Source organism: Chelonoidis abingdonii, chromosome 9 (assembly GCF_003597395.2).
Source record: "Chelonoidis abingdonii isolate Lonesome George chromosome 9, CheloAbing_2.0, whole genome shotgun sequence".
Lineage (NCBI taxonomy): Eukaryota > Metazoa > Chordata > Testudines > Testudinidae > Chelonoidis > Chelonoidis abingdonii.
The window spans coordinates 71,204,275-71,273,947 of NC_133777.1; the positions used below are offsets into that span (position 1 = coordinate 71,204,275).

The 69,673-nt window shown below is 51.5% G+C and overlaps 3 protein-coding genes across 6 annotated transcripts in view; 2 read left to right on the forward strand and 1 right to left on the reverse strand.

Moving 5' to 3' along the window:
- The first annotated feature begins 21,418 nt into the window (after positions 1–21,418).
- MFGE8 (milk fat globule EGF and factor V/VIII domain containing) lies at positions 21,419–42,476 on the forward strand. 3 transcript variants are annotated; one of them, XM_032806502.2, is made up of 10 exons: positions 21,420–21,664; positions 25,932–26,057; positions 27,549–27,674; positions 28,881–28,994; positions 29,899–30,080; positions 30,833–30,988; positions 32,627–32,771; positions 34,903–35,105; positions 39,088–39,243; positions 39,664–42,476. In XM_032806502.2, exons 1-10 carry the CDS (start codon positions 21,592–21,594, stop codon positions 39,805–39,807), a joined length of 1,425 nt encoding a protein of 474 aa, XP_032662393.1. In that variant the 5' UTR covers positions 21,420–21,591; the 3' UTR covers positions 39,808–42,476. The 3 variants fall into 3 exon arrangements, with proteins under 3 accessions (XP_032662395.1, XP_032662393.1, XP_032662394.1); XM_032806503.2 differs by having other exon boundaries at positions 21,421–21,664; positions 34,921–35,105; XM_032806504.2 differs by lacking the exon at positions 28,881–28,994 and having other exon boundaries at positions 21,419–21,664.
- A 9,684-nt stretch (positions 42,477–52,160) lies between these two features.
- On the forward strand, positions 52,161–62,333 carry HAPLN3 (hyaluronan and proteoglycan link protein 3). Its single transcript, XM_032806493.2, has 5 exons — positions 52,161–52,250; positions 55,815–55,972; positions 57,514–57,882; positions 60,428–60,730; positions 61,830–62,333. The coding sequence occupies exons 2-5, from the start codon at positions 55,843–55,845 to the stop codon at positions 62,108–62,110; spliced, it is 1,083 nt and encodes a 360-aa protein (XP_032662384.1). The 5' UTR covers positions 52,161–52,250; positions 55,815–55,842; the 3' UTR covers positions 62,111–62,333.
- Positions 62,334–66,897: 4,564 nt separating this feature from the next.
- ACAN (aggrecan) overlaps positions 66,898–69,673 on the reverse strand; it is a 68,261-nt gene continuing 65,485 nt past the window's right edge. For both annotated transcript variants that reach the window (XM_032806524.1, XM_032806523.1), the window contains 2 exons: positions 68,867–69,049; positions 66,898–67,175 (listed from right to left, as the gene is read on the reverse strand). In XM_032806524.1, coding sequence (XP_032662415.1) covers positions 67,087–67,175; positions 68,867–69,049 — 272 coding nt within the window. In that variant the 3' untranslated portion in view covers positions 66,898–67,086. The remainder of the gene's footprint in view (positions 67,176–68,866; positions 69,050–69,673) is intronic.

Consider the following 69,673-nt stretch of genomic DNA (forward strand, 5'->3'; position numbering starts at 1 on the left):
CGAGTGCTGAGACGCTGAACTCTACAAATGTGGCAAGAGTAGAACAGAAAAAGAAAAATCTCTTGTCACATGGACCTGGTTGCCAAATTGCAGCAAATTTAATTTAGTGCTGGTAAGTGACAAGCAAAAAAAAAAGAAAGCTATGAAAATGGTAAGCTGTTCAAAGGAAATGATTCTTCCTTCGTGCAACACTCTGCATGCTTTGCCATGAGAAATGGAGAGCTGCTCCCCAGCTAGGGAGCTGAGTGTGAAACAGCCCTGAGGTCGGTGAGCTCTGTGACTGCGGATGCACAGGGCTCTTTGTGTTGCGTACACATTTTTTTTTTTTAAAACAGAGCCCAAAAGGCTGCTGGGCACTTTGCAGATCCATAAATAGACAGGTCCCTGACCCTGTTGCAAAGAGCTTACGGTCTGCAGGCATGGACCAGGGATGAGAGAAGGGATGCAGCATGCAAACCAACCAATGAGGTGGCTCTTGGCCAATTCTTATCTAGTGCTTTTCCCTCTTCCATTTCCAGCCCTGCTCACTGTTGACTCCATTCCATAGTTTCTCACTATCCCTCACCCAGTTCCTCATTGCCAAGTTCCAACCCTGTCACCCCACTTCCACCCCAGTCCTGTCCAACCCATTGATTTAACATAGAAGAAATCCCATTAGCTATATTACCCATTTGTTAACTCTTTACTCAGTTACTATCCTTTTTCCCATGTCTCCCTCACTAGGGAGTCACACACCTTGTATTTCAGCCCGTGCATGTTGACGGAAGCAATCTATGCAGAAGTCCACTTCCGTCAACATGCTCGGGCTGAAGTTGTGAAGACAGACATCATCTTCCTTTCCAAATGCACACACCTTGTAGCTTCTCTAGGCTGAGCTCATTGCACACACCAGGGGTTCCTTCCATTCCACCATTCCCCCCACAAGAAACTTGTGTGGCACCCTCCTATTCCCCCCTGTTTCAGGAACTCCCTATAACCTCCCCCCATCCCACTTCCTCATGTCGAGGTGGGTGGGATCACCCAATCTCTCTGGGATGCTGGCAGCTCTTGCCTAGGCTTTAGACCTCATATGAGCACTGACAAATTCACTGCTGGAAACCAGTCTGTTTCCCCTGTGTGTTAGGATGATTAAGATGGGTACTGAACTTACAACGTGTTTAGTCTATATGAAATGTTTGTAAATTGGTGCATGCATTAATCTCACTTATAATATCATTGTCACATGCTATAAGGTGACATTTAAGTTTTTGCTTTATGACTGTAAAAATGTTTGCTCTGAAACAGTAAACCCAGTCAGGAGGGCTCATCTTCTAACCATCAGGAAGACCTGTGGACTCTCGTAGGGCTGGAGCTAGGAAACAGAAGCAGAGATCCCCAGGTCAACCTCGGTTAGCCTTAAAAGTCATTCAGCGCTGACAGATTACTATAAACTTTCAAAACCAGAGACTGTAACTCATTTGTGTATATTGGTCTGCCTGCATTAACCTTGTAATAACTCGCTCATTTCTTTTTCTTAGTTAATAAATCTTGAGTTAGTTTTTTACGGGAGTGATTACAAGCCTTGTCTTTGGTGTGAGATCTGAGATGCAAAATTAACCCGGGGTAAGTGACGGGTCTCCTGGGACTGGAAGCAACCTGATTATTTTGTGATCTTTGGTGTATAGTAACCGACTAACACTAAGTCTTATGCCTGGGGTGGCAAGACAGACTGGAATGGCCAAGGGGACTGTCTGTGACTCCATGGTAAGACTATCATAGTGCTTTAGGAAATCACACTTGTTTGGGGGTGGGTGAGATCTAATTATGGAACGCACAAACACAACCAGTTTGGGGTCTCTGCGCAGCTTCTTGACAGTCTGTCCTGAGGTTGACACTCTTGGTTGAGAACCAACTCCAGACAGTGTGACACTCCACATTCCTCAGTTTCCTTATCTGTGCTAGAACCCTGTGTGCCCTCCAATCCCTCCTGCCCCACAGACCAGGGTCTCCCTTCTCCTCGCCATGCCAGAGACGTTTGAAGCTGCTGCCTCTGCTAACCAGATGCCAATGGCTCCCTGTGCTCCCCATTTCTTCCATTAAGTTTTTCTGATTTAGTCCAGAATTAATAGGGTTCTGCTCACTGAGGCACAGACTGTTCCTTGACATTTAAGAATTAATTGGCTGCTGTGTTCAAAAGTTACTGTTACAGACAGACAGAAATGCTGTCCAGTTGAGTGCCAGACCTTGCTTCACTGAGCCATTAAATCAGTTTCCTTCCCACCCTCCTCGGCACAGATTCCTGACTCTCAGGCCAATAAAGACACAACTCCTGGGTCCTCCTGGAAGCAACTGCTGCTGAATCCTTTCTGCTGGAAGTAGAGGAGGAGGGAGGTAAGGTAGGTGGGTGGGCGTGCATGAGCTTCTTAAAGGGCTAGTCCTACCCTGGATGTGCTGTGGCCTTCAGCAGTGTTTCTGGGTGAGAGAGATGGGCACGCATGGGGCCAGGAGCCCCCAAATTCCTGTCTCTGTGGTGCACTTTTCTCCTGCTTTCTGGTGCTCCTGGCAGCCTAACAAATCCATCATAATAACTACTAATGCCTGGTACCTCTGTGGAACAAATGAGTCAAATGGCATTGGGGTGACAGTGTTTGTTTTATTTTCCAGGACTCTCCTTCATTGCCAATAAAAGAGGTGTTTGCTCCCAGCCCTTCCCTGAGATAAGCCACACCGAAACCAGCATTGACCTAGCAAGCATCCTGCTCAGGTGTACTTCCTAGCAATGCAACCACTGCAACAGCCAGGAAAACATCTGTTCAGCCAACGCTCCTCTCCACATCCACCTCAGCTTGTGGGCCCTTCTGCCCAGACACACACACCAGATTCTTTAGCAGCCTCATTTTCCATTCCAACACAGAACCACCCGCAACGTACATGGCTAGTTCTTCACAAGCACTGCATGTCCTTACTCAGAGAGATAAAGATGTGTGCCCTGTAGACACAGTCATGGGTGCAAAGCGTATAAAGTGCTATTTGTACGTGAAACAGTCTGTGTTCATAGATAGGACTGTGGGTGGAAAAAAGAAGTATCTAGTCGAGCCATGGTAGCATTTTCTACAATGCTTCTGGTTCCATGTGCAGGGCCAGTAAGACAGGCAGAATTACAAGGTCTCAATGCGTGGATGAGTCAATAGTGTAACAAGGAGGGGATTTAGGTTTATTAGAAACCAGGAAAGGTTTGGCCTTTACAGCAGGGATAGGCTCCACCTAAACCAAAATGGAACCAGACTACTCACACCATTTATCTTCTGCCTAGCTCTGAGTGAACTAGCTGGCATTGTTCTGAGTTTCTGTGAAGTTGGGAGTTTGGGATGACTATGATTGTCTAGCTACAGGAAGCCAAACGAGTGAGACTGTCAGTCCCAAATTTTGGAATTGATTGATTTTGTCAATATTGTCTCTGTAAAAGTTGCAGTATGAATAATGGTAAATGTGGAGAGTGAAACAGGGGTTTCAATCCTGCTTAAGTAAAAAGCTCAATGCAGCCTCAGCTATGGAGGTGTTACCAAATCTTCCATAATAAATATATCAAGGAACTTTCCTGGTCTTTCACTGAAGCAATTCCACAAAATCACAGCAGGGGGCAAAACAATCATCCCAGGAAATCACACCACACTCTATACCGTGCAGTAGCTGTAGAAATATGCAGCAAGACTGGAGCTAGCCCTACCTGTATTTGCATGAGTAATAGTTACCCTTTTGCAAACTCTGTCAGATGCCTATGTTGCCATTGAGTCAAATTAATACAACAATCAGGAGAAATAAGTAATGGAGCTGACTCCGTAGCAAACTGATTTCAGTGGGAACCTGACTCTGCCAGGGTTATGCTCCCCTTTGCAAGGCTAACTCTGAAAACCATTTGGAAATTACAGTTGATTTAACATACAGCTGCCCTAGGGTGACCGGACAGCAAGCATGAAAAATCGGGATAGGGGTTGGGGGTAATAGGATCCTATATAAGAAAAAGACCAAAAATCAGGATTGTCCTTATAAATCAGGACATCTGGTCACTCTAAGCTGCCCAGAACAATACCAAGCTCTTTTCAAGATCTTGACCCTACAAACAAGATCTTCTTAGTGGAAGGGCATCAGGTTTGGAATTTATTCCTAGCAGACATGAACCTGAGCCCTAGTTTCTCTGTATTCAGGACATGATGCCAGCCTCATCATCTTTGGGGATCCTTCTCCTAAAAGATGAGATGCACAAGGAGATTAATCACCTACTAATTCCTCTTATTAAGAAACTTCATTCTGTGAGGATGGAGGATTTTGTTCATGTTCCAGGATGGAACTGACATGTGTCTTAATGCGTGTAACATGCCCAGATATCATGAGTATGGGCACCTTAGACATTCCTATTAGAATAATATCAAAATAATAATTATTGCAGTAATGTAAAACTCAATAGTTCACATGCAAGAGTCTGTGTGAAACTTAGTTCACATACAGGGGTCCTTGTTAAACCTGTCAATTCTCATACAAAGCTCTGTATGAAACTGAGGAGTCTGAAAAACTTGGCAGTTCAAGCACAAAAGTCCATGTAAAATTACCACCTCACAAGGATTATGGGAATATTTTCCTCATTTTTGATCTATGTAGAATTCATGCCCCAGGTTTCTCTTTGATTATCAGAGAGTTTATAAGCTAAGCAGGGTTGACCACATTGGTACTTGGAAAAGCGCCCTGCAGAGTAAAGCAAAGTACTGCAGGAAATATCAGAATTAGTGGCTAAATAGGTGGCACTCTTCTGAGTTAGCACTGAGCAAGTGCTAGGGGGTGCTATGCTGCAGGAAATGGTGATGGTGACTCTTCTCTCTTGAGACATGAGCTAAGGCTCCAAGGTAGTAATAACGGGCTTCTGGAGATGCTGTCTTTGAGATGAGATGGAAAACCAAGGTTTTAGCCAACTGTAGTCATTAAAGATCTCCTGGCACCTTTTACAAGAGTGGGGATGTTAATCCCAGTATCCAGGCCAAATTCTGTAATCCTTACATATTGTGAGCCCAAACCAATCTTATCCTGCTTTTTTGTTGCCACCCACAATGCTGGACTGCTCACAGGGCAGCCTCTACTAGAGGAGCGGTAGGTACTGTTGAGGTTAGGGTGATCAGACAGCAAATGTGAAAAATCGGGATGGGGGTGGGGGGTAATAGGAGCCTATAGAAGAAAAAGACCCCAAAATCAGGACTGTCCTGATAAAATCAGGACATCTGGTCACCCTAGTTGAGGTGCATGAAAGGTACAGTGATACAGATGATAGCACAGCATGCTAGAGACATTTTCTCTGCTCTGCTCCAGGTGTAAGTAGAGCAGCAAAGCAAAATTATTAAGATGTCCAAAGTGATGCCCACATTTCAGAGATTGGAGTGTGTTACTGTCACTTTCCTGCTCTCTCTTGCACATGGAGTGTGGAGGAACTTCAGGAAAAGTGAGAGGAAGCAACCAGGGATTAGCAGGGGAGACAGGAAACAGCAGAGGGAGAAGCAAAAGAGAAAAAAAAAACTAGCAAAAAAGACGTGAAAAGAGATAAAAAGGGGAGGCAGGAAGCAAAACAAGGGGAAAGAGAGTGTAGAAATGAAAACAGAAAGAAGAAAATAAGAGAGGAGAGAAAACAGAGAATAAAGAAAAAAGAAAAGACAGAAATGAATAGGGTGACCAGATGTCCCAATTTTATAGGGACAGTCCTGATTTTTGGGTCTCTTTCTTATACAGGCTCCTATACTCCCCACTCCCCGTCCTGATTTTTTACATTTGCTGTCTGGTCACCCTAGGAATGAAGAAGGTTGCATTAGCTGTTGTACAGCAATTAAGGGCTGCAGCCATGTTAAACGATTCACAGGGTGATTTCTCTGCATCTCCAGCTGCAAATGGCAAGGCCCTCTTGTTGGTCTGCCCTTCCTTTCTGAACGCTGCCCTCCTATCCTTGGTGAGTCTGAATAATCAGTTTCCACAATGCACTTAATTGACTCCATTCCCGTTTACCCAATATCAGATGTGGCTAGTTTTGGAGTCAGCCAGGCCTAGCAGAGAGAAGGATAGATGAGAGACTGACATAGACAAAGCCAGGGGGTACAGGATGAGAGACAGAGAGAACAGAAATGTCTGTAATACAAGGAATGTGTAAAAAAGATAGTTCTTCCAGTGCTTAGGCATCATAAAAGATGTCTTGGCTAAAAGTGATGAGGGGAGACTGTGTCAGATCCTGGGAGGAAGCAGAGAGACAGCTCAGATGGCATCATGCTAAGTAGGAATCTGACAGCAGATCAGGTATGGACAGAGGGGATCAAACCATAACTACAATATGTAACCATGTCCAGGGTGGGTCATGTTCATCGCTGATGGAAATCTGAGAGCTCTGTCCTCGCCTGACACTTAGGAGCACTCATGTAGCTTGTTGTGCCAATGAAGTCTTATTGAATTGATTTGAATCATAATAGGTCCAGATGGAGGTGACTCACAGCATTTTTTCCACTAAAATAATAGGTGGGACACCAAACCCTGGACGCAAGCAACCTAAATGTGTATGTTCCTAGCTTACTAAACTCCCCTGTAATGAGTCAGGTTCTTTTCCCTGCTAAGTGCTCTGAAATGTTTTGGAATGTGGTGGGGCTAAATAAGTAAATGACCAGGGGGAGTTCCACCGGTGCCTAAAACACTTCCTTGTGGCTCTCACATTCCCAGAAGACACCAACGCCTGGTCTACACTGGGGGTGGTGGTGTCTGATGTAAGATATGCAACTTCAGCTACAGGAATAGCGTAGCTGAAGTCGATGTATCTTATTTCGTCTTACCTCCCGTCCTCATGGCACGGGATCGACGGCTGCGGCTCCCCCTGTCGACTCCGCTACCTCCGCTCACCCTGGTTGAGTTCCGGAGTCGACGGGAGCATGTTCGGGGATCGATATATCGCGTCTAGATGAGATGCGATGTATCGATCCCCGATAAATCGATCTGGCAGGTAGTCTGGACGTACCCCTAGAGGGAACGCTGCTTCCCATGTTTTAATGTTGGCCCCATGTCATTAAAGGGCAAAAGAAGAAACAAATCCTGTCCAGGTGTTTGCCAAAAAAATAAAATAAAATAGCCACTGAGCAAATGATCAACAAAGCTATTCATATCAAGTGCTGTGAAGGCCTGAAAAGTAACTGTGAACCAACACCATCTCATTCCCAATATCTGTTTCCTGTATGGCTCCAGGTCAGACATGCTGACTTTACTAGAGAAGGACTGTCTGCATAAATAGCCATTACTGAATTGTCAAGAGGGTTCACCAGGGAGTCAGTGCTACAGCTGGGTCCATTTCACTTCAATCAGCAATTGGGAAGACAAGGAATGCATGGAATTTGCAGCAGATATTGAACTGGGGGGAGTTGGAGACACAAGTGAGGGCAGCGCAATAATACAAAGGCTTCTAGATGGCTGTGATGGGAAAATGGGAATCTCTTAATGTCTTGGTCAACAGTTCCCTTCAGAAATATGGGGAAATGTTTCAATCAGGATATTACAATATAGCCTGTAACTATGGTATGGAGAATAAGAAAGAGAGAAATAATCTTTCTAATGAAAATGGAAGCTTCCCAGAACAGGCTACTCTTCAGAATGATTCTCCCTGTGCCAATTCTTTCCCCCTGCTTTGGGAGGGAAGCTGTAGCATAGATGAGACCTGAGCATTTTCTCTCTTGTGTCACTGTCATCTTTGCTACCACTAGTGGAGCTGCACCAATGAGGAGTTAGAGTTCCTAGGTTTCCTCGGGTCGAGGAGGCCTGAGTTGGGACAAGTGAACTGTCTGGAGAAGAAAGAGGAATGATTTCAGGGGGCTGATGGGGTATGACTAAGAGAAATGGAATGGAATTAAGAAAACAAAATTTAGTCTGAAAGTCAAGATAAACTTCCTGGCAGTGACATATATTTCCTGGTGGCATAGTCTCCCCAGAGATGGAAGCCCCATCACTTGGGACATTTAGAACTAGATAGGGCAAAAGCCAAGTCTAGAAAATGTCCCATAGGGAAAATCCTGCAGCAACCCCCCAGAGATGAGCCAGTTGGGACTGAAAGGGCTTTTTCACTTCTACAAAACTAGCTCTGCGGAGCTGAGACATCCTCAGGATTGTGAGCTGGCTGCCCAAATCCCAACCGAGCTGCCAGCTGAATTCCCACTGGGGAGTCTCTATCCTTGGAGGTGATAGAAGAGGTAGTGGAAGCCAGGTGGAATCTGCAGTGGCAGCAGCTACAAAAATTCTCTTCTGATTTATAAACTGAGCGCTCTGGGTGTAATAAAACCCCTCAGTGCTTACAGAGCACGTTATACATTTTGATATACTTTACAAACATGTGGGATCCACCATGCACATTTCCCTTCCTGTTCACCTCCACAGTGTGCCACAAGCTCTGTCCCTGCATAGTAAGTAAGCTACTGATGACTCTGAGCTGAGCCCTGGTGGGTGACTTCTGCCCCTGACGCTCCCACACAGATTGCTATTGGGACACATGCCTGGCTTAGAGTTTGGATTTTTGTTTTTCTTTTGAGGAAAGGAGTAGTCATATGGGAACAGAAAATGAGTGATTGGAGCTACTCTTCTGGGTGTGGGACCTTCACATTGCGGAGAGGATGCCAGACGATCTCCTGCTGTTGTTTCCATTCCCTGCAAAGATGGTTTTGGGAAGCTGCAGCCAAGGAGGCAGGAAGCTGCAGAGAAGGAGGCTGAATTCATGAGCCAGAGAGAAGAACCCATCTGTAATCTACCTAAATGCAATCTGTATTCAGAACAGAGAGCCTCATCCATTCTTAAATATCCCCTTGCCCCTGTAGGCTTCAGAGGGCACATCTACACAGGTCTCCGAACCCAGGTGAATTGACTCAGGCTTGCTGTACAAGGCTAAAATTAGAAGTGTACTCATTCAGGCTGAGGAGGGAGCCTGGGCTCCAAGACTGTCCTTCCTCGCTGGGTTTCAAACCTGGGCTCCAACCCAAATCCGAACAGCTACACTGCTATTTTTAACTCTGTAGAGCAAGCCCCATAAATCCAAGTCAATTGACCTGGCTCTGAGACTCACTGCCATGGATTCTTTTTTGCTGTGTAGATGTACCCAGAGACACCACCAGTCCTGTGTTGAGCTCCCACTGAGCTTCAATTGAGGCACCATGGGAGTCAGCCCTATGGTTTATAGGAGTCTCCTGGCATCTGAGACAACCTGGCTGAGACAGGAACAGATTTATAGTGATTGCCTCACCTGTAAAGCACTATCCCCTTCTGGGGCCGCATCAAAGATCTGCACCGACCTGAGTCAAAGCCATGGAAACACAATGGGCCCCAAGTAGCCAAAGCTGCCTTTAGCCCTAGGGACTGCAGAGGGAAAGGAAGGAATGGGTAAGACTTGCAACCAAGTCAAGCATAGTCAGCCTGGAAAATCCTGCACCAAGTTGTGGGTGGGTGGGTGAGAGAGACGATGGGATCCGGACAGGCTTGTGTTCTCCAGTAGAAAGCTATCTGACCTCAGCCAGTCTCAGAAATGGCAACTGAAAGGCTTCTTAAAAGGGCACCCAATGTATCTTTTAAGTACTACTGTTTGAATAAACGAGTCCCTGAGCTGTGGCAAATCCTACTCTGCTCACCAGGCCCTGGGGGGATCTGAGCGGGGTAGGGGAGGCATGTCGGCAGAATGGCTGGGGCATGAATTTAGACATTCTAATTAAACTCAGAAATCAAGAGATCAAAGGGAAACATAGTGAAATAATCAGGGCCAGGCATGGGAAGGAATCTCTCTCCTTTGTTTACATAGATATGAAGCTCAGGAAGGGAGAGGAGAAAAGAGGAAGGTTGAGGAGGGAAAAGCAAAAGGAGAATATGCTTTAAGAAACTGCCTCTCTTTACTAGCTGACAGAACAGGTTTCTATAAATTCCTTGGAAGACTATGTCGTCTCTGTTCATTGTTGTTGTTATTTATTTCTATATGGTAGCACGACGATGCCGCAGTGGAGTACATGGCCCCTCTGGACAAATACAGAGCAAGAGACAATCTGGGCTCCTACAAGTTTGATATCAACCATTTCCAGGAGCAGGTTGAAACTCCCAGTTAAATCTGACTCGGAAGGGTCTCTCTAGGACAAACTTTAACAACCTGTGAACCCCTTTCACTGAAATGTCAAGTCTCGCAAACCCCCTCCTAAAAATGAATATTTCCAGGAATTTTCTCCTTTACCTGAGTATAAATTATAAAAGCAGTGCTCTTGGAAATATAGAAATTGTTTTTATGCTTATTACACACTATTTATTATCTATTATTTATCAGTATGGTATTTTTATTACATTATGAAAATGGCAATACTTTTCCAAGATCTCAATTTTGTAGCTTGTATCACTTTGAATAAGCCTGTTATAAGACAAGGCTCCTTGGAATATCAGATGTGAAACAGCATGAAGGTATTTAAGAAACCACCTCAAAGAGTTCCTCCTACACAAGCAGTCAGGTCTTGAGCAGTCCAGGCAAACAATGCACATTACAACAAAGCTTAAACTTGTTCTTCATAGTAATTTTAAAAACTATACGAGCTGCCTATTTAAATTTTAAAAACAGCAAAAAATATCCACCTCCTTTCCATTTCTTATAAAGTTTAAATCTCCTCAGTGTGATACAGATGCTTGCTTTGATCTGCACAGGCCTGGGCTTACCATGAGGCGAACTAAGGCGGCCGCCTCAGGTGCCAGACTGGGAGGCAAGGGGGTGCCGCTAGACCCAGAGTGTAGAACATTGTGTTTGCTGCTGGTGCATATATATTCTCTCTGCTCTAGATTGGTGCTTCTCAAACTAGGGCCGCCGTTTGTTCAGGGAAAAACCCTGGTGGTCCGGGCCGGTTTGTTTACCTGCCACATCCGCAATTTTGGCCGATCGTGGCTCCCACTGACCTCAGTCCATCGCTCCAGGCCAGTGGGGGCTGCAGGAAATGGCACGGGCTGAGGGACGTGCTGGCCACCCTTCCAACAGCCCCCATTGGCCTGGAGCAGCAAACCGCAGCCAGTGGAAGCTGCAATCAGCCGAACCTGCGGACGCGGCAGGTAAACAAACCGGCCTGGACCGCCAGGGGCTTTCCCTAACAAGTGGTGGACCGGCTTTGAGAAGCACTGCTCTAGATGCACAGAGATGGTGGAGTGCTGTGCTGGAGGAAGGAGGGCACAAGCGACATAACAGGCGGGCAGGAGAAAAGGTGAGAGGGAATAACAGAAAGCAGCAGGAGCTGCAGGGACAGAGAGGAGGAGGAGCCTCTATGTACCTCTCTAGCACTCCCAGGAGCCTGGACTGATTAACACCAGCTTCTCAGGGAGTTTCCTGCTATTCCCTTGAACTGAAGTAGTAGGAGCCAGTTAGGCCCTTAAGATGCTGATATCTTCCCTGACTCAGGCCCTGCTACCAGCCTGCTTATTTGTCCCCTTCAATTGAGTGTTGAGAGCCACTATAGCTGGCACAGAACAGGTTCAAATCTTTGCAACTAAGAAGGCACGGAAAGCACCACTTTGATTATTCAAACAGATAAAAATGCTAGTGTTTACTATGCAGACAAGAAAAGTTACATTTGCTGTTCAGGCGTTTGAAAGTTGTGTTACTTAACATTTTTGAACAAGGCATTTTAAGTTGTTAGTTCTCCTTTATTGGGGTAGGTAGCAGAGCAGTACCATGAGAGGAGCAGAACTGGAAGAAGGCAGAATTGAGACTTTTCAAAGTTTTGGCCCAAGCGAGGGGGCATGGGGGCATCATTTGAGCTCCCCACCTCAGGTGCCAAAATATTGTGGGCTGGCCCTGTCTGCTTAGCTCTTGGAAGTCCAGGGGCTCCAGGCTGCTGGCCCCATGCTGCCTGGGATCACTAGGGACAGCTCTGTTTGCCATTAGGGAATTTTTCCCCAAGAACCTCCTGTAACATTTCGCGAATCCCCAGGAGTTCACAAACCCCAGTTTGGGAACCACTGGTCTAGGAGAATGTCCCCTCTCCTGTGAGGGTCTTCCCCAGCATAGTTTAATTCTCATGGGAAAGTCCCCACGTGGGGAGCGGGTCTCATTTCCCGCAGGACGTGAAAAGAACCCAGATGTTGTATCAGGATGAGAGGGCGTCACTACATGGACCCAAGATGTGGTGGCAGAAGGTGCTGATCCAGCTGCCTGACATGGGGACTCTCCTCACAGGTTAAAGGAGGCTGCTTCCTGGTGCCACTGTGTCCTTGTTTTTTCTTGTGCCAGAGCTGTGGCAATTCTGCATGTTGAGTGAGTGAAGGTCACCCAGAAGGGTGATTAGAGCAATGAGTGCAGCTGGTGTTGGGAAGCTGTGCAATGAAGCATCCACATCTGCCAGGGGAGGGTGTGGTTCCCAACTAAATGGGAGCACAACAGCGTATAACTCAGGGCCCAGTCCTGCAAGGTTTTACCCACACACTAATCCCATCAATGGGACAAATTGCCTGAGTAAACATTACTCATCTGAATAGGCCATTGTCAAATCAAGACCAGCATTTATCCCTTGGCTCGGAATCACTCAGTTATCAAATGAAATAGCAAGAGTAAAGTTAGGAGAGAGCACAAGTTAGGATGTAGGAGTGTGTGGCAATAGGTTTCCAAAAAGAAGGACTATTTAGTGCTTATCTGCCTGCAAGTATTTGCTTTGTATTTGAGCAGATTCAGTCCACTCATCCTTGCTAATCATGACAATGGTTCCATTGTTCTGTAGCTTGTCTAGGCCAGTCTGAAAGGAATGTTGATATGTGCTATTGGGAGAAGGATACTTCACCAGTTGAAGCCTCCTTTCCCCAGATGGAAATGGAGAAATCTCCACAATCCCCAGGGCATTGTGAGGATAAGCCTGTTAAAGACTGGGAGGCACTCAGAGACAATGGTAATGGGGGGTTATATAAAAGTACTTGAGAGACACTAATATTAATCTGAATATAATCTTGTTTTATTGAGTTTGGAGCAGAGGCTGTGAAGTCAAGCCGCCTGGGTTCTTGTCTCAGCCCTGAAACAGATTTGCACGGTAAACTGGGCAGAATCATGTAACTGCACTGCACTATCCTCGTTATAACCTGGAACCAATAATGCTCTCCCTCCCTCCCAGGGGAACTGGACAAGAAATGGCTGTAAAGCGATATGGGCTATCAATTATTATCCTTCAGTATGTAGGTTTATTTAGATCTTCCTGAGTTCTTAGTTACCTAAATTTTAGCACAGCCAAATACTCTGGGTTCCTACAAATAATGGCCCTTTATCAGTAAGGGAGGTAAAAATTTAGGAAGCTCTTTTCTGTGGGGAGAATAAGGAAAGGTCAAGTCTCATGCAGAGACTGTGAAAAATCCCAGATGTCTTTTCTGGCCATCAGTCGCCAGGATTTGGGATGCAGATTGGCCAGTTTTTAGGTCAGGGCAGATGAAGCAGTTGAAGCAGGTGATTCTGGGTGCAGATCCCAGCAGCGAGTGCCTGGTTGCCTCGTCAGAAGGATTAGGAACAGGCTAGGGATTAATCCTCTTGAGACCGCATTATAGATTGCACCTTCCTCCCCCTCAAAGTAACAAGCACGTGTGTTGTTATAGAAGGTTTAATTTCATAGCACTGGAAAATCTCTTCAGGACCCAAATATTGAGGTATAAAATACAGCCCGTATTGTGCTGCTGTGACCTACTCTTCTGTGTGAGGGGCCGAAGTGAGGGAACCTGCTGCAGACACATAGTGAGCAGAGAGGCGGCTTTGGGGCCTGAATGTTGAAGTGGCTTGGGGGCGATGTATAAAAAGGTTTCCTAATATGCAGAAGATGTGGGAGTGGAGTTGGCCTCTAGGCTGGAAGCAAATCTATCAAGTTTAACATTGGTCCACTTTAAGGGAAAAAGTGGATGCAAATGCCAAGCAAGCTGATCCTAATGCCAAGTGCCATGGTGTGAATTCAAACACCAACCATGTAGTGTCAGGAGGGATTTCAGTACCTGGTGCTGGCCTCAATGACAACCACAGAAACATAGAACCATTGCATTAGAAAGGACTGCAAAGGTCATCTAGTCTAACCCCCTGCCAAGATGCAGGATTTGTTGTGGGCTGGTCTACACTACGGGGAAAAATCGATCTTAGATACGCAACTTCAGCTACGTGAATAACGTAGCTGAAGTCGAATATCTAAGATCGGATTACTCACCCGTCCTCACCGCGTGGGATCGATGTCCGCTGCTCCCCCTGTCAATTCCGGAACTCCGTTGGGGTTGGTGGAGTTCCGGAATCGATATAAGCACGCTCGGGGATCGATATATCGCGTCTAGATGAGACGCAATATATCGATCCCCAAGCAATCGATTGTAACCCGCCGATACGGCGGGTAGTGTAGACGTAGCCTGTGTCTAAGCCATCCAAGACAGATGGCTCCAGCCTCCTTTCGAAAATCTCCAGCAAAGGGGCTTCCACAGCCTCCCTAAGCAGTCTGTTCCATTGTCCTACTGTTCTTACAGTTAGGAAGTTTTTCCGAAGACTTATTCTAAATCTGCTGTGCTGTAGATCATACCCATTGCCTCTTGTCCTGCCCTCTGTGGCAAAAAAGAACAACCTTTCTCCATCTTTTTATGGAGCATTTCAGGTATCTGAAGACTGCGATCACATCCCTCCTCAGTCTGCCCTTTTCCAAACTAAACATTCTCAATCTCTTCAGCCTTTGCTTATATGGGTTGAATTCCATCCCTTTAATCATCTTTGTTGTTCACATCTGGATCCTATCCAGTTTCTCTCCATCTTTGCTATACACTGGTGACCAAAACTGGACACACTACTCCAGCTGAGGAGTAACCAGCACTGAGTAGAGTAGGAGTTCCTAGAACCAAAATGCCTAGAAAGCTGGTACTGGCCACCCCTGGGAAGACAAGAATCCACAATGCACTGGGCTTTACTACATACTGAAAGAGGCCGTTGAAATATTCCAGATCATGTCTGGATGCCTGGCTCCATTCCTTTCTAGAGGAACTTTGTTTTTATCAAGAAGAGACCCCACTCAGTTCTGGGAGTGGGAAAGGAAAGCCCTTCCAGACAGAAGCATCAGGGTATGGGGGCTGGTGTTTCAGAACCTTAATTGGAGAGTGGGGGAAGTTTATGGAATTGTTATGAGTTGGATTAAACTTCATTGAAACTGGTGGGTGTAACAGCCGGTTTTCATTCAAGATAAGTGTACAAGCACTGGAGCTCCTTGATGGAATAAATGGCTGAAACTACAAGGACCTCCACGCAAAACAAAGCTGAAAGCCTCATGCAAGGTTGGAGTAGATGTTAGCCATGCGGCCCAAGGAGAGGTCAACTATGATCTGATAAACAAAGGGGAAGGGGACTGATTGGATTGGAGCAGTGTGTCTGTATGTATGAGATGGAAGCAGCAGGAAATAGCAGAGAAACAGAGAGAGAGAGAGAGAGAGAGAGAGAGAGAAGGAGCAGAAAGCCAAGAAGAGAGCAGAAAAAGAATGGAGGCTGTGGCCCTGAGTAAAAGCCTAGAGAGCTTTTGGGCCTGAGTGCTGGCTGAAGGGGTCTTGGAACTGTGAGCAAACTGTTGTTCCAGTCCTCCTGAGTTCAGAGAAACAGAAACCTGACTTTGTATATTCTTGGTAATTAAACAGGATTGCATCAAAGAAATACATGGATCCATCATCAATTTCTCCTCCTAACTGAAACAATCCTCAAGCCCTAGATTTTGGCTAACCGTTTGGGTCGAAAGGGGTAAGAGTATACTTTGACCTGGTGGAAGCAGATGCAAAAGAAACTAAACCTAGCAATAAAACCTTCCATGATGGAGCTTGGATTGTTGCAGTAGGATGCAGTGAAATTGACCTTTCCCCTCAAAAATCTTTTAAATAACTCATCCCCTGCAGGTGGCTTGGCTGCTCTGTGAAATCTGGTTTCGGTTTAGAATACATAGAAGCTGCCTCCATCCATAGCTGATTTATTCTTTTACGTTACAGGTCAGTTACTCTCCTATTTAATTCCTGGTGCATAGGATGTGTATTCATTCACTGGGCTCAGGGAGATAAGGCTGGAAGATGATGGGCAAACCTAACTTCTATGATTCCTTGGAGTCTGTCACTCCCTTTCACAGGTCGTCTGTTAACAAGCCACTGATGCTTCCTGGAACACTTTGAACTCTATCCTAGTTAGGGACAATCTGGCTTCCCCATGGCATTTTAAAAAATACTCATTTCCCTGTTTATTGCCAGGAACACAGTGGCATTTATGTCCTTAGGGACTGAAGGAAAAGATGCTGCTTTTTATTCTTTTAAGAGACCATCCATCTCCCTAGAACTGCCTCTGTGGCTGAGTTACAGGGTAAACACCTTTGTACAGTGACTCACAATTCCAGGAGCCTCACTCCACCCACTTCTGGGCTCTCCTTCCTGGCCCCTTTCCTCTCAGGCTCCCAGCTGCCTAGCGTGCTCTGAACACAACAACAATAATTACCCCAGTACTGGGTGCTTCTACAAAAAGCAGGTTCTTTGCTCCGCTTCCTCCTCCAGCTTCTCCTCCAGCTGAAGTGACCTCCTCTCTTTGTGGAGTCATCTTCATGTCAGCAGTCATTGATTGTGATGCCACCAGCAGAAGATGGAGATGCTAGGAGGGGAATAGGTGGCTAATAGGTCCCTATGTTTCCTGGGCATGGGTGGCATGGGTCTGTGCTCCTGGGATTTATTTAACTGTGTGGGCCTATCCCTTAACTCCAAATGCCACCTGGCCATGAAAGGCCATAATGTAAACCAAGAGTCCTTCGCTGATCCAATCAAATGTATTGTCAGCAGTAGGCCCCTGCCCAGGGTAGGTTTCTTAGGTCCCTGTCACAGTTTCACCCTGAACTGGCCTTTGATAAACAGCCAGTCCTTTTTATTTGGCCTGCTGGGCCTTGACTGGCCTCTGACTGCTCTTAGCCCTTCTGACTACTGGGGGACAAGTCTCACTGGTTCTTCCAGCACATGATCCTTGGAGACATATCTAGGCATAGGGTGACCAGATCACACAGGTGAAATATCAGGACGCAAGAGGTGGGGGGCAGAGAAAAAAATGGCCATAGGAGCTCCATGCCCCTCCCACCCCCCCACCAGCTTGTCTCCACTCCGTCTCCACCTCCTCCCTCCCTCCAGCGCTTGCGCCGCCATACAGCTGATCAGCGCAAGCCTGGGAGGGAGGGGGAGGAGGAGGAATGCGGGGTGCTTGGGGAAGAGGCAGGACCAGGGTGGGGATTTGGGGAGGGATCCAATGGGGGAAGGAAGAGACAGAGTCGGGGCAGGGGGGCATGAGCCCCCTCCAGGCTCCACTCCGCCTGTGAGTGGAGGCAAAATATCGGGACAATTCGTGTCCCGACTGAAGGTAGGTCGGGACACGGGACAAATAAGCAAATATCAGGACAGTCCCGATAAAATCGGGACATCTGGTCACCCTATCTAGGCAACCCCAGAAATCCAAACTCGCTGCTCTTCTCTTCAGCTTCATAGGGCTGAGCCAAGGTGGTGGGGCCTCCAGTAAGGAGCAGCAAATGCCTGGTTCCTCCTGTCATAGTGCCTTGGGCAATTCCTGTTACTCTGAACTGCTCTGCATATACGATGGGGGAGAAGGCCGGCACATAAGGAAACAGGGGCCATTCAGGAAGGATTGTTGCTTATAATACTAAATAAAGTTTGCATGGCTGATGATCAGAGGATTGACTGAGAAACCACAATGACAATAGCAGCACTATAAACAGCAGTAAAATTAACGGTAATGCTGAGGCACCAGACAGCCAATCTCCCAAAGCTCCAGACCCTGCCTGCAGGAAAGCCCCTCTGATTGGCTGTCTGCCCCACTTGCCTGCCTCCTGGGGAAGAGCAGCCAATCAGGGCTGCTGTAGAAGGTAGGCAGAGCTCTCTCCTCCCCCTCTCAGCAGCCTGACACCTTCTTTATAGGTGGAGAGGAGGGAGCAGAAAGAGGCTAGCAGTGCAGGGCAGATCCTCAGCTCCTCCTCTCCCCTTCAGGCAGGGGGGAGAATCCTTGGAGCTGCACCCCCAGCCTGGAGGAGGGAGCAGGGATCCTGCTGCAGCCCCCCAGCCCTGGGAAAGGGGGGTGAAGAGCCCCTGGAGATGCAGGAAGAGCAGGGGCAAGGTGGAGGAGCACAGCTAATGGGGAGTAGAAGGGGCTGGGAAGATGTGGCAGCCCACACAGACCGCACAAACAGAGGCTGCCCACTCAGCATGTTTGCTGCACTGAGAAGTTCATTTCCACCATTCCCCACAAGTGGCAGGAGCCATGATGTCCTTCCCCTCTGCTCTCTCCTGCCTGACACAGGACAAGAAAGGGGGAATTGTGCTGCACAAAGGCCACTCCTCCTGCTGAGCCTTGGCAGCAGTGAAGCTAGACCCATCCAGCTGACACTGCCCTACCTAGCCCTCTGTCCCCATATTCCTGCCAGAAGGGGGGCATGTGCTGTGAACAGCTGCTACGGTCAGGAAGTGCCCTGCTGCCTCTCATATCTGCATGAGCTTCCACCACCATGCAAAGGGACAGGGACTCTCAGTGGAAAAACTGTGCCCTAGCACAGGGGCTGAAAGGGGCCATGCAGGCTGGAGCCTTGCAAACAGCACATGCTAGGCCAGCTCATTAATACTCCTCAAGTCTGCGAATTAAGCAACTTTGTCTACAATGCCAGATTCGTAACCCTTTATTTCTCACTTTCGTTACTAACGGCTCTGACTGTGGAGCAGGCCCAGTGGCTGGGCGCTGCTCCAGGTGAGACCCATGTGCTATTTCTGGCCTGCTCTCTCATTTCCCAAGCCAGGGGCAGTGCCCTCCTGGCTAGGGCCTTGCACTGCCCTGCAGAGCATCCGGTCAAGTCTTGGTCTGTTGCTCCCTGGGGCTGGGGCTGGGGCCCTGGTCATTGCTCTGCCTGGGCCTTAGTACTGTGCTGCAGGAGACCTGAGCTTCTGGAGCTGCAGCAGCCTAAACGTGGGAGACCTCAAATCTGGCCAGTAGTTGCGGGTTACAGAGGCTGGGACTGAATCCCAGGAGCATAGCCCATCCCCACGTTTTATACAACCAATCAGTAACCCTTTTGTAGCTCCCCACAACCAATAACAGATCTTGCTGTCTCGGTCCACGTACTCCCATTGACTGCAAGAGCTAATGAAAAGAGATATATGATGGGCTGGAAAGGGTAGAGATGTGTCTTGTTGTTATCTGCTTTGGGTTGATCATAAGCATCTCACCTGGCAATCCTGGCACCTACCCCGATTCTCCCTCCTTGTCTAGGCCTATCCTGGGGCCTAAGAGCTTTGTGAATTGGGTTGCCACCAAGAGACAATGTGATTGAAGCAGATGTTAGGAAGGGCTGAGGGAGAGGGATCTGCTGTGGCACTGATTCCCTCTGCACGTGGGCATGCAGTGTGCCCGGGCATGCAGTGCTGTGCCAAGGAGATAACTGGATGAAGTGAGACGCTATTCCCATTCACTGGGAAATATTGTCTCCTATCCATTTGGCCCGTTATTTATTTGTCAGTCATAGATTTATAAACACAGAGTTTCTATCTAGCACTCTCTCATGGCAAAGACACACCTTCCCTTGTGCCTCCACTCCCCAGATGATGCCAGCACAACTCCAGGAAGAGGATAAGTTAGTTTGCTGTTGCACAGGAAGAGTAGAAAGCATAGTTTTTGTAGGTCCTACAAAAATGGAAGCTATATTGAAAACATTCTAAGTGACTGAATGTTGACTACTCATATTGCTATACGGGTCAGAAATCTGGATGTTCTTACAGGCAGACTTGGAATGGCTAGTGGCACTCCCTATGCACTGTCAGCACCAAATCCTGAGCATCAAGTGATTTGGCTTTGTGCGAATTTCACAGTCTCCCAAAGATCTGACCTTTCTTCACTCACTCATTATATTTGAAAGCAGTGTTGCGTGCTCTTTGGCCACATCATCACGATGGACAAAACCACTTCAGTGCACAGTGCTTTCAAACTCTCCATTGATGTGTGAAGGGGTACATGCCCTGTCCTACCTGGGACTGCCCCAGAGATGTGTGGATCTGCAGAACTGTGCCAGATCAGGGAACTTCACTACACGATGCCTGGTGCAAAGCCTTCAGCCTTGCTCACTCTGACGGGCACAAGGGTCCTTAGCAGTCTATGTGTAGATGATGATGAATGTTGGCTCATTAAACATAGAATCATAGCATATCAGGGTTGGAAGGGACTTCAGGAGGTCATCTAGGCCTTGGCTACACTCACACTTTACAGCGCTGCAAGTTTCGCGCTCAGGGGTGTGAAAAAACACCCCTCTGAGCGCTGCAAGATACAGCGCTGTAAAGCGTCAGTGTAATCAGGGTGGCAGCGCTGGGAGGCTGCACGCTACACCCGTAAAGGATGTGGTTTACATGCAGCGCTGGGAGAGCTCTCTCCCAGTGCTGCTGCTCTGACCACACTCACACTTCAAAGCGCTGCCAATTCGAAGTGTAGCCACACCCCCAGTCCAACCCCCTGCACAAAGCAGCACCAATCCTCAACTAAATCATCCCAGCCAGGGCTTTGTCAAACATAGGTCTGTGCAAGCCAATGTACTTTCCCCCTTGCACTATAACAAGCAGCAGTTAGTTAGGAACTAAAAAAAACATTGGCAAGTCCGAGGCCTGTTTGCTTATTATTGTGTGTTGCAACAGTGCCTAGAGGGCCCAGTCTGCTGTGCTAGGCGCAGTACAAACACAGAACAAAGAGATGCACCCGCCCCACAGCATTCAGTTGACAATGCTTGAAGCTGAGTGCAGTTTCCACGAATGCTTGGGGGCTGCATGTCAAGAGTAAATTGCATGGACAGAGCTGTATGGAGGGCCCGGATTTGAACAGTAGGGTGCTGCAGGTCAGGCCTTGAGGGGCACTGGCAGAGCTGTGCGTAGAGCCCAGGACTGGAAAAGAAGACAATCTTGTGGAGCAGGAGTGAGCTGCATGAGATAAAGACCAATGCTTAATTTGTAATGAAAGAGGTGTCCAGACTCAAACTTTTTTTTTTTACATTCATAATTGATGCAGCAAGCTCAGAGGTGCTGGGGCTATGGACTGCCAAACTGACAGGTGCCAGGGGTAAGCACTGGTGAGGGCACATGCAGTCATGTCTCTTGCACAACTCCTTGGCACGGGGTTTGCATTTTGCTCCTTGCGCTGCATCCAAACAGCGAGGGACTTTCACTCCGTTTCCTTCTGAAGGGAGTTTCCATGCCATTCGCCTTTCCTCCGAGTGCATTGCCCCAGGCGTGGGCCCGTCCGCTGCACGCCCATCCACCCAGCTCCTGGAGCAGCTCGCCGCTGCTGTTTGGGGTGGGTGCCGCGTGTCATTGGCCAGCCGGCTGGAGCACGTGGGGCTGGGTGCAATCTGCAGGCTCAGGCTTGGATGGGAGGGCGCCCGTCTGACTCACTCACTCGCTGACTTTAATCCCTCTGGAGGAGAAGTCGGGACATAAACAGACTTGAGGAGCGAGTCCAGCGGGACGGGCCAGGGAGCGGCGTAGAGCCGGAGTGGCGAGCCTGAGCCCGAGCCCAAAGGGAGGGAGATGAAGGAATCGAGCCCTTTGCGGACGTTGTTCGGTGCCATCCTCGCTGTTTCAGTGGTTTTAGCTGTGACGGGTGAGTCTGGATCATAGGCTCAGTTTAACTTCTGTATTTGGGGGTGGGGGGCAGCTCCAGTCTGGCCAATGGGGCTGTGCGTGGGGGCCAATTCTGTACCTGTCTGAGGCTTGTCGTTTGTGGGGCAGCATCCCCTCCTGCCCCCCTAACTACGCCTATGGTTTGGATCATTGGCCTCTCCCTCCTCCCACCGTCTGTCCTGCTTCAAGATCTCCCGGGTGTCTCACACTCAGGCTGAAAATCCGCGCTGGCATGGGGGGCCATACCCAGCCTGGCCCGCCTGCAGCTGCAGATCAAAGTCTGGGATTCTCTGGCTGTGGGATTCGCCTCGTCCCCAGGTGTGGGGGTGGAGAGGGCCAAGTAGCGGTTGGTAAATCGCCTTCCACTTCTGGCTGATGTTGAGAGCTGGGAGAATGGGCCCCTGGGATGACAGCAGGAGGGGTATGGCGCTGCACGGCGATCGCTCAGCATTTCTGCAGTAAGACCCCCACTAACACCCAGCTCTTAGCACCTTTCCTCGGTAGTGCTTCACTGGAGTGAGTGCACGGCAGCCCACCCCGTGGAGTCAGGGTCGCTGTCCCCATTTTACAGAGGGGGAGATGAGGCACAGAACAAGGTCACAGAGCAGGGAGAGGCTGTGGGTACAGCTCTGCACTCACACCCAGCGGCTGGAAATAGAACCTAGGAAGTTTGGCTCCCAGCTTCTAGCCACTCGCTACACAAGCCAATAGTCCTGACAGACACCCCAGGCCCCAATTGTCTCTCCCAGAGCTGGGAAGAGATCCCAGGAGTTGCGGCTGACAGACCTCTGCTCTAACTATTAGCTAACGCTTCCCTCTTATATAACAAAACACCCTGCCTTGTTTGCACGGCCCTTAGCTGGGAAGGGAAGACTGGGCATGCTGTGAGCACAGGGCTGGCGAGAGACAGGGCAGTGGTGAAGAGGCTGTACTTTGGGGGTGGAAGGTAGGGATGGGATGAGGGGCTGAGAGGGTGGAATATGGGAGAGGTGAGCGACAAGATGTGGGATGAAACACTGGGAGTAGAGGGAAAAGACGGGGTGCTTGCTGGAGCAGTGGGGGGCCCTGGGGCAGTAAGGGACCGAGGCTGGCACAAGGGCAGTGGGGGACCTGCAGGTTGTGCTGTCAATTTTGGTTGGGAGGGGCACCCATTTTCCCTTCCCAAGACAGTGTCTTGGACTGCTCTGGGCTAGGGCTGGGATACGGAGCCCAGAGCCTCACAGGACATTATTTTTGTCTCCTGCCAGTTCTTGGGGCCACATAAGCAAACATTTCCAAACGTGGCTGGTGATTTTGGGTGTCTCAGTTGGGAGCCCAGTGTGGGACAGCTGGGGTCTGATTCTCAGGACACTTACAGCTCCAGTCAAAGGCAGTGGAGCAGGAGGTGCTGCATGGCTCTGAAAATCTGGCCCCAGCTGTCCCAGACACTGAGGCACCCCAAATCACTGGGGGCTTTTGAAAATTTGGCCCTTCCAGTGCCTGCTAACAATGGGGTGTGGCCAATGAGACCTGCTGGAAATAGGAGGGGGCCCATTCTGCCCCTGCCCTGGGGAGGAATGCGGTAGAGTGGTCTTTCCAGCCTAGTCTCCTCTGCCTGGTCTCCTCTGCCTTGCCGTGTCCTGGCCCCAGTGTGAACCAGATGCTCCTGTAGTGGAGGCAGCTGGCACAGCAGATGCTTGGGGGACACACACTTGTCACCCATGTGTCTCTCTAAGTAACCAGTGCCTCTCTGTGAACAGACCCAGTGCTGTGTGCAAAGCCTTGGCCAGCTGCCTTTAAGGATCCTTGATACTGAGTGTCCGGGTGCCCAGGAGACTTGAGGAGCATGGGGCAAGTAAATAGCCCCACTCCTTGATGAATGAAATGGGCAAAGACATCCCCACTCCCCATTGGCCCTTCAGCATCTCCCTCCTCCTCCTCTGTTGTAGCTCATGGCAGTGCATTGATGGAAGATGAGGTCATGCAGAGCCAGGCTGGGCGGCACATGCAGCAATTTGACCTGGTGCCCAAGCTCTTCCGCTTTCTCAGGCTGGGCTAAAGGAGCAGCAGCAGCTTTTCTGAAGCATCCAGTTAACCCAGGCTGGACTGCTCCATCTGCCACGAGCACACCCTGCGGATGTGGAGGTCTGGGATGTGGGATTAGTTCTGAGGAGCCTTGCTATTAAAAGACTAATTAGTAATAACTCCCTGAGCAGTGGCTTAGGCTAATGAGAGCCGTGCTGTTCAGTGCAGCTCTGGGCAGTGAGCTCTCAGCTCATTAACTACCCATACAGGTAGTGGGGGAGGGGGGGCAGGGGAGGTTGTCTCTGGAGTCTCCACCTGAGCTAATCCCCTGCTCTAACGTGCCGATGTGGCAGAGAGAAGCTTGGTGTCAGGAGACAAGCTGCCCCAGTGCTTGCTAATGAGAGATGCAACCTTTCACACAGGGGTCACCCATTTGAATCTGCCCAGGTCAGCAAGGAGGGCCCTAGAAGTTATACCCAGCTGCCAGCTGTTTGGCAGACCCCCTCTCCCGCTGTGTGAAATGAACTGGTGGGTTTCAGCCAAGCTCCCGGGCACAGCCAAAATCACTTTCACAATTGGCTTCTGGGCTGGCAGTGTCATTAGTGAAACCAGGGGCTGAATGGCTCTAGAGGAGTTTCCCTCATGCCCCTGTTGAGGGTGCGGAGGCCTCACTGGCTGACAGGGGATGGGGCAGGAGGAGCTTGCCCTGTACTGTGTGAACTACACCTATCCTAGGAATGGAGATTTTCCATCTCCAGGGGAGTCACTCACAGAGTGGGGTCCTGGGCAAATGCTGGTCTGCTGCACAGAGCCATCTGCGGATGGGTAGCAGGTGGGAAGACTTCTGTTGGGCACTACTTGAGGCAGATGCCCTGATGGACCCTGGGGGCCTCTCCCTGCACCCAGGAAATGGACACAGACAGGAAGTGCCCTCTGGGTAAGATGCATTTTCTTGGGGCAGGTCTGAGCCGCTTGGGGGGCTGACCCCTCTCGTGCTCACTTGCTGTTTGGAGCAGCAGCTGGCCCTGTTTCTAGGCAGTGATAGGCCACTGGCCTGTACCCCTTCTGCTCCACTCAGCTTCTACTGGGCTTCCAGAGTGTTTGTTCCTTAGGAGATGCTGGTTTTTCAATCTTTCACAAATATAAACCGTCTTAACTGAAATATCAGATACTTGGCCCATCTGATTCCTGGTGTGAGTGCATCTGATGCTCTGTTCAGCTTGCCCCATTCCGCTCTGCTCCCTGCACTGCTTGGATACAGGTCTAGGGGGTGGAAGGAGGAATGTTCGCTCCTCCACTTACTCCTCAAGGAGGGCAATGTTGGCTATAAGTCCACCCCTTCCTCCCAGGAAGTTTGTGGTCATTTCACAGCTGCCCCTGGCCCAGTGAACTAGGAGGAATGGGTTGGAGCAAAGCACATTTAGGCTGAATAATAGGGATGTTCCCAAAGAGTGAGATCTGCATGATGGAAAACAGATTGCCTAGGGACAAAGCCATGGGGCACAGACTGAGGAACCAGCTGCCCTGGTCCCCAGTGCAGGATGATCAAGGTGTGGAGGGGGCAGGACGTGGGAGATGGGGGACTGACACTGTCAAATGGCAAGATGTGGGGTGACATGCTGGGAAGATTGGTGGCTCACTAGCGCAACCGGAGTCAAAGCAAAGGCCCAGTTGCAGAACAGTGGGCACTGATGGTTCCCCTCTCCCTGAGCCTCCCACGCCCTTCTGCTCCTAGCACGCCTCACCTTAGGCATTACCCTGCAGTGCTGAAGGAGATTGAGACATTCAGGCACAAGAGGAGAGCTTGAAACTCCTTGGGGAACTTACGAGGGACTTTGGTCTCCTAGGCAGACGCTGTGGAACTGCACTGAGAATGTAGGTCGGGGCCATGTGCACTGTGAGGGTGGGAGCTGGGCAAGTTCCCTCCTCCCATCTCTGCCGGTGCCCTCTGTTCTGACTGCTCTTCCAGTTCTGGAACCCCATACATAGCTCTGCCAGTGCATCTGGATCCTGCCCTGCAGCATCATGTGTGAACCCAGCCTGGGGCCCCCCACTCAGCTGTGCCACTGCACTTCAGACTGTGCTGCACCCAAAGTAACATGGATGAGCTCTGAAAGGCAGGGTATCTGCGTTTGAATTTTCCTGCAAGATCAGATTTCAGTCAAAAACCTGGATCTATAGCTGGCTCATGTGTGGTTTCCCTGGCAGTTAGTGTTTGTAATGACTTGTGGCCTTGGTTACAGGTGACTTCTGTGATGTGAACCACTGTGAGAATGGGGGTACCTGCCTGACTGGTAGCAATGAGACTCCATTCTTCTGTATCTGCCCTGAAGGTTTCACTGGGATTGACTGCAATGACACAGAGAAAGGTACAGCCCATGCGGGAGGCGGGTCCAGATGCTCCAAGACTGGAATCTCATCTGTATGTGATTGTGGTGCATCAGCAATAACACAATAACACATAATACGTGGATCTGTTGGATCCACGTATGCTTTCCCATGTACTGACCCTGTCCACTGGCTGCTTCCAAGTTCCAACCCTGCCGATGATCTGTGCAGGGTGGTGTTATAAAACTGGTGCCTATAACAAGGACATGAACACAGGTAGATCTTAGACTCTTAGGATGAGCTTCTTCTCATGGGGAAATAACTAACAGACTGTCAAAGTATGTGTCATGCATTTCTCTAGTGATTGGTCTACTGCAGGATAACATTGTACTTCTGCTACCTGGCAATGGAGTGGTAGAGATCTCTGTTATGGAGCCGAAGGTCCAGTTTCAAACACCGATGACAACCAGTGCAGGCTTATACCAGATTCACACACACCACAGGAGCACTAACCCAGAGCCAAATGCAGCTATGTCAGATCCATGCAGGACTTGAGGTTGTTAGGCTTATAAGATGCAAACAGAATCTTTTAAAAGGTGATAACACAATACGCTGCATTTATTGAGAGTACAATTTGAGCATTGAAATCAGCGTGTGCTTCCATTCACTCACTCACTCTCACACCCACTCTGCCACCCTCCAAAAAAGTTCTGCAGCTGGATCTTATAGTTACCAGTCCTTAGTGTGGCTCAGTCAGTTCCAGTGGCCAGCTGAAACTGCACACGAAGGAGGGGGAGCTGGGCTCTGTCGAACGCATTCGAAGCTCCGATGTTGATTCAGAACAAACCCAAAGTCCCATGGCAATACACCCTTCTTTTATGGTGATAAGTTCCCATACAAGTCTATGGACCTTCCTGTGTCACACTGGAGCTGTCAGTCATGAGGTATTCAAGGTTGCTGTTTAGCATTATTTTGAGTTGTTCCGGGGAGGATCCGCAGCTGTTTCTTATCTGTCCATTTGGCTCAGCTCCTTATCTCGTCCTTGCGGTGTTATGCCTTTGCTTTAGGGTTGTCAATCTGCTATCCCGTAATAAAGTTGGTGCCTCTCGACTCCTCCACTCCCTTCTTGACCATCCGGCCCAGCTGTCCTGTCTCAGTCAATCACCGTACATTCTTCATTCACACCAAACCGTAAATAAGGCAATTACAGCCATAAAACTTCTATCAACACAATCAACAAAGAATAAACTCAGAACAATTTACTAATTCAAGGCAACAATTTCATCTTACTAATTCAAAACTACCAAAATGGAGTATAAGGCAAAATAAGCCAAATGGAGTACAATTTTACTTGAGAGGAGTGCAATTTTACTTCAGACAATTTCTTCCCATTAGGCTTTTGGCCTACAGGGTCACCAAGTCACAGTAACAGGCGTGCTAGTGCCAGAGCCCTGCAGCCTGGGAACCGTGTGGATTCTTCCTTTCCCTGGTCCCATTTGACAACTGTTTGCTTCCTCTGTTTCTTTCCCCAGGCCCGTGCCACTCTAATCCCTGCCATAACAATGGCGAGTGCCAGCTGTTGCCCAACCGGGGCGATGTCTTTGTGGAATATGTCTGCAAGTGCCCTGCAGGGTATGCAGGCACCCACTGCCAAAAGAGTGAGTAAGGGCTGCTTCTGTGAGGGTGGCACCAAGCACTGGCTCTGGCGGAGATGGGGACATGAGAAAAGACCTCCCTTCAGGAGGAGCTGCCGAGGTGGGAGGGGAGCATGGAGACCAGATGTCCATGGGGTGGATTGTGTTTGTGTATGTTAACCCAGTTACCTTCCACGTATTGTTGGGGTGTGTGTAAGTGACTAATCCAGCAAAATACCCCGCTGGGTTTGTTTCCACCAACTCATTGGATGTTTCTCACCCTGAGCTCCTGGGAATGCACTGGGCAGCCTCACATGATGACTCTCCCCTCACATGCCTCTGAAATAACTTGCTGGCTCTGGTGCCTGCTAGAAGAGGTTATGTGATTCCATCTGTTCTGCAACAGCCCAGCTGTCAGATTTGCTCTGGATCGCTGGTTCTGGAGCTGTCCCTGGAAATCTGGGAGCTGGAGTGGGAGGGGAGACCTACGGACTAGCATGAGGTGGGGTGTGGGAGCTGGTGCCACTTGGGATAAGTAGGCCAGCACCAGGTGAGATGCAGGGACTAGTCTTGGGTGGGATGTGGGGAGGTGCCGGAAGAGATGGAAGTACTGGGTAGGATGCAATTGCCTACTCTTGATAGGATGTGGGGCCAGGTGATGAGTACAATGTCGGACCAGAGCCAGGTGGCATGCAGGGGCTGGCACCAGGTGGGATGCAGGGTTCAGCATTGAGTGCACTGAGAGAACTATAGAAATGAGAAAGATACTGAGGGAGAAGGCTGTGCAAAGGGTGTGTCTGGCCTCTGCATCTTAACCATAGCCCGGTCAATGGCAATTCTGCTTTTAGGACACCTGGGGCTCTGCCTGCTCTGGAGGGGAATTTGTGCATCATCTGCAGTGTAGAGTGGGATCCTCCCCAGAGCTTCACACAGATGCATAGAAGAACCAGTGCCCCTAAGCTCAGTCCACTCCGGTAGGAGAGGCTCCCTCCCCCAGTGGCACAGCTGGGCATCTCAGCTAGAACCCCACTTCTACAAGCCGCCTGGCATGCACCTGAGGGCTAGTATGAATGCAGTTTGGATTAAAATGCTCACTTAGCTTGCCAGAGCAGCTGCCTGCTGATAACTCTCTGCATGGGTGACGGGATTCCCTGTCCCACCATGTGGTGCTGGGTTTGAGACTGGGGAGCAGAGTCTCTCTCTCATCTTCTTCACTCCTATCTCCCCTAGACGTGAATGAGTGCTCCTCACAGCCATGCAAAAATGGAGGCACCTGCCTAGACCTGAATGGTGACTATGCCTGCAAATGCCCCTCTCCATTCTTGGGGAAGACCTGCCATGTCCGTAAGTCCCTGACCATGACAAGCGGCTACAGATCCTGCTCCCGCCCCCCCCGAAAACTTCCCGTTGCCCTTCTCTGCTCTCAGCAGTACCCACAAGCACAAAGGAGGCATTGTTGGTTGGCATTAGTTAAAACGGAGGTTGATGGCTTTTGAAGTCAGCTCCGTTGTTGTCTATGTGCCCCCTGACACTGGAGATCCCAGTGCTAATGGAATTAGTGCTGGAGGAGGCAACCTGGAGAGAGCATTGAATCCCCTATGGAGGATCTCCTGCTCTTCTCACATCTCATGACTCTGGGATAGTCCCAGAGACTGGATCATAACCCATCACAGAGGGGGCTTTCCCTTTTTAGGTCTCTTTACATCTTGTTGCTGTGATGGGACAGCTGTGGTGGCTGGATTGTGGAGAAGGGAGGTTCATACAAGGAGCGTTCCCTTTTCAGGCTTTCCAGGCCTGTGATGGTGGTGAAAACCTGCATGGAGAGCTCTGCACACACCTGGACATCTTCTCTGAGAGTGTTCAACACAGTTGCTGACCAACTGGGCCTGAACAATCTTGGTTCAGGAAGTGCTGAGGGCATGGCTGTGTTGAGGGGTTAGGGTGAAGCCAGATGTGGCTGGGGAGCAGGAAATACCAGCCACCTTCTCATTTTAATGAGACACCAAACCAGTGCCCCAAGTGGGCAATGAAGGTCCCTGCTTTGGTCTAGTTTCCATTTCATACCCATGAGACAAGAAGTCTCTCCAGAGAACCAGGAATGTGATGGTCCGAATGTCACCTTCTCTTTGTCTCTTGTTCTCCTCCTCCTCTCTGTTCTTGTTTTTCCTTTACCGGTGACCTGCCCCTCTTCCTTTTCATTCCCAATCTCCCTCCCCTTTCTTTCCCCATTTCCCCTTCTTTTCTCCAGGCTGTGCTGTTTTGCTGGGCATGGAGGGAAGGGCCATTGCAGATGCCCAACTCTCGGCTTCATCTGTGTACTATGGGTTCCTAGGCCTGCAGCGCTGGGGTCCTGAGCTGGCCCGACTCAACAACAATGGAATTGTCAATGCCTGGACCTCCAGCAACTATGACAAGAACCCCTGGATTCAGGTACTAGCTGGTTGGAACACACAACCTTTCCCTTGGGTGGGTCATGAGTTCATTGCAGAACAGGCTTCCTCTGAAGCACTAAGCACTGGCCAGTGCTGGACACAGTATGCTGGGCTTGTTAGAACACTGGTTTGTTCTCATGTGTCAGTTCCTACCAGCACTTCCCCATGCTCCAGGGCTGGGACTGGGGGACTGCTCAGAATTCTGTTGGCCAGTGGGAATGTGAACCCATTGTCTTATTCCCTGCTGAAATCTCCACCTTGGAGAAGGAGCGGTTTCAGATGGGAAACCTCCTAATGTTAACATGACTATAAGAAGGGAGTGTCCCAGGGCAGCATCCCTTTGGAGGCAGCTGGCACTTCTTGATGCAGGATGCTCAATCACCTGGGAGGAGGCAGTCAGGAATCACCTTGCATTGCTCTGCAGCAATGCTCTCTCTGGTAGTACAGATGGGCCTCCTTCCCTCTTTGATCAGAGGTCTGGGATCATGGTGTGAGGCTGTGGGGATGGGGAGTTCTAGCACAGGAACAACGGGGCAGCCTGCAGATGGACAGAGCACTCATCACAGGACAGCCCCTTTCAAGGGTGCCGAGGCTGAGTTGATTCCCAGGAGTCCAGCTGGGCTGCAGGTCACATAGACTAATACTCTATGGGAGACTTGGGAGGCCAAGGCTGTAGCGCAGACCATACTCTGTGTTAGGCTTGTTAGCATGTTCCCCTTCCCATCCAAGTAACCCTATGTCATGCCACAGGTAAACCTGCTGAGGAAGATGCGGCTGACAGGGATCCTCACGCAGGGTGCCCGCCGTGCGGGCTGGGCTGAGTATGTCCACACCTTCAAAGTCGCGCACAGCCTGGATGGACGCGTGTTTGTGTTCTACAGGGACGAGAACCAGGATCGAGACAAGGTGGGTACTGCAGTAATGGGCCTGCTGCCTCCAAACGTGGGAGGGAAGTGTGTGTGCGTGTGTGGGGCGGGGGGGCTGTGTCAGTGTGGGGCAAGGAGATCGATGCACTGGGGGTGTTGGCACATGGGTATGTTACCACTGTGAAATTATAGCACTGGCGGGGGTGGCATCTGCTCAGAGGAGATGCTGTGTCGTTGCAGGGGCTGCAAACAGGATCGAGGGGGTCTCAGAAAGGTATTGAGAACAATAAATACCTGCGGTTTCATAATAGTATAAATGACACACATTACACCTGCCTGCACAGAGCACAGCAACTAGTCAACAACATTCAGAGAATCCCTGATTTGTGACTAACACCCCAAGTTTGCTTTGCTCTGATTCACAAGCTTCTGGGCAGCCTCCGAGTAGTACGTCTCCTGTTTAAAATGTTTGTCAACCTATCAGGGAGCAGGCCCAATGCCCCGTTTCTTGGGTGACCAGCCACACAACAAGAAGAGCAAACAGTGACCAGGCAAAGTGAAGAGTACATCAACTCCCTAAAGCTGTCGATGATTTGTTCAGCCCCATCAGACCCGTCTTGACAGCAGATACATTTGTGGGAAACAGGACTGGTCTTCGAACAATTTGCTAGGGGGGCTGAACTGGTAACAAATAAATCAAGCATCTGTACTATATACTACAGTGTACAATACTATGTATGTATATATTTACAGAACCAGTAGCACATCTATACTGTATCTACTTCCCTATAAGTCACCTGATGTATAAGCTGACCTACTAATTGACAGCAGTGTTCCCAGCTCTCAGGATTTTATCACACATCTTGTGATAACTGGTGTACTTCTTAAAACCCCAGCTGCTGTGATCCTGTGACTATATGAGAATCTCATCCTTCATTTAAAAAAAAAAAAATTATAACCCTCATGGTTGCAGAGAAAAGCATGTAAATGTGACCCCAGTGCACTCTAAAGCAGTGGTTCTCAAACTAGGGCTGTCGATTGTTCAGGGAAAGCCCCCGGCAGGCCGGGCTGGTTTCTTTACCTGCCGCATCCGCAGGTTCAGCTGATCGCAGCTCCCAGTGGCCACGATTTGCCGCTCCCGGACAATGGGAGCTGCGGGCAGCGGCGACCAGTACCGCTTCCTGCAATCCCATTGGCCTGGAGTGGGATCCAGTGGGAGCTGTGATTGGCTGAACCTGCAGATGCAGCAGGTAAACAAACCGACCTGGCCCGCCAGGGGCTTTCCCTGAACAAACAGAGGCCCTAGTTTGAGAACCATTGCTCTAAAGGGTAAAAACAAAACGAAAAACAACAACAAAACAAACACAAGACAAGTGGATAAAAAGAATCCAACATTTCTTGTTTTAAAACAATCTCATGATTTTTAAGCCAATCTCATGTTTTTTGGGGCTTTACTCATGATCTTGTAACATTTTGGTTTGGCAACACTGAGTCCAAAGCATTCTTCAGTGTTGGTGGTGAGTTGTTCTGTCGCATGGCTTTTGTTATTGAGTCTACAAGATAAAAATCGGACCGATGAGTCAGAGATTACTATGGACAACAGTCTAGGGTAGAGGACTTGATATTGGCCCCCATTCCTGGCCACTAAACACACTCATCTTGGCCTGTGCCTTTGCAGGTTTTCCCAGGGAACACGAATAATGATGGCATGAAGTCCAACGTGTTCAATCCTCCGATCACAGCCCAGTACATCCGCATCTACCCTGTGATGTGTCACAGGGCCTGCACGCTGCGCTTTGAGCTGGTTGGCTGCGAGTTGAATGGTAAATGTCTACTGGGCCAAGGATATAACCTTCAGCTCTGGGGCACTCACGCCCGTCTGTTGGATCTCTGAGGCGGGTGGATGTGCATGTCCACAGCACAGGCTGGGATCTCATCAGATCACACATGCTGGGCTGGGTCAGTGCTTGGATGGGTGACCTCTAAAGATATCCCAGATGTAGGAACTGGCTATTGAGACTCAGTAGGGGGTGTTCTTCCCTCTGTCAGTGCTTACCTTAGTGTCCCAATGTGGCACTAGAAGGCGCTGTGCTGCAGGGAGTTGTGCGGGCGACTTGGTAGGGGAGGTGCTATCACCTTGGAGTCATTACTGATCCCAGTGCAGTGCTATGGGATTTTGTGCTGCTGGAGGTGTTGCCTTTCTGATGACACCTGACAACCCTGAGTTGTGAAAGATCCGTTGGCTCTTTTTGTGAGAATAGAGTCTCAGCCAAATCACATCCTAGATAACAACCTTCTACTCCCTAAATCCTTCCCAGGCAGTCTCAATTAGGATCATTCTGCACTCCGTCCCAAACCCCTTAGTGCTGCTGTGCGGCTGTTGAACAGCTGCTGAGATCATTTCCCTGCTAGCTGAAACAGCTTCTGTAAAGTTTGCAAAATTCTTTAGGATCAAAGTCCTCTAGAAAATGTAACTTAGCAGTAGGCTCAGCCAATCAGATATCTCACTTGCTAGCTCAGCATTCCTAACAAGACACGTGCTAGGCAGTGCTTGGCATAATGGGCCTAGTTCCGAGTCTCTGCATTGCTCCAGGATTGCTATTCTGGGTGAAATGTTGTACGTTGTGTGTTTGTCCGGTCAGTGCTGTTGGGGAGGCTGGGAATGAGCCTCTGTTGCCTGGCTGTTTGGTGGTTCCGGTGTATTGCTAGTGGGATTGGTGTGTCCGTGTCACAGCTGGGGACTTCAGCAGAGGCCAAGGATCAAATGGGGCATGGACACCAGCTTCCCCTTAGGGGCGAAGGGCCAAGAGCAGAGTGGAGGGGGAGTTAAGCTTGTCCTGCCAAGGCCCATGCTGGAACTGCTCTGGGAGAGAGAGCCCCCCCGCAGGAATACCAGAACAGGGGTCCAATCCCTGGGAACACCAAAGGGAAGCAACTGGAATTAGTCTATATGGACACAGGATCTGGAGTTCATCTGGAGCCTTTCAGGGAAAGTGGGTAATGCTCGGGTGGGGACTAGACGTGGCCCTGGGGCCAAACGCTGGCTGGCAGATCTGGGCCTAGCTACTTTGGCATTGGGAGCTCAAGTCTAATTCCAGTAGCGTCTGTGCTTTGGTTTTCCATCCCCTCCTCCCCACACACCAATCTTCTCTTTGTCTGCATCAGTGACCACAGTGACACCCACTGGTAACAATGAGAATTGCAGGGCTGGTCACATCTTCCTGGCTGCAAGGTTACAGTGTGAACTGGCCCGTGGAACAATCCAGCTAGGCGCTGCTCCACCTTCCCTACTTGGGGGGCTTGCAAGGCCTCAGGCAGCCTCCACACTCCAGCCTGGGGCTTGTTTCCCTATGACAGTGGTTTTAAGAGGCTTCTCTAGAATAGGGGTTTCTACTGAGCCCAGAAGGAAAAGGGACCTTGCCCCTGGAGTGGGCTCTGCACATACAGCCTGGGAGCTGTGTGCTGTGCTTAGAGAGGAATGGCCCTCGGAAAGGACTGGGCACCGGGTCTCAGGCTTCAATCACATTTCTGGAGGGGCTGTACTGACAATATTGTCCCTATAGCCCTCCTGCAGCAGAAGGCGCTGCCACACAGTGAATGGTCCTCCCAGGGGAAATTAGGCAGAGAATAAAATGCAGAACTGGGAAAAATGTAAACCCACCCAATCCAATGACCTCTATTGCCTTCTCGAGAGGGACAGGGAGTTTTGAGGTCCCAGCTCTGTGTATATTTGGGGTTCCTGCTCTGTACTCATGGCTCAGTGCTTTTTATGCCTCTACATTTGTGGTCTCTGCTCTTTGCATCTTTGGTGTCCCTGCTTTGTATTTATCTGGGATTCCTGGGATCCTGCTCAGTGTCTGTTTGGGATTCTTGGGTCCCACTCTTTGTTTGTTTGGGATGACGATGCTGCTGGACTCCTCCCTTTCACTGTGTCTATAAACCATTGTGTTACAGTGTATTTCAACACGGCAGGTTGTTCGGAGCCGCTGGGCATGAAATCCCGCTTGATCTCTGACCAGCAAATCACAGCCTCCAGCATTTACAAGACATGGGGCATCGATGGCTTCACCTGGTATCCACATTACGCCCGCCTAGATAAGACAGGCAAGACCAATGCCTGGACTGCACTCAACAACGACCAGTCTGAGTGGCTGCAGGTGTGTCTCCATCTATCATAAGCATCTTTCCCAAATCTGGACCTTAGCGTCCAGAAATCTGGGTGCCGCTGATGGACAAAACAACCCTAAAGCTTAAATTACGCAGCTGTAGATCCTGATCCGCTGCACAGACAGAATCATGCCTGCATCAGATCTCCCCAAAACCTTTCCCCTCGGACTTCGTCAGGACCCCAAGACTCACGATTCCCTGTAAGTTCTCACACTAAAGGGAAATAACAGCTTCCCTTCCCTCTCTCTCCTCTAGCCTAGAATTTCCTCTCGGCGCTAATATGACGATTACGGATGCAACCTCTCCCTTTACATCACAACATACCAATGTAAGCATTCTCACTCTCTTCCACATATAAACAACCACCCATTATACAGAGATAACAGAAAAGAGTTATCTACTCTTCCCCCTTTGTCGTGTCTCCCTCCAATCCACATTTCTCTTGTGGTAGCTGCAAGTGAATCACCCTCATGTTGATCTAACGCAAGAGACATTTCACCTACCCTCATTCCTTAGCTACCCAGAGTAAGAAAAAAATAAGCATCAAAACAGTCCTTAAAAGTAAAATTGAATATATAATAAGAGAAAACAAATATTGCTTAAATGATGATCTTGTATAAGGTTGACAATCAAAGCCACAGCGTCTCAATTGCTACAAAGAAAGAATTATGAATACTAACATAGGGTTTTCAGAAAAGAGATACAATTTAACATTCACGAAGCAAACTACACATGTAAATACAAAAAAATAACATAGTACAGCCTATTGATTACTTCGTTACACTTTGTACTTTACAAACTTGGAAACTGATACGTATTAGAACTTGAAGATAGAAAAGATCCCCTCCTCACTAGCTGCAGAGCCAGACAAAAGACACAACCCAAACATTCCACTGCCCTCAGCTTTGAAAATTCCGGTGTTCCTTGCATTGGTGTCCCGCTGGCATGGTTTTTGTTCTCTTGTTAATGTCTTTTAACTAGGTAAAGGAAACATTAGACTCCTTAGCTATCTGTTTATGACACTACCAACCGTTTTCACTAGTGGCTCTCCCATGCAGGGGAGATAGGGAAGTCTGGGATGAACATAGGGCCCTTGGCCAGAGTACAGGCTCAATAGCAAAACTCTATATCGGATCCTCGTCCTTGGGAAGGCAACCTTGAGTTCTCCAGCCTCAGTTTCTTTCTCCAGTCTGTAAAAATGCGGGCTAAATTAGTTCGTGCAGCTGGCCTGAATGGACCACAATATCTCCTATTATGTGAAGGGCTGGATGTTGTGGGGTTACCAGGTCCGAAGGAGGTGAGCTTGGATACTGGGCAGTTGATACAAGCAATGGCTGGAGCCTTATTGTTTAGAAAAGCCTGTGATTGCTGTGTTTCTGTGTCATCTGGGATGGCAAAAAGGAAGATCTCAGCAAGGGATCAAAGACTCGTTGGACTCTAATCCATCTCCAGCCATAACTATTCCCTCTTTGCTCCATTCTCGAAACCTCTTTATTCTTTCCCCCCTATTTTCAGGGGCCCTGCTGCAAGACAAGGCCAGCCTAGATCGTGCTATTACCAATTTGTATGATGTGGCTGGAAGCGTGCTTGAAAGGTTGCAGTTTGAGTCGGGTCGCCGTGAGTTTTTGTGGTTTGGTGGCTGTTAAAAAAGAACCAAAACCCAACAGAAAAACACAAACAAAGCCAACCACCCAATGCCTGTGAAAAGGCATACAAAAAACCTAAATCACCTCTAAAAAAACAACAAACAAACCAAAAAAAAAAAGCATCCGCCATTTTGTCATAAGAAAGTTAAGGGAAGGGTTAATTTCCATTTACTGAAAGGGTAACAAAACTGAACCAAGAACCAATCAGAGAACTATTAGTAAAATAAGTAGCAAAAGGAAGCAAGAATATTGTATACTACGGGTGGGGGTCTTTGTTTTTTTTCCTCGGGGCTAATGAGGTAAACAGTTCCTTCTAACTCTCATCTATCGGTCATATTCACACAAAAGGTCTGTGGAGCAAAGGGAAACAAAGTATTCGGTGCTTCATTGGAGCTTTGTGTCTGTATTACAGATGTGGATTGCTGTGGGGTCTTTGTTGTTTCCTGCGGCTGTGGGGACAAGCTATTCTTGCTAGATTCCACATCTTCTCTCATCCTCTAAAGGCAGTGAGTTTACCAAAACGGAAACAAAGTAAGAATCGGTTATGAATATCTTTCTTTGTACTTACATGTTGTGTGATTGTGGCTAGGTTATTAATATTGGCTATTTTTTAAATTCAGACTGTTCGTTCATATTTTCTTAAGTTAGGAGCCTGTGTATAACTTTTTATGAAGTACTATTTCAGTTTCCTTTTTCTAATTATTATAAGCTTTCTTTTCAAAAAATTGGTGTGGATGGTTCTTTTTCTAGTACAGGCAGAGGAAATTGAACTCTGTATAGTAAATCATGTCCTCCCTCACGGAGAGAGGAGACGGGGAATGGCAAAGCCGAAGCGTGGTATTCTGCATCTCAATTGCTCCTGAGAGGAAAAGAACGTTGATCTCTTGGGAAGCAAAGAAACAGGTTATCTGGAGCCGGCGCCAGGGAGGGTTGGGGACACCAGAGAGAGGAAAGGGGGGTCAGGCCCTATCAATTCCTGACCTGGTGGCAGCCTATCAGATCTAAGCTGGAGATTAAGCTTAGAGGACTTCATGCTAGTACCTTATATTTGAACGCTAAGGTTCAAATCGAGGAATATTACTATGACACCATTCTGCATGGATCAGCCTATGGGAGCTTGGCTTAGCTCCTCTGCCACATGCCTGACCCTCCAGCTCAGAATTGGCTGCCACTTGGCCCCAGTTTCCTGTTCTGTGCTGGTTTTCCAGCCAGCAGAGTGAACCACGGGAAGCTCTCTCATCCCGTCCTGAAGCCAGAGTGGTTACTCCAAAGCCTGCCTACAGTTTGGTTGCTGGCCCAGGGGTGGGCTACAGGAGGGGCCAGAGACTCCTGCAGTGCAGGAATCTGTCAGGTTTCCTGTCATTACCCCAGGCCCCAGCTCCTTCCTCAGGTGATTTCAGAATCCTCTGTGGATGCAGCCTGGGCAGGGAAAGCGAGGTGCCATCCCTCCAAGCCAGAGAGTCTTTAGGGAGCTGAGCAGTCAGTCCTGCCCTTGGGACCCAGGCAGGGCCCTCCAGAACAAACCTTTCCCCAGCATTTGCCTTTATCTGATCTTCCTTGTAATGCTGTAGCATCCCAGACAGGTCCCTTTACCAGCTCCTCCCATTGCTGGGGTGTCTCTGGCCCTATATGAGATCTTTTGGTTCATATTCTTATGTAACCTGGCTGCTGCTCCCTTGTCTCCTGCCTGGCCCTAGGCTAGCCTTGTTCCCTGTCCACCTGTGAGAAGGCTCAGCATCAGCGATGGCACCCAGGCTGAGGGAAGGCAAAGAAAGCTTTGCATGCTGAATTGGGGGCTGCTCTGGGGCCTGGTGCACATTGAATGACTTGTGTGACTGCTCTGCAGCCCAGAATAGCTGGAGCACAAAGAGCTGTAGCCACTCCCTCTCCTAACCCTGAGCTGCCCACTCCTGCCTCTGACCACGCCCCAGCACACCCGTATACCAGGCAGGAGCGTAGGGTTGCCTGTGTTGGCTCTATGCCATCCCTGCACAGGGTATTCCTCAGGGGACTTTTCCACCCCCTCAATGCTCTGGGCTGGAGTAGGGGCAGAATCTGCCCATGTTCCCAGTCTGCCAGGTCGGCTATGTGATGCGTGCAGTAGGCTGTCCTCGGCAGTGGTGGATCTTCACTTAGCAAAGATGCACAGAACGGGAGTGGGTACATACAGAGCCCGGGACTGGAATAGCACAGGGTTGAGGGCCATCAGCAGAGCTGCATGGGCGAGGCTTGCATAGCTCTTGATTCTCTCAGCTTACTTGGGACCCGCCTCGCTTTTGGGGCAAAATGAGGGGATGTCCTTTGAAAATGCCCACATCTCTGGCAGATCGACCTGCTGACTCAGAAGAAGGTGACCGGCGTCGTCACCCAAGGGGCTCGGGATTTTGGGCACATTCAGTACGTGGCGGCCTACAAAGTGGCTTACAGTGATGATGGGACATCCTGGACCGTTTACAAGGACAACAGGACAAACAGCAGCAAGGTGGGTGCAGGGAAGGGGCTTCGGTAGCACAGGGGGAAACTACAAATCCCAGCATTCCCAAGGGGCTGGAATGAGAAGGCACCCAGACGGTGATGACAAAGGGTCAGAGGAGTGGTTTCACTAGCCAGAGAGCTGCTGGTGATACCACAGTACTTAGGTCATCAGCAAGGAAGGCCAGGAGACAAGAGCCGCTGTACCTGGGGTTTAATGAGGTAGATGTGGCAGGACCCTCATACTGACCAGCCTTGCTGTGTATGGAGGCACGGGGTGGGAACTGGTCAGCAGGGCACTTGGGCAGCTCTCCATAGGCCTGTGATCCTGTAGTGTGTCCTCTCCCACAGTGCCTGCAACCTGGCACTGCTCCCTCTCCCCTGGCAGGACCAGCTCCTCGTTCTAATGGCTTCTCCCCTCCCTCCGCAGATCTTCCAAGGAAACTATGACAACACCTCTCACAAGAAGAACGTGTTCGAGGTGCCCTTCTACGCCCGCTTTGTGCGCATCCTGCCCGTGGCGTGGCACAACCGCATCACGCTGCGCATGGAGCTGCTGGGCTGTGATGAGTAGTCTGCTGGGGACGGTGGCGTGGAAGGCAAGGACTGGGCTGCCGCCCGCCCCCGCTCCCCAGCCTCCCACTCCTGGCCTTTCCCCTGCACGCCTGCTGCTGTAACATCCCCCTCTCTGTGTCTCACCCACGCTGTCCCACGATGACGTCTGTGTCTGGTTCCTGGTCTGGCAGTGGGGAGGGTTGGAGAGGGGCAGTGAGTGCATGACTGTAGCTGAAGCTGATAGAAATCTCATGGGAGGGCTCTGGGTCCCCCTCACCTTTGCTTTAGAAGAGCATGTGATGGCCCCGCATTGGTGGGGCTACCATACTTGCACTAATACGCAGAGGCCCCTGGAGCTCTCTGGGCCCACAGCTCTGCACTTTAGGGGGCTGTCCCAGATGAGGGGCTCTTCCCCTCTGAGCCCCTTATGTTGGTCCAGGTGTTTCCCATCCAGGCCCTTACGGGGCTCCCTGCAAACAGAGGCCCTAGCAACCTCCATCAGATCCTGAAAACTACTCCCCCTTTTAGCTCTGCTTCCACTGAAGGGCCCTTATCAGTTAAGAGCTCTTCTGTCTCCATCACTTTCAGCGTTCAGGGGAGCCTTTGAGTGAGATGCCCTGGAGACGGGGCAGGCCCCTCCACTCATGGCCTCTGTCTCTCAAGCATAGGCAGGTAGCTGGCTTCCCCCTGACGTGTGTCGAGGGGAGAGGGAGCTTCCAGTTCTTTGGCTCCTAAAGTAATTCAGAAGGGCCCTCGGAAAGAATCTGTTGCCCCTGAGTGCACCGATCGATCACTGCCTCCTTGCAGGCCGCTGCTCGGCAGCAATGTTGCTGTGGGTCCTGTCAGTTCAGCATAGTGCCAAGGGAGTGATGAGAAGAGGTGGGGGCATAGATCAAGTCAGAAGTCACAGGGCTCCAGTGTGGGAAGAAGCTGGCAGCTGGGAATCTGTACACACAGGGCCTCTGGCTTTGCACTGCAGAAACTGCCTTTCTCCTGCAGGGCACATGGGCACAAAGGGGGAATATGTGTAATTTCTGTTGTAAAATCTTGGCAGGGCTGGGAATGTAGCCAGCGGTGACTGACCCAATGTCCAGCACCTGCCAATAATGCTCCAGGGCAGATACCGGTACATATGCTGCTCACAAACACTGCGGGCACAAGGACAGGGCAAGTGCTATCTGCCTTCCCACTTGTGGTCCCATGAGCATCACTTCTGATCACCCAACTGGCCAGGAATTCATACGGGAGAGCCCAGCCAACCTGCCAGTCACCACAAGGTTCTCGACCCCCACTGCCACCCAGAAGTGAAGCCCCGTGCCCCTGCCCAGGCAGCCATTGTTCCTGGGCTCCAGCCATTGTAGTGCATTATGGTGAGTCCACAGCCCAAACCCTCCAGTAGGCCAAAAGGCCAGCCCCAGCAAACAGTTTGTCCATGGTGCTTCTCGGTACTGAGTCCCATCTTGGTGCCCAGCTAAAGGAGAACCTAGAGATTCTCTAGCCATGTTTTCTGATGTTTCCTCAATTCCATCATCTTAGGACAGGGCAGAGCAGTGCAAGGCAGCAGTGGCACACAGAACAAATGGGGCTTCAGGTGCAAGGAACTCCCTAGCAGACAGCAAACCCTATGGTACAATCCTTGGCACAGAGGCAACTGGCAAGTTGCATGACACATGAAAGAGCCTGGGATGGGGATTCAGGGTGTTCTGTGCTGGTTCTGAACCAAACTTCTGCTGGAGTGCTCCAGGTCCTCGGAGCATCTTGTCTGTCCAGAATGTGTGTGTGGGAGGACACTTAAGTTACTCTATGCTGCTGCTCTGCCAAGGCCCCTGGCCTCCTCCCACTGAGGCTGCTCAGCTTGCATAGTAACTCCCCTTGCTTTCCCATGGGACAGTCCCAGGATGTTAATTCTGGGAAAGAGGGGCCCAAGCTCAGCAGTATCTTTATAACTCTTCCCCCATCATTGGGCAGAGGTTGTCCTCAACGGGGTTGGTGCCCATCGCAGCCTGTCAACACGCAGTCCTGGGTGCCTACTCGTGACCTGGGTTATGAATTCTGATTTTATTGTGAGTCTCATGCTATTTGGTGGTTTCTCAAAGCCCCAGCTCCTGGGGTCTGGTGATTACAGGAGAATCTCAGCTCTTACTTAAAGAAACAAAAAGTAGATTCTAGGCCTATTGACTGAAGAGAAAAGCTTGAAAACATGACCATTAAATGCTCCAAACCCAGAAGAACCCAACATTGGTTCTTTTTTAAATCTCAAGATTTTTAAGCCAAAATTTGAGTCTTTTTTAAATCTCAGGATTTTTAAGCCAGTCTGGTATTTTAGGGGGCCTGTCTCGTGATACTTGAGTGCTTTGGGATGGCAACATGGGTCCATCCATGCACGCTATCCACTACAAGAGAGAGAGGGGACAGACGGGCACAGGAACTGCACCACAGGGCGGGCCCCTCACTGACCTCACAGCATGGCAATGGCTTGGCGCCTGGCTGAGCAGAGGCTCTAGATTTGGGATAAGTCCCCTTTGGCAGGGACCTGACTTGAAGCGCAATACAGAGCTGGACCTTCTTCACGTGTGTTTGGGAGGGAGATGGGTTCTTTGGTGTAAGTGATGGAATGAGTGAGTCTTGGATGGGAAGGCAGCACACCCTGTAGGAGTGTTTGACAGTATTAAAACCAGCTGAAACTCATGTGTCCACCTGCTTATTTGGGTCTGTGACTCGGGTCTCACCTGGTGCAGTGCTGAACATGGAACAGGATTCTGCCCTGCTCCTCTGCCTGCGGCTGCACCCCACGTCACTCCCTTTGGCACTTCCCAAGCACGTGTCTCTTTAGAAAGAGCCAAGGGAAGTTCATGGAGGATAGGGGATGCCCCATGCCTCTGAGGCCTGGGATCCATGTCCCCACTGCTTCAAACCCATTCCATCCACAGCCTGCCAGTGTAGCATGGCACAGCCACTTCCCTCCATTGCTCATCTCCTGGGCTCTGTTTTGCAGCCAGCAGCAGCACTGAGCTGGAGGCCGGGCCACTGTCCGGAGCTGGGTACTGGCGTGGAACTCTGTCAGTTCCCTGAGTGTCCCCTTCAATCTATCACCATAATTACCCAATTCACTCAGCTCAGAGCCCTTGTGCTCAGAGAGCATCCGCTGGCTTGCTGCAGCCTGGGAACTCCCTCTGCTTGCCCAGCTCCCTTTTATCTCTGTGAATGCTCTGGGGCCTGGGATTAGCGTCGGATTCACTCCAGCTGCAGCCTCCTTGCCCAGAGAGGAGCAGCGGTGATGGCTGCTCCTGGGAAGAAAGGTCTGAGGCAAAGCAGCCGCTTAAGAGGAAAATTCCTCTGCTCTGGGGCGGCATCAGAAGCCAGGAAAAGCCATAAACTCACAGGCCCAGGAGGGTCTGGTTCTGCCTGCAGAGCTGGGACTGACAGGATGGTAACTGGACCTGGCAGGACTGGGATAGGGCAGCACAGGGTGGGTGAGGTGAGTAGCATGGCAAGAGCTGATGGAGCAGCAGGAGCCTAAGTAAAACCTGGGCTAAGCCCTTTGGTGTCACGTGCTGCAAATCCTCCAGTGAAGGGGGATGAGAAGGGTCCATTTCTTGGTTGCGGGTGGGGTGGGATCATGCCCTGCCCCAAGTCTAGTGATGGGAGAATTCTGACCAGTCTGGCTCAGGGATGCACTTGAAACGTTTCCCTTTCCTGAATTTCGGCTCCCTGGCTCAGGCTCTAGGGCTGCTGACTCTGCCCCCAAGAGCATGGTTCCCTTGACTCGGGGGTGCGGGGAGAACCGAGCCTCAGTGATGGTTCAGGAAAGGGAATTTGATTCTGGATAAAGGTTCAGGCCAGTGTCTCATTTGTCCAAGCCCATCTGCCCTCCCCTCCCTACACATGACCAGATTTCTAGGGTGCTGCGGGGCGGGAAATGGGTTTCTCCATCTTTGTAACTAATTCCAGGGCTGGCAGAGCTTTGGCAGCTTGGACAGGGCCACTCACTGACCCAAGGCAGCTCTCCACCAGCCCCAAAGCATTTTTTCCCTCCCTGAAGATATTGTAGCCACCCCACTTCAGCTCAGGACCTACACAGCGCAGGCTGGGCCACATGGCTGGGAAATTCCATAGGGACCAACACTCTCCCTTCTGAGTCAGTGCTGACCCTGGCACTCCCAGTACATTGCTAGTGGATGCCAATCTGCAGGAGATGGTGGGATGTCTCAGCTGGGGTTGTTCCCTCCTCTAAATCAGTGCTGACACTCAGCATAGTTCCCAGGGGTGCTTTGGAAGGTGTCATTTTCCAGCGCAGACATTAAAAGCCTGGCTGCTTTGGGCTGTTAAAGGTTCCGTTGCACATTTGAGGAAGCTGCTCCCCAAGAGGCAGGCTGTTTATAACATGGGTGTGACACACAGGGGTACTGTCTGGAGACTGAATTTTCCTGGCCCTGGTCCCATAACAAGGGTCAGGCTCTCACAGGGTTATCCCCACTAGTAGCTACTGTTATAGCATTAAGCCTGGTGTCTTGCTACAGCCCTGTTGGGTAGTTACCTTGGCCCAGATCCACACAGGTATTTAGGTGCCTATCTTCCACCAAGACCAATGCAAGCTTGGAATACGTTTGAGGACCTGGGTCCTGCCTCCATTCCCCCTGTCCCCGCCCCCCCGTTCTTCACTGCCTCTCCCTTAAAAAAGAAAAGGTGGGTGATATAGCTGGTGTCTCCTCAGAAGTGGCTGAATTTCAGAGGTGGGCAGGCAAGTGTTCTCCGCCCTTCACAGCACTTGGGGATGGAAAGGACTCCAGCAATGGAGAGCTATGATTAGTAATCAAGCAGCCCATCTGGACCATTGGGTAATTTAGCCCTGGACATCCTCATTTGGCTTCGGCTCATCTTTGAGCTGGGAGGCAGCAGCTCCCACCCCACTGTGTGCTCTTGGTGTGGGTGAGACTTGCTAAGCTGACCCCCAGGGGCCTTGCTTGACCACTTGTTGCAGCTGATACTCATCAAACCCTCTCCTGTCCCAGCCAGGCAGTGCAGATGCTGTTTGGCACCCCCTGGTGCATTGCAGGTGAAACCTTCCTGGGCAATGCAGATAAGTGGCTAATCCTGTAGGGAAGCAGGAGGATGAAGCCAGGAATCTGGCACCAACTTCTTTCAGGAACATGATGCAGATCCCTGGGCAGAACAAAGAATGTGTGAGCCATGAAAGCCCTGCAGAGGGACCTGTTCCTCATCTCCTCAGGTTCCTGCAGGAGGCAGAGTGTCCAAGAGGAGGCCAGGGCACTGTTACTCATGGAAACCCATCTTCTGTGAATCACAGTGTGGAGCAGAGACTATCCCTGCTCCTCCGCCCAGCTGCTGAGCCCTGGAGAACCAACCCTGCTCCGCAGCCCTAGCTCTCCCATGAACCCCCTATAAAGCATCTCCAGGGGCAATTGCCTCCCACCCCTGACTCCTGGGGAGGTGCACTCCTAGCCAAACTGGCTAAGAACATAAGAACAGCCGTACTGGGTCAGACCAAAGGTCCATCCAGCTCAGTATCCTGTCTACTGACAGTGGCCAATGCCAGGTGCCCCAGAGGGGAGTGAACATAACATGTAATGATCAAGTGATCTCTCTTCTGCCATCCATCTCCACCCTCTGACAAACAGAGGCTAGGGACACCATTCCTTACCCATCCTGGCTAATAGCCATTAATGGACTTAACCTCCATGAATTTATCTAACCGACTAACCCTCTGGATGGTTTCCAGCCAAGTGGACCTGAACCAGGAGCAGTAGGGAAAGAGGCTGCTTGGGGAGCTCAAGGCTCGGGGGTGGGGGTTTCCAGCAGCAGGGGGGCACACAGAAGAGGGATCAGGGAAGGAAGGAGGTAGCAGGGAAATGGGTTGTATGGTAAGCACAGGGAGAGTTTCTAGCAGAGGGGAATACAGGGGGCCACTCAGGGTTCCTGATGGTCTGGCTTTATCTGAATCATTCCCATAGGCTAGAGAGCAAGGCTTTTCCTGCCTGGGGGGAAAGTCCCACCTGCAGAGGCCCTGGCAGTGATGGCTTCGGACTCTCAAAGCCTTACCAATCAGTTATTTTGGAAGTGGTTTCTTTTTTCCTTTCCAGCCCCCGTACAGTCAGCCTGGAGCAGCCCATGCCCTGGAGGTCAGGACTAAGCCCAGCAGTAGAATGGCTGGGAGTGCTGCAATGCAGGGCAGGGCTTAGTTGCATCTGCAGCGCTGTGCACACAGGTGGGAGACTTGCCCAACTAGTGTTCATTTTGCCTGGCTCAGTAGGCACCAGCCTACTCCCACCTTCATGCCTGTCTACACCCCAAATTAATACATGCACTGGATGCCTCAACCCCCCCGGCAGAGCTACAGGACAGCAGCTGAGGCTACCTTCCTCAGGCTTAGCCCCTGCTGCAAGCATCCCCAGGGCAGCCCTTTGATACGGCCCCTCTTTGATCCCAAGGGCAGCGACAGAGCTCAGGCTCTCCCTTCATGGTCCAGGACCCCTCTCTTGTTTTGGCAGCATCCTTCAGAAGTTGTTCCTGGAAGAGGGCAGAGAGCAGTTCGCAGGGTTTGGGCTGCAGAGGCAGGAAGCTGGTTGCAGGCTCCTTGGGCTGCAGGTCACGCAGCAGAGTGGAGACAGGCCCTTACTGCCTCATGCTTCAGCCCCATCAGTCTGTCAGCTCTCCCAAGGACCCAGGGGACTGCTGCTCCAGAAACATGGTTGGGGGGGAAGAGGATCCTCTTTCCCCCACCAACACAAAGAAATGCCAGGCCAAGATTACAGCCCTCCTCTGGGCTCTCCCCTCCCCAGGGCACCCATTGCAACTTTACACACAGGCTCATTCACTAGAAATCCTAAGTTTCAACAGGACTCACCCTGCAGGGCCTGCCCTAGCCTGCAGCTGAAGCACAAATCAATCAGGATCTGCAACAAGAGACCCCCTCCTCTGATTAATTAACCCCCACCCCTTAGGCCCAGAAAAACAGGAATTCTTAGAGGGCCCTTGTCAGTCTGGGCCCCAAGGTATGTTATCCATGTAAACCTTGCAGAGACAAAGCCCCATCCTGCCTAATGCCTCTTATCTGATCAGGAACCAGCATCAACACACAGGTGCTGGTCACCATGACCTTGCCTGGTGCTCAGGCACAGGGCTTCTCTGAAGCTGCAGCTGGGCCAGGGGCTCAGGCACTGCAGATTGCAGCCAGACCCTCCTTCTTTACAAGGCTTTTGTTTAACCAAAGGGTCTAAAGCAGCAAGTGTCTGGTCACGTTTCCTTCCTGCAGCTAAACTCCTCCCACACCACCCTTCTCTTCCCCCTCAGAGAAACCCCATGACAGCAGCCTGCCCCCTTTTCTGAACCTAACCAGGCTCAGCTGCACCTTGTTGTCTCAGCTCAGGGACATTCCCAGCTGAACCTTGCCCGAGGTTTAACCCCAAAGGCTCCACGATGCAGTTGGGTCCAGCCTCCCCCTAGGAGTGCCTCTGGGAGGGGTGTGGCAGAGCTGGGCACTGAATGGCATGGGCCCTGTGTCTCTTGGACTCCTCCAGCTGGCCCAGCTGGCTGGTACAAAAGGGAGGGTGGCCCAGAGGGGAATGCCCCAGCATCCTTCTGTCTGCTCAGCACAGAGTGGTGCATACCCTGCCCCTGCTTCCGGCACCCTCCACTCAGGTCCTGCCCCTCTTTTCATTGATGCTGCTCAGCCCATTCATGGAAGGAGTCACAGGCATTGGGCAGCCAAGTCAGTAGGGGAAGGAGCTGCTGCCAAAAACAGACGCATGAAAAGTCACCTCCTTTCCTCACCCTGGCGGGTTTCCTGCTCGGCACAGGCCAGCCTGGCTCGGTGGCTGGCACTGCACGTGGCCTCCTGTGGCCAAGCATCCAGGAAAGGAGAGAGAACTCATCTCCCCCCAGCACATTCCAGGGTCTCGATGGAGCCAGGGCTGCCGGCACACAGGGCTCTGTGCAGCTTTTTCCTACCAACTGAAACAATGGAGCGGGGGACTCAGCGTCTGGCCAAAGAGCATTGTGCCCTGCTTGAAGGGTTGCCAGGGACGGTGCTTCCTAGAGACACTGAGCCGGAGGGGAGACAAAGGGATAAGAAAACAACTCATGGAAACAAAAAGTGGCCAAGAAAACTGCCACAGGTGGGGCAGGGAGCTTGAGCCGATGAGCAGGGAGCAGCCAGATGGCAGCTTCTGCTCTGCCTGGCACTGCTGGGAGGGCTGTGGACCCTTTCTCACTCGCTCCATGGAGCCTCATCCCCAGACTTAGTTGAGGAGTCAGTGTCTTATGCAGAGAGGGAGGGAAGAAGCAGCTTCCTGCGCTGCTTGAATCAAGACGGGCAGTATACAGGGACCAGCGCAGCATGCAAGGCGAGGGCAGGTCCTGAGCTGAACTGGGCCACCTACAGCATTTCAGGAGGTGTCAGACTCCAAAACCCCTTGCAGGGTGGGTCCTCAGGAACCTGCTACCATAGCAACCTCTTGCTGGGCGCCAGGGAGATCTAATCAGGCCGTCATTGTTGGCTCTCTAGCAAACTGTTCAGCAGATAAAGCCAAGCAAATTGTTGGAGGATTAACAAGCAGCGACCAGGCATCTCTCCAGAGCCCTTCACACAGGGCCTACTAACAAGGAATGGATTTGGTGACATAGAAATGAGGGTTTCCCCAAATCCATGCAGGCATCAGCCACGTTAAAAGGCTGCCAGGTAGATGCTGCCAGGGCAGGATGAAGCAGCAGCTATCCTGCTCCCTGTGAGCACTCGGCATCTGCATCAAACATGGGTAGTAGTAGTTCACCCCAGATGGGACTTGAACCCACAATCTGTGACTTAGAAAGCTATTGCCTTATCCATCAGGCCACTGGGGTGCCAGGCACCTGGTCCAGCCAAGCCCGGTGCTCAGGCTAAGTCTGCTGTGAAGCTGTGGCAGGGCCCTGTATTACAGCACTAATGTTAGAGGCTTTAGCTCTGACAGCACAGGCCCTCCCAAAGCCTTCTGGGACCCTTAACTTCCAGCCGGGCCTCAAAGCAGATGCGTAGAAGTGATTCTGGTCTAACATCCCCCAGAAAGGCAACCCCTGTGTTAATGCTCTGGGCTATCAGAGTTGAGCCTGCCTCTGGCTGCTGGAATTAAACCCGCAAACCTAGAAGTTGGAGTGAGTTCTGCCCAGCCACCCCGACAGACATTGCTACTAGCCTTATGCAACCCATCTTCGTAGGCCATCTCCCCCAAACTGTCCTTCCCCCTTCCCTGTGGGCTTTCCTTCTGCCCCCTGGTTAGATGCCATTTCACCAAAGTCAGCACAGCTAGATAGCAGCTCCAATCTCCGTTTCCCACTGCGATCCGGTATCCAGCTGGCCCAGGGACTGTTTTCCCTATTTCTGTCTTGTCAAGTCATCTTCCCCACACCCCACTGGAGGGACCAGGAACTGGTGTGCACGTGAAAGGCATGTGCATGCATGGAGTGTCTGCCTGACCGGTCACGCACCCACCTGCTTGTTTACAGCATTCCGGCAGGAAACATAAACTCATCAAGAAATCAGATAAATTCTGCCACTGTGCGAATAACCCCAGCAGCTAGCGGCGGAACAGCAAGGTCCCCCTGCTGTGCACTACAGCTGGCTCCACCTTGAGCTGGTCTAAGCAGATAGTGGGAGAACAGGCAGCAAAGGGACTTGCCGTTTCGTTCAGCCATGAACGTATCCGGGGGGAGGTTATCCCTGAGTAGTGACAAAGCAAACCAGAGCACTCTGCTTCCCATCACGGACTGATCCTCTCATGCCTTTCCTAGCAGGCCCAGGTCCCTTGAGCCACTGGAAAGGAGTAGCTGGGCTGAGAGGTCACAGCACCTATTCAGTGCTGCCTATCAGAGACAGGAGTGGTTGGGCTCATAGAATATTAGGACTGGAAGGGACCTCAAAAGATCATCTAGTTTAACCCCCTGCTCAAAGCAGGACCAATCCCCAAATGGCCCCCTCAAGGATTGAGCTCACAACCCTGGGTTTAGCAGGCCAACACACAAACCACTGAGCTATCCTCCCCCTAGGCTAGTGAAGGGGCTGCCCCATAAAACCACTTCCAGGCACTGGGGAGCAGTTGGCTTCTCACAGATGATGTCTCCACCACAGAGATCAAAGGAGATGATGCAACTTTCAGGGAAATGGGATCACACTGAACACACACATTGCGGCTGCAAAGGGTGAGCAATGTAGCCAGTAACCCATTCTTCCCTGCCCATAGACACACCTTGGCTGGTACCATGGTGAAACACAGGCTGTACTTCTGCGTCCCAGAGCCAGGCAGCGTCTGTGTGATCACTGAGGGTTGTGTATTCAGTTCTAGCTCCTAAGGGCCTTGATTCTTTTGCACATAAGGAACCATCCCATCCAGCTCTGAGTTCCAGTTCAGCCCAGGAAAGGCTGCCCCCAGCTCTGAGGCCCGATCTGTCTCGGGACAGGCTGCCTGGCTGGGAAGAGCTGGTGGTTTATTTTTGAAAGAGTTGTTTTCTTTCCGGTTTGAATGATTCCTGGTTGGAGGGCTGAGCTGGATCCGGGCCCCAGAGCCTCACTCAGGGGCAGCTCATTTCCTCATCATAAAATAACAAACCTGAGCTGTGTGGCTGGAGAGCCCCGGCCCAGAGAGGGTCAAGGGTCAGAGGGGTCACTGCACACACAGCTTTCCAATTCCTCTTCTCATTCACACCCTGCAGATCTGTCAGCAGCACAGAGCTGGGAACAGGGCCTGTGGAATCCCTGGCCTAGGGGAGTCCGAGTGCGGAAACAGTCCATCCATTCTCTGTCCCCCAGGGCCGTAGCCTGAGGACTTTCACCACTGATGCTAATATATATGTGGATGCTATCTTGTAAACCCAAAGAATGGCAGCAATCTAATACCCGAAAGGGCCAAATTGTTGCTATTAGCAGTGTGCTAATGGATCTCTCCCTCTTACAGAGCTGGAAGGGACCCTGAAAGGTCATTGAGTCCAGCCTTTGCCTTCACTAGCAGGAGCAAGTACTGATTTTGCCCCAGATCCCTGGGTGGCCCCCTTAAAGGCTGAACTCATAACTTTGGGTTTAGCGGGCCAATGCTCAAACCACTGAGCTATTCCTTTTACCCACCTCTGCCCCTGCATTGCACTGAGAAGAATGACCAACTCCCTCCTCCCTGTCAGACCTTCTCTGGTGCCCTTTCCGAGGCCACGAAGTATTGGCAGCAACCTAGTGACTAGGCCAGGGCCCCGTGTGAAACCCAAGAACAGGCTTGTGTGGGCTGTTTATTTACCGATGCTAACGACCACATGGTGCCTGTCATCACGTTGCCCTGGCACCTTGAAACTCATTGACATCAAGCAAAGAAATATTCAGTCGTGCTGCCTGACCCCCCAGTGAAACTCATAGCTCTGATCAGAGCATCTTCTGCTAGAGAGAGCAGAGTGCACACTCAGGGAGCTTTCCCACCCAGCTTCTGCTCTGGTTCTTGCCAAGTTCTCCTCGCATGGCCACTTGTTTTTTCTTTGGCTCCACGGTGCCTCCTCTGCCCACGAAGCTAAACCACAAAAACTTTTGTCTGAGCTGGGCACATGCCTTGGACTAGCAGGATTCAGAGTCTCCATCCAGACGGTGATCTCAGGAGACGTTCAAGGGGGAGGCTGCCAACAGGCCCCGCAAACCCATGCCTGGCAGTGCCAGGCTCTGCGATCGTTTCCTTGGCATGGTGCCTCCTTGCAGTGCATGGGCCATTCCCTCCTGGAGTCTCAAAGAACCTCTCCCGTAGGCTGCTGGCCACTTGACTTGACGACAAGCTATATACACTATAGCTGAAGTTTAGAAGATAGTATAGGTCAGACTGACAGGAGGTGATGCACCCCACCAAATACCTGCCTGGGGCAGGACATCATCACAGGGCTTGGATCCCCAGTTCAGTCCTTTAGCCCCCTTCTGTTGTGGGGCAGGTTGTCACAGATGTGCCCTTCCTCCTTTGGGCAATGGCTTCCATCTGATGCCTTCTGGGGGCCACTCTAGAGAGACACGATCCTCACCTGGGCCAGTTCCCTCCCCAGGCCCCAGTGCAGGGGCTGCAGTGTGCAGCAGGGCTCTGTGGGGCGCCGGTCAGAGTCTGAGATCCACGGGTCTAGGGCGATGCTGAGATGTTAATGGAAATTCTGCGACCGCTTGCGAAAGCACTGTTCTAACTCCCCTTCGATTCTGGACAGTGGACTGAAAACTGAGTGACCTTCATTCTCCATCCCTCCTCTGCCCCCACTCTCCGCTCTCTGAGGCATAGATGGGAAATGGAGTGTGTTTCCCTTTAAGAGGCTGGCTCTGGAGCAGTGAGGATTGTCCTGCTGCTGTTTCCTTTTAGCCCATGCAAGAGCCCCAAACACACTTCACTCCAGCCCTCCAGCTTGACTCAGGCGGGGAAACCCAAGAGCCTCCTCAACTTTCCCAAGGACACTAACCGGCTCCTATGCGTAAGTAGGGGATGACTGAAGACCCTAGAGTTTTTCTGCACAGGGGCTAGTGTGGGAGAGCAGAAATCCTGCTTTCTGTACCCTTTCCAGTGGGACTGAGTGTGGATCTGCTGGTGGGGACAAGGAGCGTTGGAAAGAGTAGGGAGCTGCCAAGGAACAGTCCCCTGGAAGTTAGTGGGGGGCTGCAGGGACCCTGTTAACTGCATGGAATCTGCCTGCTAACCATGCCCCCTTGGGAGTGAGGCTGGTGCTGGAGGTTCTGCTGGGACAGGACAGATAGCACAGGCGTGATCGCCTGGGGCTTAAAACCAATCTGTGATCTGTCTCGAAGGGTGACTCTCAGGGTAAGGTGAATCCCTGGATATAGGGCAAGGGGTTAGCGAAGGCTTTGCTGCCCCAGTGGTGAGGCTCTGATAGTAGCAGCCCTTGGCACTCTGAACGGCGTCCTTCAGGGTAACTGGATCCCAGGCACATTACAGAGCAAAGTAATGGTTACAAAAGGAAAGACAAATAACTGGGAGCGAGAGGAAGGAAGTGGCAGAGGGGGGTGAGGGCTGGTGTGAGTCGAGATGAAACACAAGAGCCGGATAAAGGGAGCCCAAGCTTCAAATGCAGAATCCTGGGAGGCGCAGATCAGCACGTGGGAGCGTATGTATCTGGGTGTAGCTGGCAGCAGCGGTGCATTGTGCTGGGACGTCCCAGGCTGGAAGGATTGTCCTGTTGGATCTCTGGTTGACCTGGTTTCAGAGGCGTGTAAATGACAATAGGAGCTAGTGGACTATAGAGCAGTGGGGCTCTGCCTGGGGCCTGCTCCCTCCTTTGAAGATCTCAGGCCAGTATCTCCCTTCAGATAGGGAAACTGAGGCAGAGTGGGGGAAAGTGTCACCCAGGACATAGTGTCAGAAGTGCAAATAGAACCCAGGAGCCCTCTCTCATCGCCCTGAACTTTGGCCACAAGCCGCCTCACTCCCAGAAATGCGGCTGGGTGTGCGGCTCCTACACTAGGACTAGACCCCGCGCCCCGGAGCAGCGTTTGAGCAGTTGCCTGGGCTGCTGCAGTGGGGAGCTGACTGTGTGGCTCTGGCATGCGTCACTCTGAAGGGAACGGTCCGCCTGCCTTCGGGCTGCCCTGTCTCTGCACGCCCCCTGCTCTCACATCCCACGTCCCCCGGATGGATGGTGGCGGTTTCAAAGGAACGTGTAAACCCGGTCTAAACAGGGGGCACCGATGCCAAATTCCTTCCAGGGACCCATTCTAGCGGCAGACTGGAGAGCGGATGAGTACAGGGCGCCATCTGCTGGCTCTAAAGGAGCTTGCAGCCAGCCAAACATTTCTGGAAGATACGCTCTAGTTCAAACCAGGAATTATTTGGGGAAAGTGCTATGGCCTGTGGTATGCAGGCAGGCAGACTACATGATTGCAGTGATCCCTGCTGGTCTGAGAATCTATACATCTCTGGGAGTTGCACCTAGTCGGTATTGAGCTGGATCCACTCGATTTGGTTCTCTATGGCCTATGAAACCCTAAGAAGTGTCTGCCCATAGTGCTAGAGGGTCTGAGGAGCTTCCACTAAAGAGATCTGGGGTTTGCAAAACAATTGTTCTTTTCCCTAGTTCAGCTCTAATGTCTCCCACTTGCCGTATGTTAAAGAGCCACCTGCTGAACATGACAAACCCAGCCAGCTCTTGTCCTAGTGATAACATGGCTTAGTCCCAGATGTCAGAGTGGGAGAGTCCCCTGCCAAGCACAGCTCCGGGGCAGGTTTGCTGCTGAGAGGGTGCTCTGCAGGGTTCTGTCCAGTGGTGTTAAAGTACCGAGAGAGCGAAGGACACTCCCCGGAGAGGAGGGCAAGGAATGAATTTTGGGAGGGTCCTTGGCAATTCCAAAAACGAGAATGAAAACAATGGTTCTGGGACAGCTGACATGGGAGGTCCAGTTCCGACCATATTAAAGGGGCTGTGACAGGTTTTAAATGACACCGAAGGAAGTTTCAAAACAAAAAAATCATTTTGATCTGAAAAATTGAAACGTTTCCACTTTTTCAGAACATTTGCGTGTTTCTGACACAGATTTGACACAAATTTTCAAAATGCAAAATTCAGTGTCGCTGAATCTGCTGTTTTCCATGGAAAATCGTTTCAGCCAAAGAGTTTTGCCCAGCACTAACTCCAGTTTCTTCCCTCAGATTTTCAGCTAGGGGGTCGCAGACACCAGGACTCTTTGGATTCCACCATTCCCCCCACAAGTCCCCTCTTTGCCACCCTTTCATCCCCTTCTATTCCAGAGACACCATGAGACCCTCCACACCCTCATGCTAGGAATGCTGTTTGCCCCTTTTCACCATACCAGCATCCTCCTTCTCCCCACTGTGCCAGGGCTCTGTGAGCCCCCCCATTATTGTGTGCATTACTATAGCGTTTAGGATTCCCCGTCGTGGACCCATTGTGCAAAGTGCTGTACAAACACAGACCAAGAAGAAGACAGTCTCGGCCCCTTCCCTCTGCACCCCTTCCCTCCTACATGCCAGGGATTCCGTGTGCTCCCAATCCTCCCCTCCCCCATGCCAGAGTTCTCAATTCTTCCCCCATGTTCCCCCTCCCCCATACCACTGTCTCCCATCCCCCTGCCCCATGCCATGGGCCCTGGGTGTCCTCTCATTCCTCCCCCGCCCCATGCCCTGGGCTCTGTGTGCCCCCCATACTAGGGTCCCCCATTCTCCCCCACAAGCCCTGGGGTCCGTATGCAGCACTCAAAAGTTATCACATTCTGCGCAGAGAAATGCCACCAAGAGTAGCGTAAGGCCTTGCAAACTTGGTCACTGACAAGAGAAGCTGCCCAGAGGGCGAGAATGTCCATGGACTCTCGGAAACACCTGTTGTCTCATCCTGCCCTCACGTGCTTTCCCTGGAAAGCTCAGTGAGTGGTGAGCAGGGGACTGTTGGCATCGAGACAGGAGAGGAAATAAGGAGCTTGCAATGCTGCTTTGGTGGCTATTCTCCAGACAGGTACTAGAGTCCTCCTGCACCCTGAACCCATCATTTGTGGCCCCACCCAGAGCCCACACCCTCCCACACCCCAGCCCCCTGCCCCTGCCCTGTGAAAGTGAGTGAGGGTGGGGAAGAGTGAGCCACTGAGGGAATGGGAATGTAGTGAGCAGTAGCGGGGCCTCGGGGAAGGGGCAGGCCTAGGGCGTTCGGTTTTATGCAGGCACTGTGCGAGATGGCACTCGGAGCTCTGGCTGTGAAATAGCTCTGCTATACGAGGCCTAGCCTCTCTCAGCAGGATATACTTTAAACAATAGAGGAGTATTTTCTAAGAGTGCATGTGCAGGCAGCTGCCTGTACGGTGTGTGTGTGCTAGCGACAAAACATACGTGTGCCAGGCCCAGAGGTGAGTGCAAACTGACTTGTGCACATGTTAATTCTAACCCGTGCTATGCACAGGCGATCACACGAGAACGGCACACAGAGCAACTCGCTTGTGCAAAACCACAGTGCAGGAGCTGGGCTGATGGGGAGACACCCCACTGTGCATTGACACAGCCTCCTCATTCTCTTGGACAGGCAGGTGTTTGTCCGCCTCCCGGGAGCAATGCTGCTGCTATCTCTGGTCGTGATGCTGCTGCAGCTGGGCAGAAGCTGCTGCGGGCTCCCCTTCTACAACGGCTTCTACTACGACCATGTCATGAATGACAAGGGCAACGGCAATGGGAACGGTGAAGGTGCGTGTGGGGGAGGGGCTGGCCCTTAGTACCAGCCACTAGGAGTGCATGATCCAGGGAGGCTACTGCTCGTGTTTATGGGTGGGGAATCCTGTGGCAGGCTGGGCAGGCATCGCGCACCCACTGCCCTTCCCTAGTTCCTGAGGCAGCAGGCACATGGGCGTGGAAGATCGGAGAGTTGCCAATAGGTGTAGATCGGGGTGAGAGCTGTTGAGAAGGAGGCCGGGGCAGTTGCAGGGCAGAGAATGTGGGTTTGAGTGGAGGGTCTTTGCTTCCTGGCTTCAGGTAGGCAATTCAGGAGAGGATGACTGTTGCCAGGCTCAAACCAGGCATGTTGGGGCTGTTGCTCCCCGCAGCCAGCTGGTATCATCCCCCTACCATAAAGCTCCCCTCCTCCAGGTGGAATGTAGGGGAGTTTCCCCTGCCACCTTACCTGGAAATCTCCTTTTGCCCTCCTCTGCCCTGCCAGGATGCCAGGACTGCATCCTCTTGGCTCTCGCTCCAGTTGGAAGATCCCTGCGGGAGTAGAATGGAACTGATTTGAATCTGGTCTGATGGGGACCTCTGCCCCATTCCTCCGTCTCATTCCTGCCAGGTCCCTTTGTCTTGTGCAGTCACAGAATTAGAGACAGAGGAGGTGGAGCAGCTGAGGAGCTCCCATCCGGTTGGGTCCACCCTCTTGCCCATAGAGCTGAGGTCGGATTGGGCCCTGTAACCTATTCCCTGGAGATTCGTCTTCTCCAGTTGTGAGCGGCCCCAGTGACTTGCACCACTTCCCTGGGGAGATGATGGCTCAGCCTAATGGGGGTTTGATGTCCGAAAGGGCTTCCTGAGATGCAGGCCAAATATCCCATTCAGGGCTCTCAGTTCTACCCCCTGAACAACTCTTCTCCCTCCCAGGGGATCCTGGCTGTCAGTTCTCAGGTTCGCATGCTTGTGCAGCTGGTGGGTACTGGATTCAGATAGCTGCTGCACCATAGAGAAGTTGCTCTCTGCTGGGCACTGGATTCCCTCTAACCTCAGCAGCACCTGATGCCACCTGCCTCCCTTTCTCTCCACCCCTCTCCTACACGCGCTGGGAGGGTGCGCGCCGAGGGAGGAAGTGATGATAAATGGCGGGGATGGTGGTGAGCGAGTGCAGGAGGAGGGGGTACATAGTGTGAGGGAAGGGGCAGAGTACAAGGGGGGTGGGAACAAGGGTGCAGGAGGTGGGACTCATGGGGCCAGATTGGTGTCAATCAATGATGTGTCAGTTGCAGGAGTTACTGTGCTCAGAGCAGGGCAGATTGCTCCCTCCTCCCCTCCCTATACACGTCTAGTTCTTCGCAGGTGCCCTGCAGCCACTGCTGGGTGCTTGGTTGCCCTGCTGGACAGTAACTGCCTTAGAACCATTTAGTGGGGATGCCTGTGGGGTAGGCAGCCCCCTCCTTGTAGCATACGCGGGGAATCCACTCCCCCGTGGGCTGCAGAAGAGTCCTGAGCTGGAGGGATGGGGTCCCCTGGCAGTGCTCATTCTCCTTTTTGCCCCTCTCCCTCACCAGTTCATTTCAATGGTGTGAAGCTGGTGGTGGAAACCCCGGAAGACGCCATCTTCACCTACCGTGGCGCCAACATCACGCTGCCCTGCCACTACCACTACGAGCCCAAGCTGGAGATGCCACGCAAGATCCGCATCAAGTGGTCCAAGCTGCGGGAGGACAACACCAAGGAGCGGGACGTGCTGGTGGCCATCGGGCTGAAGCACCGCAGCTTCGGCGAGTTCCGGGGCCGCGTGCACCTGCGCCAGCGGGGCGAGCAGGAGGCGTCCCTGGTGATCAGCGACCTGCGCCTGCAGGACTACGGCAAGTACCGCTGTGAGGTGATCGACGGGCTGGAGGACGAGAGTGGCATTGTGGAGCTGGAGCTGCGAGGTGAGTGGGCCAATGTCCAGTGGGGGAGAGGGGGCAGGGGAACAGATGGGGCAACTCCCCCGCACACAGAGGTTACACATGGGGTTACAGCCCCTGGGGACAGTAACAGGCACCCAAGAAGCTGTCCCCTTTGAGGCTCCTGAGTGGGATCAGCATAGGTTCTGGGTCCTTCTGCGGCTGCCCCTTGCTGGGGCACTCTCATACCCAGCTGACACTGGGGTTATGCGTGTGCCATGACACAGCAGTTCAGGAAGAAGCTCCCCCAGAGATGCTCTCCCACTGGATGAGTGAGAGTGAAGGAAGGAACCCCTCCCTCATAAAAATTGCCACCAAATCCTATGGCCCTGCCCACACAGATCGGCATCCCTTCAGTGTTATAGCCACGTGCCATCACCTTGCACTTGCGTTCTGGCAGGTTAAACTTGCAGGAGCTTCTTGGGGCAGGGAGAAAGAAGGGAAGTCTTCTTACTCCTTGTTTGTACAGCACTGAGCACAGTGGGGCTCTGAGCTTTGACTGGGGCCCTTAGGTGCAGTACTGCTGCAGCATGCAAATAACACCGCACTAGACGTCTGTGGCTCATCTGCCATCCAGTGCAGCCGACGGGCGCATTATGAAGTGCACCTGTAACCTACAGCCACTCAGTGTGGCTCCCCCTAGTGGAGGCTGAGTATAGGAGTCTGCTGCTGGCTTTGTGCTAACAGAGCTGGGTGTTTGACCCCCAGTAGAAGAGGTGGCTGTTTAAAGACCCAAAGGCTCCGTGGTCAAGTCCTGCTAACAGTGACCTCCAACCCCGGGGGCGTGGCGTGACATCCAGTTGTGTTGCTGCAGGACTGGGGGCCTATTGTTTAGGGAAAGCCCCTGGCAGGCTGGGCCAGTTTGTTTACCGGCCCTGTCCACAGGTCCGGCCAATTGCAGCTCCCACTGGCCGCAGTTCACTGTTCTTGGCCAATGGGAGCTGCTGGAAGTGGCGCAGGCCGAGAGATGTACTGGCCACCGCTTCCAGCAGCTCCCATTGGCCTGGGGCAGCGAACTGTGGCCAGTGGGAGCCACCATCGGCCGAACCTGCGGATGGGATGGTAAACAAACCGGCCCGGCCCGCTAGGGGCTCTCTCTACACAAGCGGTGACCCCAGTTTGAGAAACACTGCTGTAGTGGTTTTATTTAAGGTGGTAGCTCTCACAGGTGGGAGGAGGGGGCATCAGACCACAGAACACATGTGTCTCTCTCCCCCGCTCCCTGGCCTAATTTCTCACTGCTCAATCTGTGCAGTGCAGAGCGCAATGCACAGGGAACTGATGCTGGAGAAAGAGACTAAGAAGGGGGTGAAACGTCCCGTCTGTGGCTCTGTGATCCAGATGGAAAGTCATCCCCTAAGATGTTCTCCTTCTCCATAGGTTCAGAGCCCAGCTCCACATCATGGTCCCAGACTCACACCCACCCAGAACGGTGGGAAATGTCACATTTCCTGCCACCTTGTTGTGTTCCTGACCAGGGCCAGCTCTAGGGTTATAGACTCATAGACTTTAAGGTCAGAAAGGACCATTATGATCATCTAGTTTGACCTCCTGCACAATGCAGGCCACAGAATCTCACCCACCCACTCCTGTAACAAACCCCTAACCTATGTCTGAGCTACTGAAGTCCTCAAATTGTGGTTTGAAGACCTGAAGTTGCAGAGAATCCTCTAGCAAGTTTGCCGCCCCAAGCAGCAGAAAAAAAAAAAAGCCGTGATTGTGATCGGCGGCACTACTGCTGCCGTTTCAGTCTTCAGCAGCACTTTGGCGTCTGGTCCTTTGCTCCGAGACGGACTGAGGGACCTGCTGCCGAATTGCCGCCAAGAGCCAGACATGCCACCCCTCTCCATTGGCTGCCCCAAGCAGCTGCTTGCTGGGCTGGTGCCTGGAGCCAGCCCTGTTCCTGATGCAGTGCCACCCACTTGCTCTGCAGCAGAGGGACTTGTACCAAGCTGCTTTCCGGCCATTTGGAGGACAGAGGCTTTGAGCAAGGCGCAAGTTTGCTGGCTACTCACACCAGCCTTCAAAGCTCTCCCAATTAACTCTGAGCATGCAGTGATCATGCCTCATTCTGGCCACCAGGTGTCACCATTGACATGTGTCATTGTCCCTTCTGCCCCCTGATTCCAATAAGACAGGGGCTGCGCTGAACTCAGATGAGATCCTGGGGCTGAACTTTGAGGCACTCCGGGGCCTTTCTTTCCTGGACAACCCCATGAGTGAAACCCCAGAGAGAGGCCGTTCTCACAAGGGGCTTTGGAGACCCTTCTGGGGCGTCTCTGAACCCCAGCACAGTTTGGGGTTCGTCTGTGCCTAGGCCTCGCTCCAGTGAGTTTGGAGGCATGAGCCTGGGAGGGGGCAGGGTGCTGCTGTGACACCCTTTGCTGGCTGGGAGCCTCATCCTGGGTATGTCAGTGGAGATCTGTACCGTGCACCTCAGGGGCGTGGGTCAGGTTGCGGGCATAGCCCGAGGGGGCCACCCTTCAGAGTGGCTCTGTGACTCAGCCAATCCCGTTCTCTTTCCCTCCAGGGGTGGTTTTCCCATACCAGCCTCATCACGGCCGCTATCGACTCAACTTCCATGAAGCCAAGAAAGCTTGTGAGGAGCAGGACGCTGTGATCGCATCCTTCGAGCAGCTCTTCAAGTCCTGGGAGGAGGGGCTGGACTGGTGCAATGCCGGCTGGCTGCTGGATGGGACAGTGCAGTACCCAATCTCCCTGCCCCGGGAGCCCTGTGGCGGCAAGAGGCTGGCCCCTGGCATTCGAAGCTACGGCGAGCGCCACAAGAACCTGCACTACTTTGACGTTTTCTGCTTCTCCTCTGCTCTGAAAGGTGAGTCTGGCATCTGCAGGGCTCATAGTCAGGCAGGAGCCTGGCTTGATGCTGCAGAGAAGGGAGGGTGACCAGAAGGGGGGCGCTCTGTTCTCAGATCACACTGTGGTGGCAGGGGGTGCTGCCTGTTGGAAGGGACACCTCTCCTCTGAAATGTAAAACTGAGGGCCTGTAAAGACCCAGTAGAACTTCTCTAAGAGTTGGGATGTTTGATCCAGCCAAATTCTAACCTGGGTAATTCCATCCACCTCCATAAATTCCCAGAGCACCTTCAGTTAGATCTGGGATTCTCCTCCATTGCCCAGACTGAAATGGTAGGTAGCATTGCTGCATGCTGCATATGTGCCCCACAGTAGAGGTCACTGAGTCAAGCGATTGTTCCATTTAGGTTACAAATCGGTTTGGGATGCAAGGCAAAAGAGACTGGCAAAGCTGTGTCATTCAAATGGATAACATGGCACCCTCCACATGGGGGATCGGGGCTGGGGCAGGGGCATGGGGCACAGGAGGGGGTCAGGGGTGTAGGCTCCGGGTAGCACTTACCTCAAGCAGCTCCCAGAAGCAGTGGCATGTCCCCCCTCTGTCTCCTACATGGAGGGACAGCCAGGCAGCTCTGCATGCTGCCCCATCCGCAGGTGCCACCCCTGTAGCTCCCATTGGCTGTGGTTCCAGGCCAATGGGAGCTACGGGGGCGGTGCTTGGGGCAAGGGCATCATGCAGAGCCCCCTGGTTAGCCCTACGCACAGGAGCCAGAGTGGGGACATGATGCTGCTTCCGGGAGCAGTGCGGAGCTGAAGCCCCAGACCCTGCTCCCTGGCAGAAGCTCAAGGGCCAAATTAAAATGTCTGAAGGGCCAGATACAGCCCCCAGGCCATAGTTTGCCCACTGTTGGTTTAGATGGTACAAAATCCCTTTGGCCCCTTCCCCAGTCTTATGGCAGGGGAGGCAGGGAGATCATGGCCTGTTGTTTCTGAACTCCCTAACCTAAGTTGAATCCAGGCAGAGATGGGATGAACCCCCATTCCTAGCACCTCCTACACATGAGGGGTTTTTGTGAAGGGCTGGCCATGCTCAGTGTCCCTCTGCCTCTCCCCCCCAGGGAAAGTTTACTATCTGGTTCACCCGGAGAAGCTGACGTTGGAAGAGGCCAAGCAGGCCTGCCAGGATGACGGGGCTGAAATTGCCAAGGTGGGGCAGCTGTATGCGGCGTGGAAGTTCTTCAGCCTGGATCGCTGCGATGCTGGCTGGCTGGCTGATGGCAGCATCCGCTACCCCATTGCCTTCCCCCGGCCCAACTGCGGCCCACCAGAGCCAGGGGTCCGGAGTTTCGGCTTTCCCGACAAGGGCAAGTTTGGGGTTTATTGCTACAAGCTGAACTAAGAAACGGGGAGGGGCTCCCTCTTTGCCAGTGGACACTTCCCTGCCTGGTGCTGCCTGGATTTAAAGGATCAGGTTTCCGGGTGTTGGGATATTTTTTAATTTCAATTTTTTAAAAAAATTTTACATTTTTTTCACTAAAGGGAAACTTCTGCAAGTGGCTGGGCCCTGGCGTATCGCTAATCAGCCAATTGCCACCTCTGCGTCTCTCTCCTGGCTGGGAATGGGGCACCAGATCTCCTTCTACCCAGAGAGTAAAGAGAGACTGAGATGGTATCTCAGGTTGGGGAGCTTGGTGTCTGGTACCAGGTGGCTCCATCCCTTGGTCATCTAGATAAGAAGTGACAGGCTCACGCTCATCCACTTGGGCTAGACAGTCATTTCCTAGCAGTGATGCATCCAGGCATTGGAGAAGCACAGAGCGCGCGACTGGTTGATGGCAAAGGCAGATGCCCCCTGGCCGTGCTCCAGTTTCACCAGCTCCAAAGGAAAACAGCTGTTTCTAATGCACAGACTGCTCTGCCATCCCATCCCAGCCAGTCCCATCCCAGCCAGCATGGAAGGCATCAAATCAACTGCAAGCCGGAATTTAGAGTAAGGCGGGTCACTCTCCCCTATCCCCCAGTTAATGTGAGCGAATGATCAACCACACACAAGTACTCACAGCTCATCAAAGTCCTTCCCCTTCCTCTCCCAGTGAAGCGCAGAAGGTCAGAGATATTAGGCATCATTCTAAGCATAGAGGCCCAGAGCTAACACAGCTTAGGCCTCGTGTGTCTCAGGTGACTCCCTCTCTCCCCCGCCCACCCCCCTCCAGTCCCTTCTTTCTCTCCCTTCCCCTCCTTGCCAGATCTGCAGGACTGGCTCTAGGCACCAGAAAACCAAGCATGGGGTGGCACAATTCCGGGGGTGCATTCTGGGTGGGTTTTTTTTGTTTTGGCAGTTGCGCTCTCAGAGGATTTTTTTTTTTTTTTGCTTGGGGCAGCAAAAACCCTAGAGCCAACCCAGAGGATCTGGATGTGTTTCGACTCTCTGAGACTCCAGTCTGAGGTTGGCGGTTTCCAAGGGCACTGAAAGGTGCTACTATGTGTGTACGAGGTGGAACTCTCCGGTTTGCCTGCCTTGTTCTCCATGGGCCTCTCTCCCAGGCACCACTTGAATCCCAGGGGCTCGGTCTTCGTGCGTTTTGTTGTGAAATGATGTATTCCCCTGGACCTCTTCAAATAAAGCATTGGAGAAAGCCCCAGAGGTGTGCAACTGTATCCTGGGTAGTAGGACAAATTCTGCTGTGTTCTTCCCGGCAGCAGCTCTGGGGGCACCACTCTGTGAAGGATTTTAGAAAGGGAATGTACTCGGGGTACTAGGCTCAAAGTGGGGCACCCAGGACTTGGAAGAGCAGGAGGTGTTGGAGATAAGAACCGAAGGGCATCAGCAGAGCTGTGTATGAACAAAGCCATATGGCACAGCAGGCCCGGAGGGCAGGCTGGGGGTTAGGGCAGAACTGAGGTGGGGGTAGCAGGACTGGAGCTAGGGGAAGGCAGAATTAAGGTGCCTTGGCAGGTTGTGGGGAAGGGAAGGCAGGAGCGGAAGAGCAGGGTGGAAGGCTGCAGGTCCAGGTGGAGGCACATCAGCAGTTGTATATGAAGTAGCTGTGAGGGCAGGACTGAAGGGTGTTCCCAGGGGATGAAGGGGGGAAGCTGGAAGCCTGCTCATCTCCTAACTGCAGTGGCCCATAACTCTCCTGGCAGCAGATCAGTGTCCCCTTTCCCCTGATGGTTTGGAATTTTTAAACAACCAGGAGATTTTCCAGACAAATTACCCAAGACAGTGTTGGTGCCTCCCTATATTGGTTAATTAGGTGCTTTCTCATGCCCTTAAAATACCATTTCTATTATGGGTGGCAGCTCCCTGGACTTACCCAAGCAATCCTCTCAGTCTCCTCTGTCTCCTGCTGAAATGTGTCAGAGTTTGTCTCAGCTGTGAGCTCTCAAAGGTGCTGGCACTCCGGATATGAGATCAGCAGCACAGGCCTAGGAACTGGGCTTCTCAGTAGTTGCAGTCTCGTCAGTTGTTTCTCTAATTAGGGCTAATGAATTGCCCAGGCCAGGTAGGAAATACTGAGTGTTGTTGAGCTGGATAGGCTGCCGAATCTTCTTTAAAGGTTAATGGGGGAACTTCTTCATGACAGGACAATGTTTCTCAAACCGGGGTTGCTGCTTGTGTAGGGAAAGCACCTGGCTGCAGTTTGCTGCGCCAGGCCACTGGGAGCTGCTGGGAGTGGCATGGACTGAGGCACTTACTGGCCTCTGGTTCCAGCAGCCCCCGTTGGCCTGCAGCGGTGAACTGTGGCCACTGGCAGCTGCAATCTGCTGAACCTGCGGATGCAGCAGGTAAACAAACCAGCCCGGCCCGCCAGGGGCTTTCACTACATAAGCAGCGACCCCAGTTTGAGAAACGCTTTGATAGGAAATTGGTCTGGCTGGGCAGGTCTCAGACACTGCAGTTGGGGAGCTCTCAAACAATGGCCTACTGATGTTGTGCTGGTGGCTGGCAGAGAGCTGACTGGGCATGTGTCTCCTTCCTGTAGTAAAAGAAGCTAAAGGTTCATTGAATACTCTGCTGCTGTTAATTTTCTGTGGTAGCAGGGGCATTAGGTATGTACCCCATGGGTAATCCAAGTGAGTGGAGGGAGGGGCCCTGCAGGATCATGAATGGGAAGAGAGGGAAGAAGAGAGCCTGGCTGATTATATATGGGAGGAAAAGTGGGGTCTATGGAATGGCATGTGGGAAGGAGTGACCTCCACTAGAGACAGAATGTGGTGTGTTGGGGAGAGGGAAGCGATAGCTGTGACTGGCTATGCCATGGAGCTGGGGTGGTGCCTCTTTAACTCATCTGCTGCAGCTGCTGTGCTCTGAGGATGTAGGTTTCCCCCCCCAGATTCCTACCTGCTGTGGTGAGTCTGGATGAAGACAGGGAATACCGAGATCTCTGCTGCTGCCCCTAACAAGAAAGCTGATCCCCACACAGTTCTCTAACAGAGAGAGGAGTTCGTATCTCCAAGAGCTCCCCCAGTGCAAGGAGCAGCACGTGTCTGGAGGACTAGTGTGATTTGCCATTGCCTGTTGGCTGGATAACGAGAGGCCCCACTCTCCACACCAGTCCATGGAGCACCTTTCCCCTGGACTGAACTCCCTTTCCAAGCAAGAGACCCCACGGCTATAACGAGTTACAGCAACAGATGCGTGTCCAAAGCTGGGATGGGACATTCATGAGAGGGCTTCTGAAAGGGAGAAACCCTTTTCCTGCTGTGCTGCATCCTAGACCTCGCTGCCCTAAGCGTTATAAACTCTCCTGCCCATGGGAGACCACGGGCTTCCAGAGAGGTTTGGAGAAGCAGCAACAGCAGGAAATCAATCACAGTCAGTTTGGGCTCAAAGGCTCATGGGAAGCCCATTTGCATTCCCCCTTAGAAGTACACTGCCTGGTCTGTTCAGGAAGGCACCTTTCGCTCGAGTTTTTAAGGCATATTTGTTGCTTCCACTTATATACACATTGACCTGGGGAGGAGACCCCCGCCCACCCAACTGTGTGTGCACACTGCTCCCCACGGATAACATGCATCCACATGCACACAGAGTGTTCACACAGACAAGACACCTGGGTGTCCATGTGATGGATGCCATCATGGCCAACATCGGGGTACTGAACCAGGGGGACTTTAGAGCTAAAAGCACCAGCCTCTACAGTGTGAGGTAAAGAGCCAGGCTCTGAAGCTGGGGGCTGCAGTTGACTCCCAGCCTGTGTGGGTAGGGCACAGCGGGGCTGCTCGACTCACACCGCAGACATTTCAAAAGCACACGCACAAACGTGCAGTGGCACACAACCACACAGCTGCCTACACGCAGTCCACCAGGTAACAGGAAGAATAAAATACAACCAGTTTTATTGTCCAGGTTTCACAATAGCGCTGACAGCAGCAGGCACTGCCGTGTGTCAGGTTCTCATTTTAGGCACAAGACTTATAATAAAATTTTTTTTTTTTTTTTGCTTTTTACAAGAACAAAACCCCAAAGCTCCCCTCCCAGACTGGGTCTCCCTGCCCCTCGTCATGAACAAAAGTGCAATTCAAGACATGCACACACAGACTCCTACCAGCATCCTGGAGACTTTGGCTAAGCCATTTAAATTACCCCTCCCACCCCAAAAAAAGACTATTCCAATTTTTCTCTCTTTATTATCATTTCTCATCATTAGCATCATCATCATCATGTTTCAAAAATATAAATAGGTGCAGGGAACCCTGGTGCCCTGCACGGTCCCCCGGAAAGAGCGCGCCATCACAGGATGGGAGCTGCTTCGCCTTGCGGCCTGGGGATGGGGAGACTCAGCGTCCAGGAACCAGCGGTGGGAGAGAGTGGAGGGACCGAAATCCAAGAGGCATCTGGGCCCAGATTTTTAGCTTCCTTCTCTCCCTCCCCCCTCGTCCCTCCATCTCACTCTCTCCCTTCCATTCCCCCACCTTACATGGCCTTCTCATACATTCAGCAACACTTCCCATCTATCGACTGTCTCCCCTACCCCCGCTGTACTGCAGCAGCGGAAGGATTCTTAAAATAAAAACAAGGGTGGCGTCTGCCCCAGCCATTAAATAACAGAAATAATTACATTGTTCGTGGATAAAATCAGGAAAAAATAATCTTCTTTATTATTTAACTTAACCCCCCTGCCCTCTGCAACTCTCCCACCCCTTCCCCAAAGGCACAAAGGTATTTGGAACCGGACGGCTAGTCAAAATGCTGGAATCTAATTCCCTTTGCTTTGGTGCGCTGAGGTTGGTTTGTTTTTTATATATATACACAAAGGTGGGGTTTTTTCTTTAATATATTTTTTTCCTTATATGACAAAAAGCAACAACATCGTCAAGAAGAAGAAACTGCCTCTGCTAATATAATTTCCGTAAAATCTCTCGCTTCCCTCTCTAATGGGTGGGTGTCTGTGCGGCTCTGCCATTGGTTCTCGACCGATTCCTTGGGCTCCTCTTGTGTAGTCTGCGTTTGTAGATGGAGGCTGTGGGAGGAGGAGGAGAAGAAAAGGCACCTTGTTACTGGGAGAACGTTACAGAGCCCTTGCTTGTCCTTAGCTGGCTCACCCCAGGCCTGGCGTTCCCTGGAAAAACACTGCAGGGGCTGCTGTGCAAGCTTTGCCTCTGGCCATCCGGGCAGCGCAGGCCACGGCGCCAGCCTGCTCGCCACCAGACAATCAGGCCTTCTCTCGCCTCTGGCACTCTGGGACCTGGTGAATCAGTGGGGCGTTTTCAGTGCACTTTGTGACGGCCCCTGTCCCCCCGCAAACACTGAATTTAAAGAGAGTCAGGTGCCTCCTGGGAGCCTGTTCAAAAGCATCCTGTTCAGAGACAACACCGCTGCTGTCCATCCGACATGCTCTGTATTTCTTCCCTCTCCTTGTGGGCAGAGACGCACAGAGGCAGCCAGATCAGCTCAGACCAATGGTCCAGCAAGGAAGGAGCCCGCCCCTCCCAAGCACCCATAATGCACCCAAATATTTTGCTTAGGGAGGCAGGAGCCCTGGGGTCTGTCCACAGCTATAGCACTGCTGCACTTTGTGGCACTGGGCAACTCCCTTCCCCTGTCTGTGCCTCAGTCTTCCCATCTGTAAAAGGGGGATAATTCCAGTTTAACCCATGGTTGCTTGGCTCTTGGGTTAACCCTTCCTTGATTTTTTTTGTGTCTTGCTTCTGTTCAGAGCCTCACTGGAGGAGAGGGATGCACAGAACAAGGGCTGGGTAGACAGCCTAAAGCTGAGTCTCAGGGAGCTCTCAGGGTGCTCTTTAAGGGGAGCCCCCACCATCACCCATTCCTCACTCCTTCGCTCAGTGCCTGTAGCTCAGTTGCAGATATTGCCAAAATAAACCATTTAAGCTTCTTCCCCAGCCCAAAGTGCAAATTTCTCCCTCCCTGGGAGCCCAGGTAGATCCATTTTAGCTGCTTCTCCTGCCCTCCCCATGAGCTGTCCCCCATTTTCCTCAACAACTGTGAGGAGCTCTGGGCTCGAAGGAGCCAGCGCATCAGGGAGTGGGGTGTTTTGACTGGGCAGAAGTTTTTCAGCTATTGGCAGCTGCACTGACTCAGAAGAGTCAAGGTTGTGTCTCCAGCTGGTCCCCATGGTCCAGAACCACTTGGGAGATGTCAGATCCAATAATCCTAATAACACAGGAGCTTTACCTGAGACAAAGAACAACCTGACTCTCTGGCACAGGGAGGGAAAGCATCCCTTCCTACTGGCCTGAATGGCAGCAAACCGGTTTCTTCTGTGGATGAGGTAGTAGATGAAGGACATCCCTGTCTGGGAGCCATAATTATCTCCCTTCCTCCTGTACTTTGGCTCTCACCCATCTCACCCACCTGCTCCATGTCCCTCAAGTTGCTCCAGCTAAAAAGAAATGGAGGCAGCTCCCTCCGGAAGCCATCAGGCCTACACTTGGAACAGGGAGGGAGGCTGAGGTCTGTGTCAGGCAAAGTCACTGCTCTGCCTGGTTGGGTTACCTCTACAGCTCTCTAGTCCCCTGTGGGGGCTGTACTCTTGAATTCAAGTCCTTCCCCTGCACTGTATCGCGTGGATTGTTTCCAGGCATCAGCCTATGAACTCCTAGAGCTTGGCCCTGAGCTGAGTGCCAGGCTGGAGTCTCAGAGGCCTGCAGGGGCCATGGTGCATAGAATAGAATAAGGAACAATACGTACGATCTATGCAGGCTATCCGTGGTTCCTCCCAGTGGCCATTGGGCTGGCACCGAATTGTGGGCACATGGCGTTGTATGTAGCCCTGGTTGCACTGGTACCGCACCATGGAGTTTATTTCATAACGGTCCTTCTTCCTTCCAAAGGTCCTGGCGTTCTCTACCACAGGAGGGTCCCCGCAGGCAACTGACAAAGACAAGCCAGACAATGAGGAACTGGCAGCTCAATGTGTGCCACAAACCAAGCAACTTGGGTCTAACCATGCTGCTCAAGGGGAGCTGGCCACATTCACATGCATTCCCTAGAATAATAACCAATAGACTATGTTTCCCTTGTGCAGTTTGTCCCAAAGGATCCCAAAGTGCTTTACAGGCTGTACAGACAAGGACTGCGTCACCTACCACTGAAATGCAGCTGCTTTTGTGGTGGAAAGGGGCAGCTGCATATACAGGGATCATTTCCCAACCCACCAGGAATTGGCTGAATGGCTAGTGTGTTGCTCACTGCTTCTGCGTTGCACGGGGTAAAGAATGAGCTGTTCTGTGCTGAGCCTGAGTAGCTGTGACTCTGAATGTACGTTACCTCTGAAACACAGATAAAGTATCAGCCCGTCTGAGTTACTGTAGTGAGGGCCAAGCACACCTGTCTGCAGTGCAAACAGCATGGCCATCTCCCTGCGGATGCCTTGGATCCAGACAGGGAAGGGGATTCTGCACTGGAGCTTTGTTTGGCATCTATGACATGCCAGCACTTGATACCAGTGTTGCTAAGTGCCTGCCATCACCCGGGCCTGACTTGCTGTAGTGCCAT

Excerpts from the sequence above, each read along its gene's own strand:
- HAPLN3 (XM_032806493.2), top strand. The coding sequence starts at position 55,843 with ATGCTGCTGCTATCTCTGGTCGTGATGCTGCTGCAGCTGGGCAGAAGC. Across the intron at positions 55,973-57,513 it reads CGGCAATGGGAACGGTGAAG|TTCATTTCAATGGTGTGAAG; the intron begins GTGCGTGTGGGG and ends CTCCCTCACCAG. Across the intron at positions 60,731-61,829 it reads CTTCTCCTCTGCTCTGAAAG|GGAAAGTTTACTATCTGGTT; the intron begins GTGAGTCTGGCA and ends TCTCCCCCCCAG.
- MFGE8 (XM_032806502.2), top strand. The coding sequence starts at position 21,592 with ATGAAGGAATCGAGCCCTTTGCGGACGTTGTTCGGTGCCATCCTCGCT. Across the intron at positions 27,675-28,880 it reads AGGCACCCACTGCCAAAAGA|ACGTGAATGAGTGCTCCTCA; the intron begins GTGAGTAAGGGC and ends TATCTCCCCTAG. Across the intron at positions 30,989-32,626 it reads AGAACCAGGATCGAGACAAG|GTTTTCCCAGGGAACACGAA; the intron begins GTGGGTACTGCA and ends GTGCCTTTGCAG.